The sequence below is a fragment of the Lipophrys pholis genome (genome assembly GCF_963383615.2).
Source record: "Lipophrys pholis genome assembly, chromosome: 17".
Taxonomy (NCBI): Eukaryota; Metazoa; Chordata; class Actinopteri; order Blenniiformes; family Blenniidae; genus Lipophrys; species Lipophrys pholis.
In genome coordinates this window covers 5,612,176-5,682,317 of record NC_137643.1, presented here as the reverse complement: position 1 = coordinate 5,682,317, position 70,142 = coordinate 5,612,176, and the positions used below count along the sequence as shown (strand labels likewise).

Sequence of the window (70,142 nt, the reverse complement as noted above, 5' to 3'; positions counted from 1 at the left end):
GAGTGCTGTGTTTTTCTGGGAGCAGAACCAAACAAGGGAAAAAAATGAATATCGGGGTTGTGTGCACCGAGATGCGATTCGCCTGCAGAAAATTGACAATAAAGTAATTTGTGGGATTTATTCATGTAAGTATTGACATTTTTAAAGATAGAAAACATTCTTTCTTTTTTTGGGGGCTGTTTTGTTGCACATTGAAAATTTTTTGTCCAGCATGTGTAAAAAAAAAGAAAAAAAGCAAAGTTGCTTATTTAAAGAAAATATAAAATTTTTGTTTACAAATCTCTTTAGACTCAACACTTCTTTGGCTAAATTCCAGTTCATTCAGGTTTAGTTATCTTGTAAATTGAGCCCAGTGGGAAGCACACAATAAAAAATGCATTGAAATAAGGAATTTGTTAATGGTTAAAAAAACAGAAGGATTGTGTTGTGCTGGTCTATAGTAATTAAAATGTAGGAAATATACCCAATGAGGTATTTATATTGACTGCATAGGTTCAGCATAATGTAAGAAATTAGTCCTGTTTTCTATGAAATCTATTTTTGCAGAACTTTAATGTAATGAAATAAGAAAAACCCTGTTTAAAGAATTATCGGGATTTATAGGAGATAAGCTCTTTGTGAGGGTCGGTGTCTAGAAGGCATATTTCCAAGAACTATTCTGTTTTTAGGCCTAATTCATTTAGAAAAATCAGTTTTTTTTTCAAAAACTACAATGAAGCAGCGCTTTGTTTTGATACTGCTGAGAAAAATCTTCCTCAGATTTATGAAAGAGACGAATACATATCTTTAAACTTTCTGTTCGGTTATTCCCTGCGTGATTTCCATTTGCTGTGTTTTAAACACAGCTTTTAAAACACATGGTATTATTTATTTTTGTTTTAATGCCTTCTGATCTCTTAATCTTGAGTAATATTGCTTTTGTTTTGATATTACCTTATAAATGCCAGTCTAGTTGGAAAGCTCTCGGGCTCCACTGTCGACAGTGAAAACACAAACCAACTAATGTGACAATGCTGCGGCTTGGTGAAGCAGCTCATGGCGGCATGAAGCTCGGGTTTCTCCGCAGAGCCCCAGACTCCGGCGTAACGGGCTGATCCTCATGCACAGAATCCAAAGTTCTGAACCCAAACTTTCACCAGGTTTACTTTTCGTTGCGTCATTCAGAGGAGCACATTGTGACTGCGTCTTAAAAAACTCTTCATGTGAAGTGGAGGAGCAGCCGGTGACACTCTGAGTCACTCTGCTGCTGCTGCTGATGATGAAGACGATGATGATGATGATGAACACAATGCCATGAAGGATTTTCATCATAATAATGACGAGTTTTATTTCTCAATTACCAAGGCACATTTATTCAAAAAACCTTTTCTGAATAAGCTGGATCAGTTTATAATTAAACTTTGCTGAATTTACTTTTTTTTTTTTTATTATTAAGAACATATATGTGAAGAGAACTTGTTTTTTCTATGATTGAATGAAATTAATGAATTTTCTTATGTATTTTCATGTATTTTATCATGAACTTTGTGGGGACTTTTTTGTTATATTACTAAGATAAAATTCTGCAAATAAACATTTGAAGTTATCCTTCTGGATCTATAAGTTTCTTTTCTTACCCTCTTCTGAATTAATAAGATACATCTGTAATGGAAAATAATTCTTAAAAACGTTTTTTGGACAAAAAAAAACAAAGAACAGTTTGTTTATTCTGAATTATGACAATTTAGCACAAAAAAATTTTGCACCAAAACTTGAACAATCTTTCCACTGATTAAAAAAAACAAACAATGATATGTTGGAATCATAAAGATAACGACGTAAGATTGATCGGAAGTTTCAATGCTTCTCTCATGAATGTTTGGGAACATTAATTCAAAGACGTTTTGGGGCTCTGTGTAGTTAGTCATATTATTAAGAGTTTAGTAGTATACTGAAAGTATTATAGTATCAACTGCAAACAAAGAAAAACCAAAGGGCTCATAGAGCAACTCATATCGTGAAAAATACAGATTATCTCAAACAAATTGAAATAATATCAGACGGTACTGGAAAACAATAATAGGATTCAATATTGTGATTAAAATTATTTAAAATATATATATTCTTATTGGATCTTAGAAGAAGCAAGTCAGACTTTGTAGTATAGTTCTGAAGAAAATCCAAACAGAACTTCTTGAGAGTGAGGCTTGAAGCCTGTCGGACAGACTCCTGATATGGAGGTGTGATGATGGCTCGCCCTCACATTTGGTTTTCTTTAAGCCGTCCTCTGGCCTTGGCTGCAGCTAATGAAGGCGAGTCAACCGAAGGTCTCAGGAGCCGCACGTGGACTCAAGCCCATCAGCACCAACACAGATCAGAACTAAGAGTCATTGGGACGAACGGGGAGGGCAGAGGGGAGGCGGTGGGCCACAAAACACCCATGTGTTAATGTGCAGGTAATCTTCAGGGACGTTTTAACCTCAATTTCCCAAGTCACACCTGGCACAACTCCCACAGAAAGCATCGGCAGCGGCAAGTCGAGGTGTCAAACATGTCAAGATTTCGACTGCACGTGACCCCAATCTCATCAAAAGCACACCAATTATTACAAGTCCCACGCTCAGAGGGTGACCAGGGGGCAGCAGGCCTGGTGTTGCAATAAACATCCACTTCAAACGGGCCAAGAACAAGCTCAAAATACCCCTCAAGTGAAATCCTCTACATACCAGCAACAAAATCAACAACAATTGCATGGAAAACCACAATAAGCTTCAAGTTTCTGACTTGGACATGTGTGTAGAAATATGCCTTTTCATGAAACCCTGTCGATTTCACTGTGTCAACTATCACAACTAGTTTGTATTGACATTTACTCAGCAAGTGGCATAACACACACGTAACACTCCCTTCAGCGCTGTGCAACACATGCAGGACATGCCTGCAGCACAAGAGCACCGACTTTAACTTCGATGAGGCTCAAGTCAAATGCAGACAAGTTGACTGGGGAAAATATTTTCCTTGGTGCGTTTACAAAATCTATTTTGTCAACAATCTGTTAAATCCGCACTTACACAAGAAACATGGAACAAACATAATATGACTATTTCAGTGATATTTATCTTTTAACCCAATCAAGCTAAAATTCCCTGCTATTTTGAAGCATTTCCTGAAATCTCAGATAAGCAGCTCAGACCAACATTACAGGAACATAAACTGACGGGGAACTTTACATCACTCTGGGATTGCGTTCAGCTGGTGTCTTTATGTAAATCTGCATTCAAGACAGTTACTGTATCAGTATCAGGTCATTTAGTTTAATGTCCTTGTTTGGACCTTTTCAGTGTCACAGAGCTGCAAATCAAAGTTAAAACAAACTACCGACGAGGACAATAAAATCGTCCTTTATTCAAATTTACATCATATCGCCTGGTAACTTCATAGATTGTTCAGTTTGGAATATTGATGTTTTCTTCACAAATGAGATCATCACCCTTCAGGGTTTTGCACATACGCAATATACATCCGGCACGTAAACAACAGCTTATAGCAGCAGGTCAACAAAGGCCCCATGAGAAAATCCATACATGGGCATTACATAACTGAATGAATCACTCCTTATGTTGCCGATGCGATAGAAAAACAGCTTTCCTGCCGATGCTTGAAACAAAAAACATTCAGGAGCACTTTGTCCTTTTAGACCTCAAACACACTCTGGCAGGTTGATCTGCCGCCGCTTCCACCTTCATTCAGGAACCTCAAACTGGAGCTCATTGGAGAGAAATGTCATTTCTCTGAAATCCACATTTTAGATGATTTTTGTGAGAAAGAAACAATAGTTTTCTTACCTGCATGCAAGTTTGAAGTCCCCAAGCTGGTTAGTCCATTCGGCACCCTGATCAGCTTGAGGAGGATTGGCTTTAGGTGGATAATTTTAACTCGGTGAGTGTGTGCGTCTCAGTAGCTCCCTCTCTCTAGTGCATACACAAACAAGACCGTCTTAGCATTAGTCATACAACCTGATCAGTTCAGCAGCACTTCTACACACCGTTAAAATATCCTTTACACAAAACCTTCGAGAAAATTGCGACTGCATGATCTATGATCAATTCCTTCAAAATACAACAAAACTAAGTCATCGCCATATGTGCTTATATGATCTCAAAAGAGAAAATCTGTATGAAATGATGCTATAAAGCTGCATTTTTAGGATTTATGAACTTTTCTGTATCATGAATCAAAAGTCCACAGAGCTGGGTCACATTGTGGTTGAATTCAATCCAGCCACTTTAGCATCTTGTGTCTTTTTTTAATTGAAGATTAGGCCGAGATAAGAGGCCTGACCCAGCCCAGGCAAATCAAAACCACGCCTGCCTGATTACAATATACCCGACGTGTCACACGATTCTCAGAGAAGGAAGTTTCCGTCCGGAAGAGACCCACATACCTGATTGGGAGAATGACAGACCTACTAATGGTGGCCTTGCGTCACACAAAAACAACAACAATAGCAGTGACCGTACCCGACTCATGCATGGAACAGATGGTTCTAATATTCACATTGACATTTGTTAGCCCAATTATAACCTTCATCAGTGAGCTGCTCCGACCCGCCGATGATGTCAGTAGATGTGCGCCCCTGTATTGTGGCTCAACAAGGTAGAGAGAGCCCCACTTTGCTTTTACTTTCAATTTTGTCTTACAGACTCACTGTCCACCGAAGCTCGCAGGAGTTTACTGACAGGGACATATGGAACAGAAGAGAAACACACATTCTTATACTTATCATTGATAAATTAATGTCTTTGTAGCATCTTTCTGTCACAAATTAAAGTAAGATGGTACAAGACGAAGTATACTCGCATACTCTGCAAAAGAAAAAAAAAAAACACCAAACATTAACACTGGATCCTATCGTCCAGCCACAGTGAGAGCTCGCCGTCTGCTGCTGCTTGGTGCACACACACACATGTAGGTGGTGGGTGGCGAGTGGTAGTGGTAGTAAGAACAAAAGCTGGAGAGTAAAGAGAGTCTAGAAAACCAAAAGGTGAGAATAAAATAAAACGGGCCATGTGTCTGCATCGAATTCTGTTCTATTTTCTGACGCTGCATGTGGGCGTTGGAGCAGCTCAGCGTGCTTCCTCTCCTGCGAAGGATTTGAACGCTGGTGGAACATAAAGTGCAGCTTCCACAAACAGAAAAGAATGCTGCAGTTCGTGTCGCCGACGAGCTGCGATGACGTCAAACTCAAAGTGAAAATGCGGCATCATGAACAGCAAAAAGAGTTTAGTACAATTTACTTAACATTAGAAATTAATGCCGATGTTTATTTCAGCCAGCGACTGTGGATGCTGGCTGTGATTCCTGCCAGAGAATTATCCTTCATGTTGCATTCAGGAAGATCGAGTTGGTTCACTTTGTATGTGGAGCTCCTCCTCCTGTAATCAGGAGTTAGGAGCAATAGTGACCATCAGGACAAAATGTTTGTCAAACAGCGCGATTCATAATAAAGTTCTGACCTCAAAAAAAAAACATCAGTAACCATTAACATGTTAAATTTAGAACATAAAACCATTACTAGGATGTTTTCTCCAGATCGAAGGCAGACACAGTAATCTGTTACTTTAGAACTGAGCCTCTGTTAAAAATGTTTCTAATACAAATGTGTATTTTTTGTTTTTGTTTCAGAAACGTTTTGTGTTTGTCCTGCAACATTTTGAAAATGGTGGCAGTTTTTGTGGAAACGCTGAAGCTTCCAAGTAGGACCCCTAGTGGGTGGTGTTGATTGTTTTATGTAATAAAACCGCACACACATTTTCAAAAAGTAGTGTTTTCCCCTGTTCCAACGAATACGGAGTCGGAGAGTTTTCAAAAAGTTGTGTTTTCCCTTATTTCCATGGATACAGAGTCGGAGCGTTTTCCAAAAGTGCCCCCCTTTTTAAAAAAACTTGCATTGTTACTGACTGTCATGACAACAGACGCCCAAAATGCAACAAAGGTTTTTTTGGTTTTCACTTGAAAACGTGTAAAAGACGCCCCAATTCCCAGAGTGCAATGTGTCTCTATTGGCAAAGAGATTAAAACACACACACACACACACACACACACACACACACACACACACACACACACACACACACACACACACACACACACACACACACACACACACACACACACACACACACACACACACACACACACACACACACACACACACACACACACACACACACACACACACACACACACACACACACACACACACTTCTCACTGACGAGGTGAGAGTGAATATAGAGTAATATATAGTGAATATCCACACGATGCAACTCCCAGAAGTGTAATTCATAATGTGAATAAAAACTATTTTGAGTGTCTGTGTGCAGAATGCATTGTACTATATCTGCATCATCGCATCCACTATGGGATTTTATTCAAAAACCCCTGCGCTTAAGCACGTTTCATAAGACCGTTTCAGGCTGACCTGCCAACGCCGTGGCGAGCTAAATCCAGGTCTTTTCCCTGCTCTGACCCCAGTTATTCTGGTTATGGCAGCACAGAGACAGACAGCCAGGCAGGCAGCTGCTTAAATGTTATTATTGTCACCTTCAGATTAGATCATCACACCGAAGCTCACTATGGTTTGTTCCACTTATAGAAACGTATGCTAAAAATGAAAGAGCGTAGTGTAAAAAGCTCCTTACTGGCTATTTTTGGGTTCATTTGGGAGCTTTCCCATGAATGCAAAAGGCAGAGCACAGAAGGAGATGATCTGACAAGTTTTATGAGGGGAAACAGATTATACTGTAGATTCATTAATACGTGATAAACTAATTTCCCTGATTTAGAGACACTAAAGTTATTCAGGGTGAGAACTATTTACTATGGCTGTGGTGCAGACGTGCATTAGCAGGGTTTCAGAAAAGTTGTGGTTTCCCTCATCGTAATTGCGTTTTCAGTGGCTCCGGGCACCATGCAAACAGACACCGTAATGGCTTTATTGTAAGAAACATAAAAAAATTATTTTATTCTACAAAAGGACAAGTGTTTTGAGTTTATTTGTTCCAAATCTGATAAACCTAAACCGTCAAATTCTTGTTGCATATATAAATCTACAAAGAATATTAAAACAAAAAGTGTAGGCAAAAAAATACTTTCTTTAGTGAGTGCTCGTTGCTTTTGATTCATTTCTATATACACATTTTTGTTGGCTAAATCCAGGCACATTACAGTTTGTTGCTCACAATTTAATTTCATGACAAGTAAAAACACTAAAAATACATTAAGCCAAGTTACGAAGAACTTACTCTGTGGATACGTCACCACTTATTGCACAAATACCTTTAAACATTCAATAATAATAAATGGGATTTTTTTGTTATGACTTTAGCTCAATTATTTCTCAGGATTTATCATCAGTAATAAGGTGAAATCACCTCATAATTGAAGGCTTGAATACACTTGTGGTAATTTCAACGCTTTGCTCTTGAGTTAAACAGCTATGACATGTGTGGAAGGTAATACGCTTATAACTGATTAGATTACGTGTAAACATTTGTTGTGAAATAAACATTTGACAGTCATAGAATTTTGGCTAAAAGTTTATTAAAATGTATTCATGTCATTAGTTTTCATTGGAAAATGTGTTTTTTTTTTCTCTCTCTCTCTCTTGAACCTGAATGATCTTCTGAGTTTCCTTGATTCAAGCATGATTATCCCTAACCACAACAAGCCCACTAGACATCAACAACAAAGCTGGCTTTACATGCTGCAAACCTTTTAAGTCGGGGTCCAGAAAGCTTCTTTGGAGTGATAATGCCCTTAACTGAGAAAGACAAAGTTGTGCCATTTTCTTTTTATAACCGTCTCAAAGGGATTGGATCAGGTGGGATGGCTCCACGTTAATGCCGATGTTACCGACAGAGAGGCATCTTCCATGCAGCTGCGACGGGGGGCGGGGCTCGTGTCAGGTCTGACGGTCAACTGGAGTTTAGTTGAATAGTAACAACACAACATAGGTCCAGTTGTGGGACGACAGGCAGCAGCTGAACGACTCTAACTTTGTCATTTCATATTAAAAAGTAGCTACGTGCACATTACTGGTAAAATTAGTGGCGTATGAGCAACATGTTCTTGTTCTCAAGGCTGGAAATAATTAAGGAAGAGGTCGAGGTTTGTCATGCAGTAAGAAAAGAAATTAAGGTATTTAAATCAAGGACATACTATTGTTCAGTATATGGTGTCACTAACATATACAGTATACATACATAGGTTTCTATACTGAGGCGCCACCATGAAGTATTTCACAGCAGACAGTAGGTGTGTTAAGTGCCTGCCTCATTCATGCTATTTTTAAATGTCGGCACCCTTTTCCCTCTGACTTTTATAGTGCTGTTGAATGATAGATGTCAGGAAATTATTTTATTCCCAAATGTATTCATGCCAGAATGAAACAAAGCTCTTCATGTGGTAAAAGCATTTCAGGGAGCGAAAGACTGACAGACACATAATAGTTCTCACAACGAGATAAGCTCGTATTAAAAGGCAACCACACAGGAATCAAAGTATGAATAAATTTGAATATTTCGGTCCAAACTGTGGGTTTGAGAGCTTTGTCGTCTGAAAACGTTTGAGTGACAGCCCAGGAGCCGTACAAACATCCTCATGTAAGCTCTGTGAGTTCAGCCGCCAGATAAGCGAGCGAGGCCGTTTGTGTCTGAACAAGATGCTTTTTGAAGAAATGTGTTCAGGCTTTTCTTTGGTTACTTTTGAAAAGGATGATATGTTTGTGGTCACACTTTGTGTTACAGTCACCTAAAGTTTTAATAAGTTTTTTGAGATTGTTACTCAGTTCATGTTCACACAGGACCAAAGAGATATTTTTACAACCAAACAGATGAGGTTGGGTTGGTTTTTTTTGTTGCAGCGTTTCAGAAAAGTTGTGCCCCCCCCCGCCCCATTTCCACAGACACAAGGCATTTTCACAAAGTTGCATTTTACCCTGTTTCCACGGAAACATAGTCTGAGCATTTTCGAAAAGTTCCACCCCGGGAGCAGTTTTTCCAAAATTTGCAATTTTAGTGACTCCGGCACCCGGTGAGGAAAATGTAACGCAGGTTTTCCGTTTTCCAGGAGTCATTTTTATTGAACCCGTACATTTTTGTGAGACTTTTGTAGACCTCACATAATCAAAGCTGTCTATTTTGAGTTGAACTTAATGAGTGAATAGGACTGACACTTTAATAATTCAGCAATGGGATATTAGCTGCAATAATAATAATAATATCACAACATTAGAAAAAGTAATTGCGATCAAGTCCCACTGCTCAATATTTCCAGTTAATGCTCGGTCATGGTATTCGAGCATCCTCGTGTCAGGAAGTGGCACCAGTCATCACATCTGCATCTGGAGCATCAATAGTGGCTCCTGCAACTGGACACTCAATCAATTGTACAGATAACTCACTCGTACGGCGTAAGTTGTTGCAAGCGTTTCCTTTTTTAGATTAGTCCAAATAGTTTTCTCTGCCCTCATTTCATGGTTCTTGGAAGTCTTGTACATGTCTTTTCAGGTGCTCCATTTTAGACCCAGTCACTACAACTCGCACTGTAGACTTCTTTTTTTGTGTGTAGTTTTCACAACTGAAACTCTTCCTGCCACGACGACAATTATTCTTGTTTATCATAAAATAAATGTTCAAAACTTTCTACTATTGCCACCAATGGGACGACAAAGCATTGCAGTCTCATTGTCTGAGCTTTGAGCGGCTATAATTACCGTGCAAAGTGGGATTGTATTTACACATGATGAGATAGAGCGAGACTAGCAGGTCATCGCTGACGCAGACAGATGATCATGACCAATTGTCATTTATGAGATAACTAGTGAAGATGGAGGGAAACTGATGAATAGTGAGGTCACAGAGCGAAATAAAGGAGAAACAAAATGAGAACAGAAAAGTTTTTCGTATGTCTGTTTCATCAGTACATCATGAATCATAAATAAATTATTCAAAATGAGGCAAAAGAAAAGTGGTTGAGCTTGTTTGGATCCAAACTAACTGAAGTAACCAGTGAGCTCACTGTGTTTGTAATAAGGTTCATTTATAAAAAATACTTAAATACATAAAAAAAAAAAATACTTTCTCTGTGGTGTCAAATAATAAAATATAGAATTGTGGAAAGTATGATAACTCCATAAAGTGCTGTTGAGCTCATTTAATACGTTAATTTGAACTAATGTTATTTGAAGACCAAATTGATAAACTACTGGTCACTGGCCTGTCAATTATATAGTAAAAGTAAAAAATATATTATGGGACCTCTAGGTTTTTTTGGAGAGCAATTAAGGTTTCGTGATGAGACCACAACTTCACACCACTTTAATATTTATCAGAAAGAAAAGTAAAGTAAAGTTTCCATGAAAACAAAAGTCACTCTGAGGTGCAGTCTTATCAAAACCCTTTCAGACTGTAACCTTTAGGTCATATCAATATGTCGATGGTATTTTCTCTCCCATAAAAGATTTGCAAATGTGACTTTTATCAAAAATGTTTAAACTTTCCTAATATTTGTGTACGATGGCTGTCATTATTCTTCTGTTTGTTCTATTGTTGGAGCTCTGCTGTGGCTCAGGGCTTTAGCTGAACTGCTCATTGCGCTGATGATTGTTTGGTTGGAGTATTCACAGGATAAACTTTTTCATTCAGAAACTGCTCCAGAGTTGTTTAACTCCACGGGATACATGCAAATTGCATTTCCTTGAACGGTTGGGGGAAACGTTTTAATGCACTGCCTTTAACTTTAATTGATTTTTGTCATTATGGCTCCACATGCACCTCGAATAAATCTCTGTCTTATTTAAATTGCAGTTTGAAAGGTAGAAAACAAAAAATGGTCTCTCTCTCTCTCTCTCTCTCCCTGAAAATGTCTCTCCTCGGGCAAAATGTGGCAGAACTGGCGGTGCTGGAGCCAGCATGCATGAACCTGGACGTGGACGTCCTTCACCGCAGGCCGTCCTAATGAATCCTCTTTATTCTTTGTGTTGGTGTAATCTCATCAGACCTTTCTGCAACTCAAGAGTTCAGGGTTCAAGGCTCAAACTCTCCATCCATGCCTGAAGGATCCCAGCAGCTTAGCTTCACACCCTCCTCCCTCCCCGCCTGCCTCTCTGCCAGGTGGTGCCATCTCATGGCCGGGGCCCACCATTACAAACACATTTAGAGGGAATTCTAACATTTCAGGGACAGTTGCGGGACTTGGGAGCAGAGCTAACACATGGATACCCCACAAGACTCCCCATCGCCTCTGGTTTAAATGATTCAGTCATTGAGGGAAGTTGCTGTTGATCTCGAAAGGAAATACATCCTGAAAGTAATCTGAAGAGGCTCTGATAGGACTACACTTGAAATAGATTATGTCCCACTTTCCGTATATTTACCACCTTTGACAAATGAGAATGCTAAAATAGTATTGTTCTTGTTTTTCTTCTGTGTTCTTGTACCGCTTAAGCTGCTCAATGTTTTGCTGAATTGCTCACTAAACTGCACCGAGCAAGCAGATGTTGAAGAGAACCATGGACCCAAGGGGACGTGTCCAACTTAATATAATGCTTGGAGTGGAAAATCACAAGCAGCCAAGAGGATGAAGAATTGAAGCTTGGCCAGCAAGAAGAAGAAACAAAAACACAAACTGAGGAGTTAACGGGTCTATTCAAATATCAAAGGAACGTCAGAGGCAGCCCGAGTTCAGATAACTTTTTGTGTGGCCACTGCAGGTTTTACTCTTGGTACCCCCTGTGGTAGCCCCTCCTAAAAAAGATCTGCCCCTGATGTCACTGCATACATCTTAGCATGTAAATTTAATGAAAACTAATATGGTCAGAAGAAGGGAGGAAGCCAGAAGGTCGTCGACACATACGGAATAATTGGTTGGGTGAACAGGGAGCAGAAAATGAATAAGGGATGCTCTCTGTTCCCTGAATGCTTCGCATCCAATTGTCCTTGAATAAAACCCCCAAAACTTCTGGCAGAACTATGCAGTCTGACGTGAAGTCACCTTCTCTTGGTAAATCAATGGTAATATGGAGAGAAAATTGTCCTTCAAGGTTTTTATTACAGAGGAGGCATCGCTAAGGAGAAGGACATTTGTTGTTTTTATTGCAGCGACTTCATAAACAATATGCACTGATCAACCATGACGTCTATGATTGTGTAGGTCCCCACTTTACTGCAAAGACCTGCCTGACCCACCGAGACAGAGACTTTATTAGACCACTCAAGACGTTCCGTGATATCTGGCACCCACATATTAGCAGCAGTATTGGTCAAGTCCTTTAATCTATGAAGTGGAGTCAACAAATGGTCTACTGGCATCAATCAGCCTTGTTGTAGATTTATATGGAGCATTGTAAAATTGACCCAAATCCTCACGGCTGCTAATGTTAAAATTGATGTTAATCCAACTTATAACTTTCATGTTGCTGTCAGGACTTGAGTGAGGTGAGGGCTAGTGTGGTGCTTTTTCCTTCTGTAAACAGGAGTAAAGCGAAATAATTAAAAAAGTGCTTTTAATGGAGTTTCTGGTATTTCTAAGGCCAAAACTCAGAGTTGTCTCAGTGAATGCTATAGTTATAGACCTGGGGAGTAGAACAGAGAAAGACGGCAGTTTTGGGAGTAAACAGTAAACAGAACAGGACCAATTATTGGGTAAAAGAAAACCTGTGTCATCATGTCATAACTCGAAAGTGCTTTTCATGAGTCGTGGTGGACCTCAGAATACTGTGCAACTCAATTGTGAGGCAAGTGTCTCTCTGTTCATCGTGCTTCGGTCAATCATTTGTCTTTCAAGTTCTCACTCTCCTTCACTTCACTCTTTTTCTCCCTCTGCCTCATGTTCTCCATCTTTGTTTGTCTCCGTCCGTCTGACCTTCTTGCTTGCGAACACGCCGTTTATCACAATGCGAAGCACATCTGACTGCAGTGTTTTCTCTCTCTGTGTTTTTCCAGGCAGCAGTAGCACCAGGCACTTACTGACCCTGTGATTAGATGGCTGGAAAATGGATTCAATAAATACTTTTAACGGTCTGCGAAGCCAGTGATTTAGAGGGTGACAAAGCATTAGTTTAAGGGACCGCTTGGTAGTATGGATTTTTTCTCACGTATTCGTTTTTATTGTGTTTGTTAAATTTATGTTTATCATGTCTGTGGTTGTCGATAGGGAAGCATCTTGCTTTGGCCTCTGAAACCGACACACCGGGCCTGATCTACAAGAAGGCTTGTGTTTTAAAAAAGTCACCTATTTTTTTGCACGTAAACACTTGTGAAAGATGATCAAGTAGCGAGATACACTGAGGATGACATCTGACAGATGTACGTATAAGACACTTCCTCAGCAAGTGTGCCTTTACGGATATGGACTATGGGGCATGTTTTCCAGATCACACACAACACTGGAAGGAGTTTAGGCTCAAAGATTAATGTACAACCTGCAATGTGAGTTACAACGTCTGAAAACCTTTGTGTTGTTGGGAATTAACTTTGGCCGTCAAGAGTTTCATTTCCCCAAAATTATTTCCCTATTTGTGATTTTGTTTTCTCTTTTTGCCATGTTCAAATTTATTTGCTGTGAGACTTCATGGTCTCACATTTCATCATTCAGTGGTCAACGGGAACCGGTTTCCAGCCGATTGTTCTTGTATGAAAATGCCTAATGCACTCAAAACCATTATTTGAACAGTTTAATACTCAACAGACCAAAATAATGCCCACCAACTGCAAACTCAATCTACCTGCACAAACACACAATTGAGACCCCATATCCACGACATTTCAAATGAAAACGCATCGTTTCGTGTTTACTCATCGTTTTGAAAACTATGTCCATTGTCCAACAGCAGAAACACTGAAAAAGGTGCAGTTTTCATGTTGGGCCACTAATATGTGCTGTTGGATGTTTTTATGATGAAACCACACACACTTGCGTGCAGAGAACAATACACTATAAACATTAATAATGGGCGAACACGGACATTCTAGAGGACAGACGACCAAGTTGGATTGTTAATACGGTGACCGTCAACTTTAAGACTACCAAGTCCCAGGAGAATATGGACTGAGAGTCACGACACTCTGGAGGAAAACATTGTTCTGATTGTCCATCTACTGAGCATGTGCAGAACAACAATTCACGACGGTCGTAGTGCACATGTGCAATAGCAGCAATTCCACAGTCGACATAAATATTGGCGCTCGACTGTTTTCAAAAGGTCGTGTTTTTAATCTCTCGACAAAAGATTCATTTAGCAGCACCAGTGTATGACTTGATCTTCACTGTTTAGAATATTTCAAACAGATTAGGATGAATGGCAAATCTAAATGGTTTATAAACTATCTTTGCCTGCGCCAACAGGCTGCAGGGTATCAAGTTCTCACTGTCTGGTGGAATTGGTCTCATGGGTCCAACATCTGACCACATGTGCTCCCAGACAGCCAACCGCCAGCCCTGCTCGTTTTCGAGGTGTTGAATCTACGATTCCTCCTCCAATCAGCCAGATCGTAGCGGCGGCCGCAGACAGGAGCCTCACAGCCAGGGTCGAGCTGACACAAGCCCCCCGCTGCAGCTCTTTCCCCCGGGTCAGCTTTAATGTCATTAACAGGTGGGGGGCAAAAATAGAAGGAGGAAGGCACATGCACATGAACACGCACATACACACACACACGGCTAAGAAGATAGGGGCAAGTGTGCGCGTGGAAGCACATTTTCACACAACTGTGTTATAAAGCTGGGAAACTCATCCAGCACAACCGGCTATGTTAAGTGTAAACAAACAGATTCACTTACAGAAGCTAAACTGTCACTGCAACACACACACACACACACACACACACACACACACACACACACACACACACACACACACACACACACACACACACACACACACACACACACACACACACACACACACACACACACACACACACACACACACACACACACACACACACACACACACACACACACACACACACACACACACACACACACACACAGCAACTTAATATGCACAGACATACACACGTATACCACACACACGCATGTTTGGGCATTTAGCTGATGCTCTATTTCACCACCAAGCACATGCATATGCTTTAACCCCCCTATCCGCTCATGGACTCAACACTTGAGCCACTTTGACCTCCACCCCCTTTCCCCCCTCCCTCGCCCGCTCACTTTCCCCTCCGTCACTCCCTCTCCTAGCCTCACCTCGCCCTCCGTCACTCCGAGCAGAGCAACACACACAAAAACCAGGTCAGCAACTTGTTCGTGTCATTGTTGTGATGTTTGTGAAGTGGCGGCGAGCGCTGCGAAGCACGCGAGCAGCACGTGTTAACGAGTGAAAAATAAAATTGAATGCGTCTCATTTTTGGCCGTTGGACTGGTTAGTGGAGCCGGTGGTGGTGAGTGGGGGGGAAGGGGGGGCGGCAGAAGCTGATCTTCTTCAAATGTTGCCTGTGCTTGTGTTTCTGGAGTCAAGTTTGCCGTTTGTGTGATCCAACACAAGAACTCGGCACTGATTCCATCTGGGCTTATTTTTGGAGGCAGCAGTCTGGATTTGTTGAGAGTGAACTTGTTAAATGGTGGCTGGCCACAGCTGCAGTAATGAGTTTCTTCCTTCAGCTTCAGAGCCGCTTTTCTACTCTGTCCAATTGGATTCCTTATAAGGAGAGCCGAGGTCAGTTCAGATGAGTAAGAAATGACTCTATTTGTGTTTGCAAACAGACACTTTACAGCTTATTATCTGTCTCGTCAGCTGTTTTAACAGGTGATAAAGCCGTTTTGCTGTGAGCTCATAATGACCAATTTCTATATCTGTCTTTTTGAAAAGTGCACATTACTTAAATGCTGGAGATAGTACTACTGCAGTGTCAGCAATGACATGCATTATGTATCAAAACAGTAAAAGGGTATGTTACTACTATAGTTCAACTGTCAAAAGCTGCATGTTTATCCTTAATTATATAATACATAAATCTGTAAAAGTGCATTTTCAGCAAGTTATGTTCAGAGCAGAATATTTGTTGAAGTGAAATTACATGACTTTAGTCAATTATTCTTATTTTCAGTCTATGCCAACTCTGAAAAAAGGTTTCTGTGAAAGACTTGCTGAGATGAGGGTTGTGGCAAGTAACATTATTGACACTCCTGCACTATTTTATCTGATCAAATGATGCACACAACAGCAAAGTTGCCTCTGAGGATGTGACTAGATTAGTGCATTAGCTGACAAACATAAAACCTACTGCTGGTACTTCTACTATTACTACAACTGCACTATTACACCTTATCATATGACGCATACACCCACTTGAAGGGCAGTTGATTATTTTTTTTAAGATTAGTAAATTAGCCAGTGATATTAAATATACTATGATAAATCTGGTTATATGGTGCAAAAACTACTGCAGCTATTAAAATTTGTGTCTGTTATACCGTATAACTTTGTATGTTGCATCCCTACTAAAGTGCTTTTCACAAACATATGTTTGGGCTACATTGGATCAAAATATATAACATTGTTGCGATACTAATTTATTATTGGCGTGAATATGATGCACATAATTGCAAATATGTTTGGTTTAGTGGATTAACAGACAAATAGAAACTATATCAAGTGTAAATAGTGCGAGGAGATGCAAGGTGATGGAATTCGTATGGATTCATTTTCTTAGCCTTGGACATTTCAATACATCGGCAGGGTGAGATGCTTCTCCGTTACTATAGTTAACAACTGTCTCTTTAAGCCTACTGTTCAGTGCCACTGTAATTAATGGACAAAACTGATATCCAGGAGTTACTCGGGCTGGTAAATACATACAGAAAAAACGACTTTAACGTAATAAGTATGTGATGTGATCGCACTTTACCCGATGCAGCTTGGCGCCAAAGAAGAAATTCATCTGTCAGATGGAATTTTTTGTGTCTCGTTCATTTAATCTTCACTCAACAGTAGAAAGATTACCTAGTGATTAGTCAAATAACGGCAATCTTCAAAACCTGATATTTCTAGAAAGTGAGAGAAAAAGTATGTCCTTGAATTTAAGGCTTATGTGATAAACCTCAAAGATAAAAATGACCCATGAAACAGAAAATAGTTGTAATCCATTTCATTCTATTATAAATAAGCCAGGATCTTGAATTCTCTTTTGTTTCGACGGTATTGTTTCCGATGTATAATGTAAGAAAACAGTTAAAATTATAATGCAGAAGTTAAAAATGCTGAAAAGTGTGATCATTAAATATATGTGTAATGTAACAGTCAAGATATATATTATAAGAGATATTAGAGTTAAGTGGAAAGTATCACTTTAAAAAAAAGTGTGATGTAATACATGATTTAACTTTATTTCAACAAAGTGCATTAACTATAAAAAAGATAAAAACATGAAAGTATGGCCAGAACCAGAAAAGATACCGATACAAAGAGCAGGTGAATTATAGTCCCTCAGTCAATAACAAGTGTCACTCGGTCACTGTGTGAATGAATACAAAAGGGTTTTCTTTGTGAACGTGGACATCATTTCATACTTAATGTATGATTTTGTTGTTTCACATCATCGTCTCAAACTCATGTCGTCAACCAGACAGATGCTGAAGGAAAAGTAAAGTTCTGCGTCGTCTCGGAGGGGGAAGTGTTTAATTTTTCCTAACACGAGGTGGGATTGTCTGTGGTGTCACCATGTGGGAAGGCGATGGGACAGCTGCTTCACTCGGCCCTCAGACACAAAGGGCTTTGAGATCCGCTTCCCGCCCATGTGTGCCACTCCTCCGTCACACTCCCTCTCAGAATAGATAATTGGTTCTGGCTTGAAAACGACGAGCGTTGTGTTTTATTTTGTTTCTCAAAGTGTCTCAGAATAGACGGCCGGTTATGATTTCACTATGCTGACTGTTTTCTGTATGTGCTGGCCGTCACATAACTTCTCAAAATAGATAATTGATTGTGATGCTGCTATGCTAAGTACTTTCATATCCCTTAATGAAAGAGCAGAGCGCTGATAATCATTTATGATTTTGTGAAGTTCTCAGCAGATTTTCTATCGATAAAAACTGCAAACACATTAAATACAGTCCATCTTGTTTTTTGTTTGAACCACAGTGACAATAATATTATCACATTTCTAGATGTTCTGTTTACTGAATTTCATTGTCGAGTGGCAAGAATTTGAAAACATGTTTAACGTGTAACACTATTATTAAATGTGGACATCTAAAAATACTTATTTAATACATCCAAAGCTTTTTAGAACAGTTCATGCCTGCTTAAATTAGAATTGAAAGAATACAAACGTGTAGTGATGTAAAGCATTGAACAGATGGGTGACTCCTCTGAAGACAATATCCGTCCATATATAAAATAGAGGATAAGCCTCTTTTTCTCTACAACATTACAGTTATTACACTACACTATTACATGACAGTCTAATGTTGCTTTTTCTCTTCCTCTGTTCTTTCTTCTCCAGAAGTTACTTCACTCGCTCCTCGCCTCCACCTCGGCTCACGCTAAGTGGATACCCTTTTCTCTTCATCGTTCATATTGTGAGATTCTTTTTTCATGATGCCTCATTCGGCAGTTTGGCATCAGTCATCCAAGACGCCGCATTTTCACAAGCTCTTTCTCAAGAGAAGACTGATTCCTATGTTATCCTGCTAAAGCTTTTCAAAGACTGTGTTTTAGTTTCTCTTCACAAAGAAGACTTTGGTGGGTTTAATATTTTCTTCTTTTGTTTTCATCTTCTAACCTGTTCATTTGGTCTCATGTTGGGTTTCATTGTTCCCCATTCGGGCGCAAACTGACAATAGAAAACTGAATTTCCCTCTTTTTTTATTGTTTCTGCTGAAATATAGTTGAACTCAAAACCAGTTTGACCACCGAGCCTTACCCCTCTTGGCTGCCTTGGTTGTTTTTTTTTTCCTGTTCTGTACAAAATGTGGTCTACCTTTTTTGTGACTGATGAGGAGGGCCGCACGGTTGGCCCGGGGGTTCCAGGGATGAGCGCGGCAGCCGCACCGGGGGCGGGCCAGGGAGCGGGAGGCCTCACCAACCTCATGACCGGACGCAGCACGTTCGGCGGGAACAAGCGCCGCAGGACGACGTCGACGGGACACGTCATGAGTGAAGCCCAGGAAGGAAAGGTTTGTGTGTGCATAATCCCTTCAAGGATATAGAAATATACAAGCTTCTGAATTTCTTAAACTGATCACAGTTACCTGTAAACGTTATTGAGAGGAATAGTGGCGAGTATCAGCTGCTCCATTACGGGGAAGCCACAGTGGATCGTGTGATCCAAATGTTTTTAGTTGCGCAAGTTCAACGGGTGAGCCGGGTGGAGACAGGAAATGAGGAAAAAATGCAAAGTCAGGTCCAAAACTTTGATTTTAAAATATTTAAGATTGTTCACAGAACTGTGATCAATGTAAAGTCCGCATCAATGACAAAAAATATCTGATTGAATACCCAACTGGCGGTTTTTCCCCCCCACCAGATTAAATTGGCGTTTTTCGTGGCCATAGTGGGCGTCGTCCTCACGGTGCTCGGGCTTGGTACAGAGTTCTGGGTGGAGCTCGCACCAGCAAAGAATTTCTACAACAATCAGGTAAAATAATAAAACAACTTATTTTTTTATACTCAAGCCAGGAAAGCCTTTGTTGTCTGGTTTGAAATCTAATTAAACAGTATTTTATTTTAGAATTTTCCTAATCTTGATTTTGCAGACATGTCTGACGGCTCACTATGGTCTGTGGAAGGGCTGCACCAAGACCCTGTGGGTGTCCGACATCGACCCGGAGAGAGAGAGCTGTGGACCCGCTGAACTGCCTGGAGGTGACTCCACGAGTTGCCGCCTGTCTGAGTGGATGTGTGTCGAACTTTACGTGATGGCTGACTGGGTCTGTTTGAGCAGATGATAGACAGAACAACTGGCCGACTGGACATTTGTCAAACTGTCGAGCCTGTCGCACGGCTCAGCTTGAATTGACTAAAAGTGAGTGATTGGACTACTTGACTTTTCTGGCCAGACAATTGATGCTTGGCTCACTGTGTGCTGGCAGGAAAACAGCCTAGTTGACACGATGAGTCATTGTTTTTCAGTCTGAATGAAATCGTCTAGATTTTGTTTTTTGGGTCAAGTGAAGAGATGCATGGAGAACATTACATGTGCCTGAGATTCTCAGTGAAGTAGCACTACATTAGCATAACATCAAAACTGTTGTTGAATATATTTGGGTTGAAATTTGGGTAAAATCTGCAGTAAGGATTTTATAGACTGAATCCTCGTCCACATTTCTTTGTTTCCTAAATGCTGCTGTGACGAAAAGATGCAAACTGACAACACTTCACATATTTATAACCAGTTGACAATCATACCAATGAATGATCCCCATTTTGTTCAGTATGGAAAAGTGACATGCTGGTTGCAAGAGTTTTTTTTTTTGAACAAGATGAGGCATGTTTCCCTTGTCGGATTAAATAGTGCACATGTTCTGTGTTCAGCCAAAGGAAAGAGTCCAATCATCGTGAGCCTGGCTGCCTCGCTGGCTGCAGAAGCCCCTTATTTGTTGAAGGGATTTGAATGTTGTCCATCGGGATTTTGAGGGCTGTGGTAACAGTTCACAGTAACACTGATCGCTGCTGTTGGGGAGATGAAAAAACCCAAGCAGAGCACTTTGAAGACGTAGCTTTGATCACACTAATTAAGACTGATGTGTGTACGTGTTTTGCTCACTCGTGCTCATAAGTGTGCGAGGAAACAGATTGAGGTGTCACAATCTGTTTGATGGCCAGACTCTAATTGGTGTATCGCACATCAGCGGGACTGGAAAATACAAATTGTGCAGGAAGCGTTGGATAGTCACCTTCAGCTTGTCATTGACAGTCACGGATGATTATGCTTGATGGAGAATAATTGAAACTAAGGAATACAGGGGTGGATGAAAAGAGGGAAAGGGATGTGGCTTCTTGAATTTAAATAAGATGTCCGCAGCTCCAGCAAGATAACCTGTTTGTGTTGGAATCGCTAAGTCAGGACCTCCGTATTTTCACAGAAGACATTGAGTTCACAGCATCTCACTGTGGAGCTCATTTTATAGACAAATGTCCAATTATAGGCTGCACAGCATCCACAGCATAAGCAATTTGAAACACCCAGAACAATGAAAGAGATTGTGGAAGGAGAAAGGACGTTCATCCTCCTCCTGCTGTAATAATTGGCAGTGATAAATAACCAGTGCTGTGCAAGCCAAGGCACTGAAAATGTGTACACAAATCAACTTGGTAAAAAGTGTTGTCTTGAAAGAACTTCATAAATGAACGAATGACAAGATGTACAAGGTAGCTAACGTATCACATGTACTGTCATCAAAGACTGTTTTGAATATTACTCACAGCAATACATGTTTCGTGTTATCATGAGAGCTGATTTGGGTCACAATGAATGAAGCTCTCTTCATTCAGTGAGAAAATAATCTTTACTGGTGGCAACACACTGACATTTCACCCATCTCAGACAGCTACGACCCACAGCTACTCCCCAACAAACCTAAATGCAGCAGAATATCAAGCAACGATCAACACAACTCCAGTGCAACAAGGTCGACAGATTGTACATAAAATAAAAATGTGAGGTTGAAGAGTGAAACCTTGTAGAGCTGCGGCACAACAAGTCTCGTATATAAAATGCATAATCAAGCTCCAGCCATGACAGTGACATTATAATGCCTTTGAATATTAGTGCATGAAATGCTGCTAATGCTCATGCGCACCGCAGCCGTAGTAAATGCTTCTTCCGCACATGGCCAGTATTTAGACAAAACGAAAAATGTTTCCTCCGTCGTGTCATGACTCCCAGTTCACATTCTCCTGAGACTTGGTAGTTTTATAGTTGAGAGTCACCGTAATAACAATCCCAACTTCATCGTCTGTCCATACGAGTGTCCATGTACTCCCATTGTTAACGTTTAGAGTGTATTGTTCTCTGCACGCGTGTGTGGCTTCATTACAAAAACAAACAGTGCCCACTCGTGGCCCAGCTCGCTAACTACACTGTTTGTGCCATCCCTGTGTAAACAGACCTTGTTTTCAAATCGTTGTCATGTAAAAAAAAACTTTTCTGAATCTGAAACACAAAACCGATGGGTTTCCACTTGAAAGATGAAAACGGGGCCTAAAGTTTCACGATCGGCAATTACCAGCTCTGCTGTCAAAAGTAGTAGTGTGCTATTTCCAGCACTGCCAACAACAGGCAAGACCAGTCCACCTGCTGAGGTGAAGCAATGGCAAGTGGGAAAAGGTTTAGTCGAGGGATTCATAAAAGACTCAGGGCTTTGTTGAACCAGGGGTAGCCCAGCGCTTACCGATGCCGTTTCTCTTCCTGCAGAATCAAACTGCACCTCCTTCAAGTTTTTCACCACGGGAGAAAACGCTGTGATATTTCAGAAGACAACGCAGAAGAGTGAGTCACGCACCTCTTTCGGCCTCACTCGGTTTCTGTTCCACCTTCTCTGCCCACATCTCATCCCTCATCTCCACATCTCCCTCCCGCGGCCACCCCCCCCCCCCGTGCCCTCTTTGCTCCTTCCACACACTATCTTGTCGTCTCCCCTCCTGCGATTCACCCCTGTTTCTCTGTCCCTCCATTTCTCTCTCTGCCTTCACCTCCTCGCTGCACTCTTTCAGGTTGGCCATTGTCTGCACTGCGAGTGTTTGAAATGTATTCCGCCCACGCTGCGTTCAAGTGTCTCCGAGCTGCCGTCTAACCTCTCATTTTCCTGGCAGCTTCATAATGTATTAAGATCACACAGTGCCATACGCTGAATGAAGAAAGACAGACGTACATTAAAATCTTTGTTTGCTGATGCCACATCACTGTCACACCTATAAGCCTCAATGTAGTGATTTAATAAGTATAGTCATGAGCGTATAAAATAACATGTTCGGAGTAGAGATGAGCTTCTACGTCTCCACGCTGTTGGAATAAAACCACTTAACAGGACAAGTTAAAAGGCATCGGGTGTTCTTGTGTTTATAGATCCTCAGCAAAAGGCTGAAAAACGTACAAACAGCTGCTGGTGATGAACAGCTGCCGTGTACTCAAGATGAAGGAATTGTAGTTTTTTTTTTTTTTTTTTTTAGCTTAACCCTGAAGCTAAAAACAACTTTGTAACAGACAAAAACGTCCACGATATTTTCAGTCTAAAGGTTGATACGTAGTCTGCAAGACTCAAGTGGAAAACTTCTGGAAGGACATTGGAAAAATGGTAAACTTATATGACATGTTCACTCCTCTTCAAATTTCTTCTGACCAATCACATCAAACACCACAAAAAAAAAAAAAAAAAAAAAAAGGTACTGGATGATGTGGAGAAAAAGCTACAAAAAAAGACCCACAGAATGTTTTTGTTGCAGGTTTGAGAAAAAGAACAAATCCCTCACTTTTAGCAGCTCATGTATAGATTTCAAGTTGCCAGAAGGAAAAGCTGAACACCTCATGGCAAAAGAAATAAAGGTTTCCCGTTGCGTTTGTTTTTTACCTTGAAAACCTTGAACTCAGACTTATAAATGTAGGAGACCGTTTGATTCAGATTAGTTTGCAGGAGTACACAAAAAGGCTCAAGATGTGGTCTCTCTCATTTAAATTAAAAAGAATGAATGAATAAAAATTAGAATTGGATAAAAATACAGAATTTGTGTTAAACAAGTTTTATTTTAGGCTCCGAAAATCACTAATATAACCATGGAAATTGTGTGAATCATGTAGAAAGTGCATCATTCCATATTTGCTTTGAGGTTTTTTATAGAAAATAAATTTCACAGATTTGCACATTCAACATTCAATTAATTCTTTAAAAATGATTAAATCCACTTACTACATTCAAAAGATCAGTTACTTTAGTAGTTACTGTAAAAGCATGAAACAACAGTAAAAGTAAAATAACTAGTCAGTTAGGAAAAAAGGCAAAATAAAAAAATGTTTAGACGGAGAGACAGCAACTCTGCAGATTAACAACTGTTTTCAGCTCCAGCAAAATGATAGTGAGCCCACTGAAACCTCACCAATTCTGATGATCTTTTTTTTTTATTCAGACGTGTATTCAACCAAATTGCCCCACTTAGGTGAATTTGCATTTCCTCACAAAATCTAGTTCATGCCCACCCTCACAGTTCTGGCTCAGCTTTCAGTGAGACTTTTAAAGGGAATCTGAAGACCCCAAATTTGAAGACACATTCATTCTAGCAAGCCGCTGCAGACTCTCAAGCCCGCATTTATTGAATGCTTTTCCTCAGCTCCTTTTGAACGTCACTAATGAAAACAAACAGTGTACAAAATGAAGCATCACTGCTGTTTTACCTTATCGGCAATTTGTGACAAGGTCATTTGTGAACTGTGTTGCCGCCGAGTGCCGACAATAACAAACTTCCATAGGCATCACTTTGATCATAAATTACACAAACCAGACTGACACTTCGCTGCAGCCACTCAAGCGACTACAGTCAGACATGCCTGAGTGCAACAGAGAAAGTGTCGGCTTTTAAAGAGCAGCAGCTGCTCTGGCTTTCACATCTGAAGTAAGGTCTACTGGATAAAACAGCACTCAGTCCTGCCTGAAAAGTGGTGTTCCTAATGCGCAGATGTTTTCATTAATAGTACTCTCCTCCTCCTCCTCCTCCTCCTCCGTGCAGATCTAAACGTAGCTGCAGCCATGTTGGCTCTTTTCAGCCTGTTCCTGATGGTGATGGGGGCCATTTGCATCACCATGTCTCTCAGCAAAGAGATTATTTTCTTCCTGAAGCCGGCGTCCATCTGCTTCATTCTGTCAGGTGAGTGAACGAAGCAGCAGCAGCAAGATGAGCTTCAGAGGCGTCTGACGAGCTTTAATCACCCCAATTTATGGTTAAAAGCTGCATTTCATAGTGTTTTTATAAGAAGAAAGAAGAAAAAGCCTGACTCTGACCCCCAGGTTCTCCTGCTGCCGAGTCTAGCCTAAACCTAAAGCTCATCTCATACAGGAGTCCAGCCGCTCACTTTGAGAACCACTGAGGTAGAGGGATTAGCCAAAACATTATGGCCACCTGCCCAATAGTGCCCGGGGCCCCAAAATGCTGTGGAAAAAAATCATGAACTTTGAAAGTACATACTCCATCAGACCACTGAAGGTGTGCTGTGGCAGCTGACACCGTGATGTGAGCAGCAGATTGTTTAAGTCCTGAAGGAAGCTGTGTAGGACCATGTGCATCATGAGTCTTGGTCACCCATCACATTGTAGCAAGTATACCGGTTCTCTTTTCCCTCTCTTTCTTATACCAATTTCAATAAGACACTGATCGTTGCAGATCACGCCATTAGAGCAGCACTTGTAGACAAAGAGTGCCTCTCACAGTGTTCATAAGGTTTTGGCTGATTGATGTTTCTCTCTCCGTCCCTCAGGGGTTCTGGTGCTTCTTTCCGTCATGGTTTTCCACCAGTCCGTTCTGGCCTTCCTGGCCAGCGACCACACGGTCCCACTCCACCACGAGCTGTCCTGGTCAGTGTCGTGTATTGGCTGTGCGGGGGCCGTCCTCATCATCGGCGGGATTCTGTTCCTGCTCCTGGCGCTGCCCTACAGCCCCTGGCAGAGGTGCCTCCCTCACAAGGACAGCAGCAGCTAGTGGCCTGAGGTGATGGCGCACTTTAACCGCCCCTCCTGAGAGGACGGAGGCTGCGGAGGGGCGGTAAGATTTCCCAGACACGTCTGAGCACAGTGGGATGACTTTTTCTGTTGACCTAGCGGATTTCCATGCATGCTAATGAGACACTGATGGAGGAATCTCTGGCATTTCATGTGCCTCAATTTCTGAATTTAGCAAAGACCACATACCACATACCAGACTTTATTATCAGGGAGGTTGTCGCCATGAGAGCCATTTTCTTTGACTGGTAATTAGTACATTTATGATCCTATAACTTTGAATCAGTATGTTGTGCTCTAAAGCCCAAATATCATATTAAGTTAAACTGCACTAACATGATCCTGATGCTCAGATGTGTGTGGGAAACACTCCTGTATTGTCTTATTAATGATCCTGCAGGGTTTGGAGGCAATATGCCATTTGTTCACGGGGGGAAATAAACTACTCAGTGAAGCAATTTGCAAAATGACAACTCATATACTGCCAAGTCGCTGAAAGTTCAAAACCTTCATATAAGTGCCTGCTTTGAATGCTAGTTGGAAAGCTAACATGCTACTGTCAAAATGTTGGCTGTGCAAAGGCTTCATATGCTATAATTGATCATTAATATTGATAACAGAAGCCTGTGCGCCCTCTGTAGGACCAACATGTCATTACACCTGAAAGTAACCGGCACATTTATGCTCCGTTTGTACGATTCCACTTTCAAGTGAAAATGGAAAAGTTTGGTTGCAACTTCTTGAAAACACTGAAACTCCTTCAACGTGGAAACAGGGAAGAACGCATCTTTTCTGAAAAGCTGCCACTGCACATGCACATGCACACCATGGCCTTAGGCCACATCCACACAAGCCAAAACAATCTTTTTTCTCGCCGGGGTTCTCCCCAAATAATTCCATCCACACATCACTATGAACACGGCTCAATACGAGGCTTCAGGGCAGGTAGTACATATTCCAGGCCTTTAGGGGCGCTGTGACTCACCAAATACATCAAAAATGCAAAAGAGACAGAGCACATAGAAATTTTGAAGTAGACTCTTGCTCAGACTTCTTATATAACTCTGAGTGCTATAGGTCTATGGCCCTGCTCTTTCTCCTGCTGCTTGCGTCAGTAGCTTCTGCAGCTCGACTGGAGCACGTAGTCCGCGATTGTTGTGGTCATTAGGTGACATCCCGTACCGCCGTGGGGGATGAAGGGGTTGATGACATCATCGTTTTTCCATAGATGATCGTCTTTGCCGTCCACACCTCACAGCCGTGCCGGGGTTCAAGTATTTCCCCACTCTGGGACCCGTGTTCAAAAAACCCCATTTTCAGGCTTCTAAAACGCTGCCTCCTGTGGATGACCGGCCAAAAATAGTGTCTTTACGTGAGCCGGCGTTCTCGTGTGGACCGCCCTATAGTAAATAGTTTTCCTGCAAATGCGCAAGTAGATGGACAATAAGAACAACATGGTGTCATGACTCCCAGTCCATATTTTCCTGGGACTTAGTAGTTTTATAGTTGAGAGTCACCTGTAATGTCCCTATGAATGTCCGTGTGCTCGCCATTGTTAATGTTTATAGCTCTTTGTCCTCTGCACACACTTTGTTTTTCGGGGTTTCATTTAAAAAAAAACAACCAACAGCGCCAACTCATGTCCTGTCATGCTACAATGTGTTTAGTGTTTCCGCCACTTCTATGTAAACAGGCATTGTTTTCAAAATGTTGAATAAACACTAGACTTTTCTGAAACAAAAATGCAAAAACGATGCATTTTCACTTGTCGTGTAAACAGGGCCCGAGATTTTCCTTCATGTGATTCATGCATTGTAGCTCACCTGCAGTAAAAAGCGGACCTGGGCCGACATGGTGCTATGTGATGTATATTTTAGATGACAAGCCATTTTTTCCATTTAAGTGCAACACTCGTCACGTCAAGCATCAAAATTTATCTCTTTGAAAGACTACAGAGGTGTCTCAAACTTGCATGAACAGCATCCAAACTAACCTTTCCTCCTTCTTAATCCACAAAACACTAACAATTCCACAGCAAAGCTCCCCAGTGAGTTTGAAACAGCCCTCCTTTTGCTCAGGTAAACAATACAAGCTCAATACAAACAAACAAACAAAGCTTCCCCCTCTGAACAAATAATGCATGGACCTCTAATCTGAGAACCTCTTTTAAAAAGCTTGTTAATTCTCAGTGATGAAAGCGTGAAAAAAAAAAAAAAAAAAAGCCTTTTGTTTGTCCTCCGGTGCCTCAACTTATGCAGAGCTGCCTTTCATTGTCTGTAGTGAATGTTTTGTTGCATATCGAGATAGGCATTAATTAGAAATACATTAATTGCATTGTTTTATGCAACCCTGTCACCTGGAAATGACATTTAGAGACAATTAATTTAATACACAATAACCACCAGGTTACATATTTTTTAATAACACAGTGTGGAAATGTCGACACTATAGTCTATTAAATGAATATTGTACAAAAACATGTAAAGTCCAGTGGAATTAAAAGAAAAGTCCACAGTAAATATAATAAAACCACCAATTTTGGAGGAAAGTGAAATACTTGCTCCAACCAACAGTTACAAATGGGGCCTTGAGCTGTTTAGAAAAGTATTATTGCACAATAAACGTTATATTAAGAGGAATGGGTTGTTAAGTCACAAGGTTTTCATACTGCAAAGGTACAAATACACCACCACACTGTATTTCTTAGGTCGTGCGCAACAATAGTTTTATCATCATCACATGCAATGTAAAGGGAGTCGTACATCGTTAGACTATGCACCTAAAGTTTGAAATAAAGTGGAAGTTAGGAGCTGCACAACTAGACATTATTGTAAAGATTTCGAGAGAAGTAGAAGCTGCACACAATTTAAAATCTGCTGGAGTGAGGAGCCACCGTAGTTTCCCTCAGTGTCGTCTCAATGATGATTTATGTTAGAAGAAAGTGCTCCTCCGTGCCTGAATGGAACGAGAACCATCTCTACAAATCCTCTTTTTTTTTTTTTTTTTTCCTTTTTGAACTGAATCAATTGAGTATGAATGAGTTCATTTTATTATTAAACATGTCATGAATATTTAATGTCGTCATCTCTCAGGTTTCATTTCTCTCCTGCGCTGCACTATCCACACGTCCTCGGATTAAACTCACTGCCTCTTCAGTCGCTGCTTTTATGAACTGTCCCACTTTGCACCTTCAGGTAACAAATGACTGTGCTAACTAGATGCAGACTGGCTGATGAATCCTGTTTGGGTGTCAGTTTATTGGGCCTTTTATTGCTTTTATATGTGGCAATGATTGTCACTTCAATAGGCCGTTACAGTCATGCCTAACAATGGATTGTAACAGATCAAAACCAGTGTATGAGACAAACAAGTTTGCTGAAATGAAACGTCAAAAGTAAGCTTAAATGTAGAAACAGGGATGTTCCCAATGGCTAAATTCAAATTTTAATATAGACTAGACTCATACCTAAGCATGTCAAACTTGCATGAACATGGCTACTGAAGTGGTTCAGTGCAATGAATGTCCAAGCCTGCTGTATTCATGCTGCAGCTTGTTGAGGAGTCATTAAAAAGACTTCAGAGAAGGTGGCAGGGGTCACACCGAAACAGCGCATAATCACGCAGGAAGTGGGTTTCGCTCTTTTTTTTTATTCTAAAGTCACATAGTGAGAGGAAAGCATTTTCCCATTCTGAGTTAACAAGAAGATACGAAAACGATAAGACAATTGGTAAAAAAAAATTTAAAATTTCATTCAGCTGGGCAGACCATGTGACCAAGTCCAGCAGACCAGGAGTCAAACCAGGGTCCCAGCAGCTGGGAGCTTTTTACCCCGGGTGGTATTTGCCCCTGCTATTTGACCACCAGATCGCCCGGAGAAATATTTGTTTAAAGATTAGCAATCATGAGTGATGCAGTTGGCTCAAAGTGTTTTGTTTATGTATGTGTGTAATTTAATGCTGTTCACTCCAGAATTAAACTGAGAGGAAAGTACAAACATCCTCATGGTACAAAGATCCAACTTTCACTCGTCATTATGAATCACACATATACAGCTTTTAAAAATACTATCTTGATTTTAATATAAAAATCTTATTAATCAATGATAGAACTGAAGATTTTGTCATTTTAATCCACGTTGCTTCCACACAACTTCTCAGTACTTGTGTGGAGCTCAATGGGTAAAGTGAGCAGGTAAGACCCCTGCATAAGTATTTTTAGGGGTCCTCAGGGTTCATGTGATTTAGTCATCCAAAGAAATGAAATAAGGCGAGTTTGACCTCAACTTTACGAAACTAAATGAATTTCTTCCAAGTCAAAGTGATAAGAAATGTGGGACGCGAGTGAGTTTTCATCTCACAAAGCTTGTTTTCCTGTCAGATTAGCAACATGTTCCTCTTTTCAGACTATATACTGGGAGTAGAAGCAGGAAGTCGGAGGAGGGAAAAGCAGCAATGACATACAACAAAGGTCTTCGGCTAAATTTGAACGGTAGCATGTTACATGCCGTTATATGATACTGTACATATTTAGACTGTTCGAATACCACCGTCGTTTTTTCCCTCCCCCCTCGTAACAATCACTCTCAAGTCATAATTATGATCCAAAATCATCATGTGACACACGGCTGCCGCCGCTGCCGGCCCCCGTCGAGTCAAATTCTCATCTGGTAGAAGAATCCGAGAGGTAAACACATAGAAGCTACAAATAGCAGGAGGGATGCGTTCGGGTGTGTGTTTCCTGGCACAGTGTTTTGATTGATCCGACTTGTGGTTCCTGCACCTCCACTGCCGTTATCGCCGCTTGGCTTCTTGTTATCCTGCTCGCTGCACGTCACTATCTTGACCTCCTTCCAGACTCTGAACCGTCGCCCACGCCGCTTGGCTGCGACCTCCCGTCTAAATATAGAGCGTGGCCAATAGGACTGACGTAGCAGGAGAAACACAAACCTGGAGACAAGCTGTGCATTTAGACACGCACGCACGCACGCACGCACGCACGCACGCACGCACACACAGTGTTCACAGTGTGAGCACAACTAGAACCTGCTTCAAACTGACTCCACACATTCCCAAAGTGTTCCACTCCACAGCACCATTGAGTCCAATCACCATCCTCGGTTTAAGAGATGTCAAAGTAAAAAAAAAAAAAAAAAAAAAAAGAAAAGCTACTTTATTCCTTAAGTCAGTCAAAGTTACTGAAAATTAGAGCTTGATTACGGTTGCTAATGACTTCTTCATCATGTTTCTTTTAATTGTCTCTCAGAATTAAAATGTCTTAATGATGTGTACTTAGCAGTATTGCTGTAGCATTGCTGTGACACAGAGGTGTCAAAAGCACTCACATTCATTTCTCAAGTAGAAGTTGAGATACTGGGTTTTAAAAAAAAAAACTTTAAGTTAAAATATCAACTCAAGCGTTTTACTTAAGTGGAAGTGTAAAAGTGGTGGCTTCAAAACTAGTAGTAAAAAAAATATATAAAGAAAAGAAAAATGCAATTAAAGGCAAAACCAGCTTAGGCAACGGGTCAGAGGGGCCTATACCCCACCTTCCAACAATACCAACATTTTTTATACCATGACGACTATAATGGTATATTTTATTTTTAAAGCCATTAGCTGGAGGTACTTGGGTGTGCAGAATAATTTTCAGCCGATTCAAAAGTTGTTTTTTAATCCAACCAGTACAAGAAATACCCATCAACATTCAGGACAGTGCAATATCAATCTAAATTTTCTCAATATGAAATAGGCCCATAACATTACATTATTTTATGAATGACAGCCAAGACAATCAGTCTATAACCGACATGACAACAGACACCTAATTTTTGATAATCTAATATTATATAGCATTAGTAAAGCACTGACATAGTTGCATTGACTGAAGTTGTATGGACGTACGTCATTTAATAACAAGGGGAAGCAATGTTTTGCATTACAATGCAGACACAACAATAACTTGCATCAATCTGGTGCACTTACAAGAGCAATCTATTGAATAAATGCCAGGAAGAGCTTATAGCAAAGTGCACTTGCAAATGAGCCTGCAGTATGACTGACCATGTGACATTATTTAACCATCTACAGCAAATACTATCAGACAGATGCATCATAAAAAAAAACATACACAAACACATTTGCATAACTGTGCAAACAGGCCATCTCTCAAATGGGGAAAAAAGCACCACTGCAGATGTTGACAGACAGACACACAGACAACCACAAGCCAAACCTCACCACAGCAGGTGCTCTCTCTCCATCTCACTCTCTTTGTTACACACCAACACCAACTTCTGACTCCAAGGATAGGCGACTTCATTAAGACCACAACCAACCAGGCCTACATAACCCTGCAATCTGCCGACGCAGGAAAATACACAAGCACAGTCGCACACACTCAACTCATGCACAACAGTGAGTTCTATCATCACAATTCACTTGCTACAAATACTGGAAAAAAAAAAAAAAAAACGCCTCTTAACTTGCTGTTTTTGCAAGTGACTTGTGCTAGTAGCATTAGCAGCTAATGTTAGCTTTACCTCAGCACGTGCTGCATCTTCAGGAGTGTCTCTTCCAGTGGCTCCACTGTGCGAACTGAACCAGCATCTACACCTCCTTTTTAGGTGTCAACCCAAAAGTGCTTGAATTCTTATTTGCTCCCATTTCCAGCGTGACTTCTGAACTTTGTCTTCTGGACCACATGGCTAATTTGCACAGGTGCCCAGGATTGGCTGGCTCTAACATTTCTCATTCATGTTCAGGGGCAATGGTTCGCATACCAACCAATGTTGGATTGGGACATGTTTATACTTTTCACCCAATCATAGTACAATTTATTAGGACGTGGTTATTGTTGTTTTTGTAATGACGAAATTAACAATTAAAAAAAACTTCTGAATGAAATCGGGCTGTTTTTTAAAAAAATATAAGGAGTTGAAAGAACAGAAAACTGAGTAGAAAAGTAAGGAGTACAACTAAAAAGCAGGCTGAAAAATTAAATACAAAAAACCTATGCATTGTCACTTGCAACTGTAGTATAAACCTGGTCTATATTGAGTCCAATTTATACTAGATAGTTGGAAGGAGATGGTTTCTCATTATATGGAGTATTGGGCTACTGGAGAAAAAAAACAACAACAAAAAAATCAGAAAAAGGTGATTTTTTTTTTTATACAAACTGGAAGTGTCAGTCTCGGCTGGTCCTTCCACGTACCAGCGCATGTCGCTGCTTCTACAAAATGCATTGCAGGCAGTTTACTGAACTGGTGAAACGATGCTTCAGAATAGACTTTCGCTCATAAACCCAGTGCAGTGTTCATCAGAATTAGACTGTGAAGAGGCAGTGCAGCCTGCAGCTCTCCATCGCTCCTCACTGACTTCTCACGGAGAACGAGGGACAAAGGCACTGATCCCGGGTTGCTTATAAAATGTATTATTATTATTAAACAAGGAAATCCTGTGTAAAATCAGTCAATAAGCAGTAAGCCACCCTAAATAGTCAGAATTGTGTGATGTAATGTGATTATTTCGGCATCCACGGGCAAATGATGAGAGATGGACAGACGTCTCCAATTTGTATTAAAAAAACAAAATTCGGACATCGATTTTTTTCCTTTAGTGCATGAGGATTTTTTATTTTTTTTTTTCCAATTCTGATACTTTTTTTCTTCAGTGGCCCCAAAAAATCTCGACTTTAATTTTTGACTTTTTCTTGAAGTGCATTAGGTGTGCTTGTTTTTTTTAACCTCCCAATTTCTTTTTTCTTCATTGGCCCCAATAGTCTTCCGTAATCATTCAGATGCTAGCACTTGCTGAAATACATTTTTTTGAACCTGTGCAAACAAAACAGATGAGATAACTCTGACAGCAACCATGAAAAGCCAGTGGTCTGTTCCTTAGTAGAACATCAAGATAAAACTGCTCAACAGTTTTCTTGAACAGCAAAAGTTTAGTTAAACTTGTGAAATTAAGTTTCCAATTTTATGATTGCCATCAGTGGCTATTTCTGCAGCCAGAAGAAGTGGTGTTGAAACAGGGTTTAATTTAAGATGTATTATTTGCAACACTAATAAACCCTAAAATACCCTACAACTAATGATTATTCAAGGCTACCAATGCTTCGAACTTCTACTGTGGATATATACTTTAGTAAATGTTACTCTACGACCAAATGAACAAGCCCACTGGAACATCAGTAACTGTAACTGTACAGGTAACATTTCAATATTAATCAGAGCATACAGTAACATATTACTTTTTTTTTTTTTTTTTTTAGAAACCCTGATTCACAACATGACCTTTCATTAATCTTAATGCAGCTGCCACCCTTGAAAGAAAAGTTTCACAGGATTATTCACAGGACAGGTGGGGAACCCTGATAAACCAGTGAAAAATTCTTTGTGGCGGGCCACAGAAATGGAAAACGTCCACAAAGCTCCTTCCCACGTCATTTGCACTGACATTCAATAACATGTGATCCTTTGCTATGTGTGGACATTTGGAGTCGGATTTAATTCACAACCTCCTCCTCCCCGTCATTCATTCACAGGGTCACCCAACCCATGAAAATACACTCTAAAAAAAACATGAGCACTCCACAGCCAGTGAAAAGTACACTCAACGAAAAGGGATATTGAGCTCATTAAAATCTGCACCTTTATTGGCTTGTGTCCAGAGCATAAGGCTGTGGGGAAAATTCCTCTCCGGTCTTTCAGTTACACGTGAACACACACCCAGATGGACATTGAAACGTTCCGGACAAGAGTACTTTCAAAGCTATATGGGAAATGGCTGAAATGTGAATTTAGTGTATGTTACCGGATGATCTGTCCATGAAGGACAGATGCTTGGAGGACTGCTTTCTCTCACGGTTTCTCCACAGACTACTACAGTGCAGACTGATATTATAAAAGTTCCAGACAGAGAAGGCAAAGGTAACAGCTTGAAGTATAACAAGGAAAACATGCATACTTACTTACATAACATATACAACCTCTCCGGGCTCTGGTTTTCAAATGATTACATTCAAGCCAAAATCTTTCAAATAAACCCACCGTAGCTAAAAAGCAGCAAGGTTCAAAATGAAAGCAATCGACAGTTTGTTTTGATGGTTTTCTTTATCTGGTTCAAATCTAATATTCAGCACAGAACAAAGCTCTCTATTCATCTCTGGCACCACCTCAAGGTGGGCTGGACCTCAGGTTGGAAACCAATAATTCCACAATCCTGAAGCAGAAAAAGGCGAAACAAGTGAAGTTAATACAACATCTCTGATTAGGAGCTAAGGTTTGTTTATCTAGGCACAACTAAACAAGCCAAAGAAGCAACTGTTGGTAGATTTCTGTGCTTTCATCAGTATCCTGCTGGTTCTAAACAGATGCGAGTGATGCTGCTGGATGACCTCCCCCCCACCGTGTCCTGAATTGTAAACCGCAGTATGAACCTGTTTCTGCGTTGCTCAAGCCGCCCAGGTTGTCTCATCCTGGGATTTCCCTCACTGGGAGCGAGCAAGGATTTGAGGACAAGAGGAAATGAGGAAGTAATCTTGAGTGACAGTTCTCCCTGCCGGCATATGGATGTCTGTCAGTGAGCCTGGAGGCGTTATCAGAGGCTGCAGGCGCGCTCTCTTCACCACCAAACAGCCCTACACAGAGGAGAGACAGCCGGACACCCACTTTCTGGATGAATGAAGGGAGGAAATGAAAATGCAGAATGCCCTCACAGGTGACGCGCTCCTGTTGACTCATGAAAGCTGACACGGGATGGTCGTCATTATCGCTCCTCGCTGTATGGAAGACAACACTGCTGTTTGCTGCAATAACAACGATAATGACAATCAGTTTCAATGGGATAGAAGAGAGACGGATGGAAGAAATGAGTGGCAGACTTCACTAATTGCTGGATTAAGTCTCCTAAATGACCCCTGGAAAGATTGTTGCATGCTGGTGCAGTGGGGCAGAGAGCATACTATGTAGAGGTTTTCCCTGTGCTTGTGTGCACTGGTCTGTATTTGCCCTCTGTTTTACTACCCTCTACATGTTGTTGATGTTTTGGGTTGTTGTCCTGCTGGAAACTGAACCTCTGCTACAGTCTTTTGCAGACTCTAACATGTTTTCCTCCAAGACTATATTTGTTTCCATCCACCTTCTCATCAACTCTGAGCAGCCCTCCTGTCCCTCCTGAAGAAGAAGCATCCCCAAAGCATGATGCTTCCACTTCCATGCGTCACAGTGGGGATGGTGTGTTCAGGGTGAGGTGCAGTGCTCGTTTTCTGAATGTTTCCCTTTTCTGACAAATTGATTTTTACTTTAGACATAAAGTCACGACTTAAAAGTTAAGAGCCTTTATCATTCATTCTTCCCTGAGCTATGAATGTTCTTGACAAGAATCTGAAGACCGCTCATGGCTTTGAGTATCGCCATTACAAATCCATTAGAGAGCATTAAAAATGCTCGGTGCCATTTTGCTTATTATTGAAACAGCTTAGTTGCACAGAGAAAAAAAAGAAAAAAAGAAAGAGAAACACCACTTGTTCAACTAATGTTCTCTTTTGTAATGTTAAGTGAGCCACAAAAAAATAGCAGGTTTGGTGTGTGCATAGTTACAAAGACACTGTGAGAACAGAGGCCACCCTTCACACTGCAGACGTTCCCGGTGCAGAGCCGCACAAAGACATGAGAACTACACAGCAGCATCATAATGATTCCAGACCGAGAGGCCAACTAATTAAAACTTTGACACCAAATCACATTCCTCGCTGCTTCAACCACACACAGCTCGGTCTCCAGTGTGCTCCGCCAGCAGATCTATTGTCAGCGGGATGAAGAACTGTCACATTTCCCCTGGGCTGTCAGTCCCTCCCTGTGTTTTTCTCCAGAGAGGATGTCGTCTCAGCGTTATTAAGAGACTGCACAGTCTTAATTACTACCTGTCACAGTCTGCTCCATTTCCTTTTTCGGAGAGATTTGTGAGATCATTCTGTTCCACAGCATTGCATCGAGACCGTCCATCTGTCCAGCCATTTATCTCTTCTCTTAAGATGCCACTCCAGGTTTAAGTCTTCTCAACAAGTGACCTTTTGTATTTGTGTGAATGACTGTTACATCACTGCCAGAGATATCGCACACCCAACACATTAGATAGCATTGCATCACTTCACACTCACAACAAGCAACAGGAGGACAAATGATTCCTGCAGCACGGGTGTGAAAATCCAGCTTAGGGCTCTCTCAAAAGCTGGCTGTTGCTGTGACATTACCATCCCATCCGCTTTGTCTGTATATGTTCGCCATTCAGTTTATGGTTTATTCAGCTTTGTTGAGAAAACAACCAAAGTTGCGTGAGTTCCAAAACACTCAAGCAAATACATTTCCTTTCAAGACAAAATTGGAAGAATTACTTTGCTGTTCTTGTAGGTACAGTAAGCAAGAAGGCCACAGGATGGTGTAGTCTGTAGTAGTTTGTGGTCAAAAGGAGATCAGAATGGACAACAAATGGACACCCAATATGAAGCACAAGTTTTCCGTGTTTACTTGAAAACATCATGTCATGCGAGCCTTCGGTTAATTTGTGACTCCAAATTGAACGTAGATATGCGAGTGAGTGATTGTTCTGTGTTGGCTCTGTGATCACTTGACGGTCTGGATCAAACCAGCACATATTAGATTGAAGATAAAGGGGAAGGATCATATTCCTTTCCGACCTCCTGCATATTTTTACATCCTTCAAACAAATCCTGGTCTTAACATTGATCTCCTGGTCCACTTCCACACTAACGTGGTTTGGTTGTAGTCTGACCCAATAACACAAAAAAAAAAATAAACAGAGGATGACTTCAGACGTGCCAAATCCTGAATGTGCACAAAGGATTATTTTCAACAAGGCAGTTCTCAGCTCATAAATCATCTGAATAAACCAACATGGATTTTCTTACATTTGGTCCAGAACAGCGTTTAGCTTACATTCCTTGGAACAATGTTAACAAAGTACAAGGTAATGCAAACTGAAATGAATGCAAACTTAATTTTATTTCTTTGTTCCAGACCACTAAACTACACAGTGATTATTGTCCAGAGTGTTTCCTGGAGCTGGTTAAAGGAAAGAAGAAAAAAAAAAAAAAGGCCCTTTACCAGACTTCTGCAGAGCGAAATATTGACTCATTCATTTAAATAAAAATGCCCTGCAGCAAGAACAAGGGTGCCGAACTCTCCCAGAAACTAAAACAACCTGCAGACCATCCATCTTTGAAGAGAAAAACTCTTTGCACACCTGGGAAATTCTAAACAGGATCCCCGCTGGGCCAGTCCGTCTCCTCCACAGGACTGAGGTCAGGCAGTTTTGTTATTAATCCAAATTGAACTGATGAGAAACAACCACCTTCCCGTCACAGTTTGATCACAATTTTGGACCTGAGGAGATTGTTCTTTTCTCTGACTCTTGTGATCTTCGTCCGAATTAATCCGATTGTAAACAACACATAAATTTGATTGATCTAAAACTATTTCTCAATAAACAAAATAAGTCTTGGGTTTTGTGTTAGTGGAGGTTAAATAGCTGAGTCATTGTGTCAGACTCATCAGACCATAGTGCAGCCACGGCTCTGTGTGAAGTTCGTATTTATCCTCAACTGATGAGCAAACACAGTTCAGGTGTGGCTGATTCCAGCTCCTCAAAACAGAGAATACATGCTTTTCAAAACTTTAAATAAACAATCAAACTAGATTCCCTGCTTTCCTCGCTCAGTAGCAGTGGATGGTGATAACATTTATTCTAATATCAGGTTGTTGTTTTGTTTTTGTGCATGTGTTTATCAGTAGCATGCATCAGCTTGAACCAGGTAGAGTTCCAGACACTTCGTCTCTATGATAAAATGTAGACACTTAAATTTCCTCGAGGAATTTTAACAATTTGTTAGTTACAAATGAAGGTCAGGGAACTAATCATGCTGCACTGATCCCAATAAAAACTCAAAAACCCCTTTAGACTTGCACAGAGCAATCAAATCTGTGTCTGATTATGGCCCAGGACTTCTGTGTAAAGACTGCATGTTTTGCGTGCTTCAGCTTCCTCACAAACCAGATATGTGCTTGTCTGGATCAATTGATAACTATGAAGCACAAGTTGAATAAAATACATTGAGATTTTTCATGAATCACGTTGTTCTGCACTTAAAAATGCACAAGACAAAACACTTTTTCATAGAGAACTTTATTGAATATATCTAGATATTTATATATGTATATATACCTCATATACTTTGTCTTGTCTAGTAAGGATCTGTATATTGTATTGCTTCCTCTGTTCCATATTGTCCCTTACACATATTGGTCTGCAGAATAGACGTACACCAGTTTTCCATTTGGAGTTTCAGGTTTGATGTGCGTCAGTAGCCTGAGTGTTGACTCGCGCTGGCTTAGATAATAATGGCTTTTCACTTCGAAAAACGGAAGAACGAGGACGACCGTTCTCGACCACGTTTCCCAAAACACGTTCGCGGAGAAAAAAAAAAATTATAAAAAAATTATAAAAAGGACAGTGTTTGTTTGTGATTTCGTACTAAACGAGTCCCACGCTAGCGTCACGAGCACGAGGCTCGTGTGTTGTGTTTGTACTTTAATGTATACGGAGTAAAAACCACTGACGGCACTGACACAGACCTCACTAATGCCAGCACAAAGGCTACTGACCACGTGTCGCAGGCAGGCACCGAGCCTCAATAGCCCAAAGTCACACAACTCCGAAACAAGAGAACATTAAGAATATCTATACATACCACCACCAAAATAAATAGATTAATATAAATTCTATCGCCTACAGATATACACTAGTCAGAACATTAAAAAACACCGATTATTAGGCTACGTTGGTAATGTTTAGAAAAGTAAATCATTAATACATTTCAAACGAGGAAATGGAGACAAAAGTATGACGAAAGAGTAACAAGAGGGAATATATGAAAATAAAAAGCTGGAATTGAAATACAAACTGTGAAAAAAAGGCAAAGTGAGTATAGTATACACAAAAGAAAAGCTAAAACATTTAGAAACAAGAATAATATTTGTAAAAAAAATTAATAAACTAAGGCTAATTTACCAAAAAAACGAAACAGAAAAGAAATTCACATTAAAATGTAAAGTGACAAGGTTGGAAAATTTTTATCATCAGATTGGCTCGTGCAACCATGGAGGAAAGAAAACACACCATTGTGCCCTCGAGCAAGGCACGTGATCCACCCTTATGTTACAGGAGAGCCACAGAGAAACCCACAGGAGTGTAACGCATTCACAGGCGAAAGAAATGAATTTGTTCTTCTGACTTAAGGAGTTTTCTTCCATTTCTTCTCCTGATTTAACAATACTTTTTTTTTATAGTTTTTCACAATAAAGTCCCTTTTGTTTTACCTACAAAGCAAATTTTGTTTAGTTTTTTCCTGAATATGCAAGAAAAATGTTTAACAAAATTTGCCTTAACTCATCACATTTATTTTTTTTAATAAAGTATATGAAAAATATAGATTGCTGCTTTTTTGAACTTTCACAATTTTATATCAATATATAATTGTAGCAATGACAATTTTAACATAAAAAATTGTTTTTTCTGGGAATGTATTTTGGTAAATTAGACACATTTTCACCCTGCAAAATTCGAATAATGAAGAATTTTTGAACTGATAATTTTTTTTCTCCAAAATTTGCTTGGGGTTTGCTTTTCAAAAACAACTACATTTGGAACGAATCAACAAGACAATACTTTTGACTTTTTACCTGTATTAAACCCGCATTGTAACTTATAAGGCAGTGAAATAGTTCAGGTTGAATTGAATAAGTTACACATATGAACTATATTTCGTCTTTCATTGTTCACGAAAAAAACAAATAAAGAACTTATATCGTTAATTCAGAAAAAAAACAAGCATTTTGGTTCTCATGTAAATGCAATACACATCCTGAGCCAAACCAGCCAAAAACACTGAGGGCCTTACTGTGGCGGTTTCCAATTTCAGCATGTAAAGTTGCTGCAAAAGAGCATGCACACTCAGTCGACTTCCAAAACAGCAAAGTTGATATTAAAAATGAAATGCTTCAAATACAGATTATTTCCCTCTCACGTTTGTGCACATGCTTTCCACGTGACACCACAGAACTTAATGTACATACGCAAAGAGAAAGGAAAACTCCAAAATCCTCGAAAGTAACTTTAAAAACCTACAAAAAGAACAGAGAACATTTCAAAATGTATAAATACCCTGCGATAACCATTACGATCATAGAAACACCAGCAACATGATAATAATACTCAAGGAGTTACAATCCTCGCGTAACCTAGAAATGATAGTCGATCACTCGGAATGAAAAGACAACCCAAAGATTACCATTTACAGACATTATGTGTTTTCGCTGAAGTGAATGGGTCGATAATATACTCAATAATACATTTATTATTCTAGTTTCTGAAATAGTATATAGTTATAGCTAACAGCGAAATCGAGGGAAGAGGAACTGATGCTGGCGTTTGTGCTCTTTTCGCTTTTCCCTCCTCTTAAGTCGTCCCCGCCGAGGTCAGGTTGAATTTGACTTCCATCGCAGCCGATTCAGTTTGTGTTCGGTTTTACACACGAGTCCAGTGATCAGATTCAGAGTGAGTCAGCAGTTTCCAGTACATATAGCAGAGATTTTCAACCGTTCAAATAAGCTTCACTCCCCCCAAAAATTGGTTTGGTTGGAAATCACAGCAAGATAACCTCTTCTTAAGGAACTATCATTGTGCTTTGTGTGTATTTTTAAGAATAATTGATGCACTTTATTCACTAAAATGAGTAATATTTGATATCTGAGCAACACGTGAATCAAATTTTCAGCACGTGATTCGAACTAAAGCTCCGCCCCCTGAGTGTAAACTTGATCGAGCCCCAGCCTGTCGCTCTATTTATCAGCCCTTTGTGGAAACACCCAACAGCTGCTGCCTTCAAGCCTTTGGTATCGGAAGATAAACATCGTAAGCAGTCATACAAACCCCGAAGCCGGCAATTAAATGTTAGAAAGTCCATCATCACATTATAGTTTCACTGGCTTACAAATGGCATTAATCAAAACGCTCAATGAAAAGAATGTTCGAGCTTCGTGTGTAGTTGTGTGGCTGAAATTTGCGTCGTGTTTTGGGAATCTCCGCTTGCACGAGAACTGTGCTACCAAGGTCAACATTTCTGGAAAAAGTCTCAGCAAGATATCGTTTTCAAAACGCTGCAGTGTAAATGGGAAACTTTTCTGAAACGAAAAGGCAAAAACGATGCATTTCTCTCCGGAAACTGTTGGAAGGTGCCAAGCTGCTTTATTTCTCCTGGACTTTACCATTAGCATTAGCATTAGCATTTTCTGAAACCATTTTCTGTTAATGGGAGGAACCCTTGTAACTCTGGACGAAGAGAAACATGAAAGATGTCCCACTCAAAGCAAGATTAGCTTGTATGAACATTACTGTGATTAGCGTTACACAAGAGACTAAAAGCCTCATTATAGGCTTAAAATGTATTATTTTAATCATAATTAACGAAACATTTCATATGATTCTGTGAAGACTGCAGAAACTTCAGCTCTGATGAAGTTATTTGCCCAGATGGGTGTCACGCTGCAGTAAGAATCTGGGAAGTTTGGCGGTGGGAACGGAGGCGTTCAGGGTGGAACTCAGAGTCCGCGGCTGTTCCTATTCTCCAAGATTGTGGTAAATGCCCATCTGTCACTGTAATTACCTTTGAAGACACACAATGAAAAATAAATAGCTCACAGTGTGGCAGCTTTCTCTGATGTGTGTGTGTGTGTGTGTGTCAGTAGGTTAGTCTCTCGGGACCGGAGGTTAAGCAGATACTGTTGACCTGCAATTGGCAGGCAACTCGTCCCGTAGCAGATCATTACTTGGCAAAATATGACCGTCTGCAGCACTCTGTTCCCCTCAGAGCAGAAATGTAAGAGAGACTTGTGGTTCATACCATCTGGCCACTTTTTAACCAACGTTATTTGTGAAGCGTCAAACTGTGAGACAATTTAGAAGAACACAAAGTAAAGCTTCAGTCGTGGTGCATGATGAAAAGAGGCCCTAAAACTGGGAATTCTGATTAGAAAGAGCCAATTCGGAATAAAATATTATTCCATGAAGAAGAACAAAGCATCCTTCTGTGTTCTCTTGTAGCAATTGTTAAATAAATGATAATGCTTCGCACTGCAGTTTTGTATCACTAATGAACGTCAGTTGCACCACCGCTGTTAAAAGTGGTGAAAAGATTGTTTCAAATTTTCAAAGTCATGACCATTTTTCTTCGAGGCAGTGGTCAAAAAGCTGTGGTATTTGATGGCTGTTTATGATGTTGGGAGTATTAATGGCAGCGAGATACCTCAGGCTCAAAGACAGAAACTTTGCCGTTGAAATGTCACCCACACATTTCCAGCACTACTCTTTCGTGGAGTTTTTTGTCTTTTTTTTTTTTTTAAGTTTACATTAATCTCTTTTTACCCTCTTCACCTCCTCTGAGGTTTTAAACTGGCGTAGTTTTCCTGTTGAGTGTGTCTGAGTTGCTGTCGCGGTCCCGTTTGGCTGTGAGTCGGTCCAGGGTTCCCACGTTGCCCCTGTCCCTCTCCATGGTGGCAGTGGAGATCGGGGCCGTCTGGGCCGGTGCTGTGGCGGACGTCGAGGTATTCAGCGGCGCCGTATTTTGGGCTACAGCCGCCGCCGCTGCCGCTAGGTTTGATTTGGAGTGAGACGGGAGCGTGCCGCTACTGATGGGTGCGCCCCCACCTCCGCTGCCTCCGCCTCCACTCCCGCTGCCACTGGAATCCTTGGGGAAGTAGTTGTGGAGCTGGTAGAGCGTGGCGCGGTCCACGGTGCCGTAGAGGGGCGGGGCTCCTCCTCCCAGGCTGCCCAGCTTGGAGTCCCTCGACAGGGTGTACATGGAGATGTCGCCACCTCCTCCGCTCCCGCCGCTGCTGGTGTGGTGCGGGTTGGGCAGAGTGGCCACGGAGAACGGCGGGGCGGACGGCGGCAGGCTGAAGGTCTTGGACGCCCCGATGGGCGAGGTCTCCTGCGAGCGCGGCGGGTCGGTGGAGCGGGAGCTGGAGCGGGAGCGCCGTCGGAATCGGTAGCTGGGCAGTCGCAGCATGGCGTGCGTGGTGCTCTTGAAGAGGTCGGTGCGCGAGCGGCAGCGCAGCTCCTTGTTCTTCTCGATGTAGATGTTGACGGCGAGGACGCCGACCATCTCGGCCAGGATGAAGGACAGGCCGCCGAAGTAGAAGGACCAGCCGTAGGAGTAATGCCACTTCTTGTCCTCGTCCTTCTTGGGGGAGATGTCGCTCAGTGCTGCAGAGATATACACGATCACGCCGATGATGTTGCTGAGGCCTGAGAAGAGAGAAAGACTCGTCACTGCTCCTCTGAGACAAGTTCACCTGCAGCTTCATTAAACTGCACTGCAGGCAGAGACACTGCACTTGTTTTCATCCAATTATACGAAGAAGAAGCTGAAGCAGCATGAATCCCAGTTCACATTAAGACGTCCACTGATGACTGCTTTTGACTGATATTTGTGAAAATGCAACATTTACTTTAATTGAAGAACCCAAGGATCAATATATTAATTATATATAGATTTTTGGCAGGTCTACATCATGTCACATTGGTTCTGTTTCCGGCCATTCACTAACTCGTCTTTCAGATCTAATCTTGCCTCGCTTTCTGTTTGCCATCTGAGCTGACTTCCCTTCCTCCCTGGTTAACACGCTGTTTACTGATGTGTCCGGATGTTCACTTGACTTTTCACCTCATCCCAGGTTCTGTCTTGCCTTTGTCGTTTGGTTTTCACATTCACCAGGTTTGAGATTGTAATTCTGCTTCTGATTTGACCTTTCCTACTTCGACTTGCAAATGAACTTCTCATCAGTCAGCCACAACATTATAACCACCTGACTGATATGATGGTTATAATGTTGTGGCGAGGAGCTGGAGAACAACAGCTGGACTCAATAATAGTGCATAGTTTAGTACAGATGCAGTTAAAATATACATCTTAAAGTGTAAACAGCAGGACTTAATGCTGACTGTAGTTAAAGACGAGTGTTGATACATCACTATGGTCTGAATATTAACTTGTGTGTACTCACAGGAGCCATCATATAAAAGAAACCCGTCAGTCGTCATAATATAAATGCTCTTTTGTTCGAGCCCTGTTTGATTTATGACACCGGCAAGTTGGTGTTCCGATAAAAATACGGGACAAAGTTTTTCTCTGAACCGCGCGCGTATCCAGGAGAAAGTTTTCTTCCACCTATCAAGAGAAGCACTGAAGTCTCTGCCAAAACAACAGCAAAGCTGTAGTCTCACCTGCGGCTACAAAGAGGATCCCTCCGCCGAGAATAATGTTCCTTTTGCTCTTGTAGAAGCTGCTGGAGGCAACACACACTCCACCCAGGAGGAGCAGGATGGCACTGAGGATGGGGAAGATGCTAGAGGCTCTCACCACACCTGCAGACAACGGCGTCATTCAGAGTCACAGTTATTTACATCTGATCTCACATGATGTACATTTTTACAGTATTAGTGCATTAAATATGTATTGGTTTCTGAGGCTCGACAACTATCAAAAGGTGCAACGTGAAACAGCTTTGTGACACTTCTGGGGAGAAAAAGTGTTACTGAACAACAGCTGCGACTTTCCGTGTTCAACATTTTACTTGTATAATACAGAATGAGCCTGGTACAGGAAACAACATACAAATGTATTTTCTTTTAACTCCGTTAATCCACAGCGAGGTCTTTTTGAATTCATACAAACTGATTTTGGAGGACAGTGGCCTTCTACGAGCAGGAATTCACACTACAGACTGGTTTAAAATGCTCCGACACACTCAGCTGCTCTTCCAGCTTCCTGCAGTGCTTCTTAATGGCACATTTGTCAACTTTTCATTTTTTCATACTTTACTGATCCCTCTCGGGGAGCTTTTTCCTCCACATCCTATTTCTAGGAGCAGGCTGCCATGGTGCGGCGCCCGGGGAGCTGCTGGGGGTGAAGGGTCATACTCAGTGAGCCGCACTGGTGACCTGTCAGCTGCGGGATTTGAACCTGCAGATTTCCAGTCCTCTTTAACGTCTAGGCCTCCACTGACTGATAATTCGTTTGAGAGTAGGTAAACAGTTAGTGTTTTAAAGAGGTGTGGGTGACGTGCATTAAAGCGAACACCAACAAACAGCCGTCACTCTCTGATCTGAGAAACGTGGCTACCAACGAAAAGAAAATCCTCTATTGTACATCCTTCTGCAGACACCTCAAACATATAAGCAGTGTAGATAAGAAAGAGGTATTGTAGAAGATTAAAATGCTGAAAAGCTCCATCGCAGGCAGCGGCACGGAGAACAGCAGAGCCTTCAAATTTTCAAGGTGACTTTTCAAGCTGCTGCTGTTTGCAGTGACGAGCACACACTTCCAGCCAGAGATGTTGCTGCATAGTATTCTCTGAATTTTTTATTTTTTTTAATAACCGAAAAAAGAGCAATGTCAGGGGTCCTATGCCTCTTCAGCTCAATATATGGTTTATTTGATAAGCAGCTGATGGGAAAGATCGCTGTGTAGAGTTTAAATAGAGAGTTTTGTAGTAATTTTCTGACCTCGGGGACGCTCGGATGAGAAACACTCGAGAGAATAATGAGTCATGAAATTAAGCAAGTCCCACTTCCAGTGAAGTAGGATTTTTAGTCCTCTTTTGTTTGTTAAAAGTCGAGCTGAAACAATTAGTATCATAACCATCTGACAGAAAATGACAGAAATAGGCAAAAATGTGACAGAATTTAGTTTTCCTTGTATCTGTCAAACTGAAAATGTACTTTTGGGAATATAACGTTAACGAACATTTTAACATCTCCACATTTTGGGGATTTCAAAGACAAAACGATATGTTGAGTTAGACAGAAAAATGTTGTATGTCAAAAACATAAAATAAATGTTGTGCAACTTACTAAAACAGTACTTGATTTGAAATAGCACTGTTTACTAGTGACTGAAAAAAACCCTACTAGTTCCAAAGGAAAGTATCTATTGTGTTAATTGGGACCGTCTCAATCAGGCCCAGTTTACATGACAATGATTATAAGTGAAAACGCTAACTACACTTTTTTTTGGGGGTGTTTCTGCTGTTTGCGTGTAAAGTAACATAATTCTCAAAACGCTGCTGTAAAAAAACACAACGTTTCTGAAACGAAAATGGAAAAACGAAGCATTTCTACTTGAAATGTTTGGGCATTAGTTAAAGGAAAAAAGTATAAAATACATTTCTTGACTTTTCTCCTATTTGAGTATGTATTATAATGAGCATGCTGTGTTTTCTTTAACAGATTAATGATCTAATGATGCCAAGAAGCAGCAACTAAACAACAGAGATGATTGTATACAGTTAATTAGCTCCTCCTCAAGTAAACAGGAGCTTAGGGACACAGTAACAATTAAGACAACAGCTTGTCTCCCTAAGCCAACAGTAACCTTAGTACAGTTGAACAGTATCACTTATCTTCACTAATATTTTCACAACAGTAATTAATTATTTTACTGTAATTGCATCAAGTTGTGGCATTACTTTCCATATGCTTCATTCTGGATCTGTATACAAAATGTCCTCTCTGCATCCAGGGTTTTACTGTCTTTTTACATAAACAACAGAAGCCACGAGGATTAAGAAAACACTCTACGAGATCCCATTCAGGATTTCTCTAAACGTTTATGCAGCTGTCTGTACAGACCCAAGAAGTCCTTGTTGCAAATAAATTCAGACACGTGATTTTTCAATAAGCATCTCATCCCGCTCCACAGAAATGAACATATTTGTATAATATATAGCCGGGGCCTGCACTTTGGAAAGCAAAAGGTTGAGAGCTGCAGGAACTGAATCTGCAGCCACAATGGAGGCAGGATGTGAAACCTGAATCCTGAGCTGAAAATAATCCATTAGTGAAGGCTGTTCTTTCAATCCATCTGTGAGGAAAAACACTTTCTGTACACCCCCAGACTCCCAACCTCATGCACCTGGACACACACATACACATGGAGACACACACACGCACACACACACACACACACACGTGCACCTTCAGAAACACTGTGCTTGAATCTGACATCCGTGCATTGATGTCCGCCCACCATCCCCTTCTGTCCTCTCTGTATCTGCGTGTGATAGAGACTGCAAATGTGTGTGTGTGTGTGTGTGTGTGTGTGTGTGTGTGTGTGTTCGTATTATCTAATGTCTCTATAGCTACTGTGTGTTTGTTGTGTCACTCACGCAGCAGATATTCTGCAGCATCTTGATCGTAGTCGGCGTCGTCGGGGAAGTGGTTGATCTGGGAACACACGCCCCTCTTTAAGCCTGAAGAAGAGGGAGACGGAGGAAGATTAGGGAGGGTGAAGTTTGAGGGAGATGAAGCGCGTCGGAAGGAGTAGAAGTTACGAGGAAGAGAGGCAGAAATGACACAGAAAGACAGAGACGTGCATATGGATGAGGCAGCTGAGGCTAAAAAGACAACTACATAGGAAAGGGAATTTTTGAAAACTGGTGGAGAAAGTAGTTCGAGAGGAGGGAGAGACATACGAAGAGGGTGAAGACAGTGAAAGACATGAAGGTTTTGTTGAGGGAGACAGATAACAGACGCACTGATGATATACTTTTGCTGAATCTCATGATACTCTCATGCCTTTAGCCAGCGTTGTGCACAGATATTTTAAAAGGCAGTGGCCTTTATATATATATATACACTGTGTATATATACAGTATATGCACACAGAGTCACCATGAATGGACGCAGTGTATTGACGTGCGTCACAACGTCACACCTTAAATGTCAAATTGAAGCCGTGAATCTAAACTTCCTTGTAGGCGCAATAACAATACTTGAATTTTAATGACAGCCGATTTGCTTAAACAGACCAAAATAGCATGTGATTTGGAACAAACATATGCAACCTGAGTGAATCAGTCAACAGACTGACCCACACAGTTGACAGCTCACTAATGTGTCACTGCAGGACTGCAGTAATGCAGCTCCGTCTACATTATTAAGACAAGATACACTGAGAGAGAAGGTTACCCTTTACTTCTGATGGGAACATTTTTTATAAATTCATCATGTGATTTAAAGTTTCTGATTCAGGACTACTGACAGCATAATGCAGATATACTGGATACTCACAAGCGCGTTGTAAATTTTTATATTTTATATCTTTAAACAGTCTTGCACCTGGCTCCATCTGAAAATCTGCCTGTGTACATGCCCCGCTAAGCTCCCCGAGTGGTGTTTGGAGCGACTGATGACTTTGGAACGTCAGTGAATGGCACAGCTGATAGAAGAGGTGAAAATCCCCTCTGAAAACACAAGCTTCATACTACAAAATTAAGAGCTTTCACCAATTAAAGACCGTTCTAAATTGTTTCTTAACTCACGTTTTATACTTAGAAAGTCAAGAAATGTTCCTCTATGGCATGCAAATGTGACAAAAACTTCTGACTGTGATGCTCTGCTTTTATAAATATTATTCTCCAATTTATATATAATATATATAGTGTTGATTTATGCAACTGACATTTTGATGCAATTTATCTCTTGTGCAGGATGCTGACAAACACAAATTAAGTAGTTTGTGCACCAAAATCAGTGTCGCTCAGATCTCTATGTACATATAAATCCTCCAGTTTGAACAGTAACAACAAATATTGACCTGAAAAAAATAACAAAAAAAAAAAAAATCAAATCAAACCTGGTAAAAAATACACAACAAATAAGAAGCATTAAGCTTAAAAAAACTTGGAAAAACAAAAAAAAGCAAAAAGGTTTCTCTGCATTATTCAGTAAAAATCAGATGCATCATCATATTAAATGCACGGTGCTTCCCTCCTGCACTGTGCATAGCACCTGATGTTCCAGATCGGCGTGTAGCCGAAGAATTTGACTCGGAGCTGCGAGCTGCACCTGCTGCTCCACAGTCTTGTCATTTTGTATTTTCAGTGGGTGACAGCAGGGTGCACCGCGGCCTCGGGTTACATCAGGTCTCACTGCAGACATCCGGCATATGCTGCCGGTCGCTGCTGCTCGCTCCATCCCGCCTCAGGAATATTCTTTCAATCACAACAGTTTACCTCGACTTATTTCAACATTTCCGCACTTGCAACACAAGAAAGCCACAAGCCCACAAGAAGACAAACAACAACAACAACAACACTCTTGTCTAAACTGTAAGTGCGTCTGTCAGGTCATCCACCCTCACAAGCTCCCTTACAAATGTGCAATTTCCCAAAAACCAAGCTGAACTATTTGTGCAAGTTACAGTAAAAGATAAACAAGTACTTAATTAACTAGATGAGGAGGAACCTTAACTAAAGTCATTAACAACAGCAGCACCGAACTCAACGTTTATTTAATAGTTTCTGTGTTTTTCTTGTTTAGGAAAGGGTTAAGATACATTCACTAAAGATGAAAGCTTTCAGTGAGTTCAAACTGTATTGTAATCTTTATTATATTAATATTATACCGTTTTAAATGCTCGCACTACAATAGCTACAAAGACTAAGTGGTTACTCATGAAACTTGCAAAAAAGGCAGAGAAGAACAATGTTATGAGACCCTCAATATTAGTCGAAACTAAGAGATTAGTGCATTAAAAGCTCAATACGGCAACTGCAAGAGCAAAGAATGCACAACAGGTTCATTTCAAAAAAATAAAAAATAAATCTAATTTCATATTAATTAGTCTAGATCAGACATGTGGCGAATTATTGGTTTTGCTGGTGAATTGATGAGGAAGGTCATATGGATTTATATGGATTAAAGGAAGTTCACAGAGAAACATAGTTTGTTGACAGATGTCATACATCCTTGTTGTAGAATTTCTCAGTCACAATTTGGTCAGATGGCATGGATTATATTCTTGTAACCCTCAAAATGACCAGTTTACCATCCCTGGACTAGATGTCCTGCTTAAAATGTAATTTGTTTATTCATTGTTTGTAAAGAGGACTGTCGTATTGCAGCTGCAGATGTTTGCACCTGACCGATCCCATTATGTCTTCCTCATAAATGACCTCATGAAGACCTCAGCAGGTTAAAGAGCACGTCAACAACGCGGGCAAATGTGAAGCCGTATATATCACACTGGCAGTGTGTATGCGCACGTGACCGTGTTAATGAGTAAGCGGAACACCTACTTATGTCTGTTCTGGTTACACTGACCCCAACAAGAGCCGGCAGCGACAGACACATGAGAAAACATGCAAACGCACCATGCATGTGAAGGTTTCTGTGCTCGCGAGAGCATCCATGACGTGTGCGTGCACGAGCGGCCGCGTACCTTCCAGGCAGCAGATCCTCCAGAGGCCCGAGTGCGTGAGCGCCCCGGGGTCTTTCTTGTCCTTGTTGTTGGAGTCGTCCTGGGAGGAGTTGGCCGTGCTGTTGCAGATGAAGGCGCGGGCGTACAGCCAGTAGTCGGTGCCGATGGCGACGGTCATCAGGGCGAAGGCTGCGAAGGCTCCCATGGTGGTCAGCAGCACCTGGATGCCCCGCTCGCACCACACCATCGCTGGGCGGGGAAGGAAACTGATATCTGGAGACGATACGGACAACGACTTCAACAAGGAGAAACTGTGAGCTCTGATACTTCTAACATTCAGGGAGAACCTTCTCCTGATCGCCACACCACCATCTTGATCACTGTTACGCTTTTAGTAATTAATATTACCAATAACACAATGTACTCAACAGTTAGCCCATGTTTTATTCTCAGGACTGTTGTGAAACCTCGGAAAATGTTGATTTAATGGCGACAACGCAATTTCTGTCTTTGTCTTTTGAGTTTTACACAAGATGTTTCCTTTTTAACCTTGACACACGAGCGCATACTCTTTTGTTGTAATGTTTTACAGCAGAACATTTGACTGTCCTTGACCAATAAGCCTCCTTAGACGTTAAAGTGTCATCAGGCACGTTTCGAGTGAATATGCAGCATTTTTTGCGTTTTCAGTACGGAAAAGTTTCGCATTTAGATTTTCAAGAAATCCAAATGAGCGAAAGCTCATCACAAACCACATTTTAATAAACATCCATTCATGTGAATGCTTCATTGTGACTCATGCTCCTTTCTTAATTAGATTTTCTCATATATCCCAGAAGGCGCAACGATTTACAAATGAGATTCCAAAAATGGGCATGCAATCAGTTCTGTATGTTCAATTTATGCATTGAACTGTCAAATATTTATCCACTGAGAGAGGTGGTGTCCCTTACAGGCTGCTGTAGGTGACAGACAGGAGCCGCTGATGGGATCCAGGCTTCCTGCAGCATCCTGTGTGAGCTCACCGAGGAAACTGGTATTATAAAAAAGACTGTACGTTCGCACACACAGCCTAGAGCAGTGAAGAATTGTTGGCAGCCAAAGAACAAAATGCCTCGACCTCGCTGTATCAACAAAAATATAAAACTTCAAATATTGTTGCGAAACTGAACTCAGGAGGGTAGTGGATCAAAATATATGGTGAAGGAAAAAAGAATCTGCGTTTTGTGGCTTTGCTCAGCAGCCGGTGGTCACATTCCAATCCGACCTTTATCCAACACAAATCAAAGACTTTCCCATTAAGAGATAATAAATGACAAAATTAGGAGAAACAGAAGGAAACTGTCATGAGAGAAGCCATAAATGCTGTGGAGGACGACGAGAGAGAGAGACTTCAAGGTTTTCTTTTTTTGCACGCGTAAGTTAAAATAAGAGGCGAGAGGACGAGGAGACACGAGTGCAGAAGAGTGGAAAGGAAAAGAGGAGAGAAGAGACATAAATCTGAGCTCAGAGGTGAGCGGAGAGGGGCGACAAGAGGAAAATTGAGATACAACACGTCTGTTGTGCTTCAGGAAACATAAATGGAAGTGCAAGGACGGGGGGGGGGGACGGGGGGGGGGGGGTCTTCTGTCTCATATAACCATTTAGCTCCTCCATGAGATTTAACCCTTTATTGTGCTCAGCCACAGTCACAAGCTTTTAACCTTTTCTTGCTTTGATGGTCTGGAAATTTGGATAAATATCTCACGTGTTTCTGTAAAAGTTTGGATGGATGTTTTTGAGCACCACCGGCCTTCTATATAATGTAATATATGCCTTGATTTGAGGTTTGAGCGTAAGTTTAAGAACCTGTTTTATTTATTTTCAAGTTAAATGCATCAATCAGGTGAAGCATGTGGACGGAAAACGTGCAGTAATAACATCTGCCACAATGTTTAGCTTAACACTTTAAGAAAGAGACAGAAAGAAATGCTGAAGGTCACCAGATAACCAGCGACAAGTGATGTACTGGATTTGAAAACATAGTTTTGAAGTTATATAAAGAGTATTTTAAATTAGTTTTAAATACATGTTGTGAAATATATATAAGATTTGATGATCAAGAGTTGAAAGAGCCTTAAACACAAGAGAGGAAACAATCTCAGCATTCTTGACTATGAATGCCGTGTAAAGGGTTAAACAAAGCAATACTTCTGGGGACGAAACTATAAGCCAGGAACATTTTCAATTAACCAGTTAGCCAACGTCACTCGGCCCGGAGCATTTAAACCTCAGTAGCTACAGTTAGAGGGGAGAAACCAGAAGCATGATAATAATCATAATTAAAGTAACATAATGAAAAACAGGGAAGTAAAAAAAAAAAAAAAGAAAGTAAAATAGTGTTTTTAAATGTGGTTTGAAAGAGGACAGACTGAGAAAAATGATTATTTAAAGTTTTTCAATCAATTGGAAAGTGTCAATTGAAGACAGTGCGCAACCAGTGACTGCTGAATATTAATATCCAGATCCTGCACTGTCAAACCTGAAAATCACTGAGTTCGTTTTAGGAATTCAAAACCGAAAATTTCACAGAAGGAGGCAAAACTCCAGAGAGAGAACAAAAAAACTTCAGAAGACTGAGCTCGAGGCGAGAAGGAAAACAGCAGGTAACAAGAAAAGATGACCAAATGAACCGGGAACTCATAAACCTGGACATGGCTCATAGACACACGGGGGAGAAACAAGGCACAGCTGACAACAATCAGGGAATAGGAAGAGGAGAGGGAGAACAGAGGACACCAGGAACCGTGACAAAACGAGATGAAATAACTGGAAACCGAGTGAAGTCGTGTTGTAACGTGAGGTTTTTGGTGATTTGAAGGGCAAAGTAAAGACCAAGTATGAAAGTATGAAACCAGCAGGTGAACATTCTTCAGCTGACGGTTTACTGTCGAAAAGACTGTGAAAAGCAGCTCTGCATTCTAGTTTCTTATATCGTCTGATATTTTCGTGCAACAAACAGATTGGATCGTAATAGAATTCCTCAAAAATCTGGGTTTTAGTCTCTTTAGCAATTATGGGAATGAGGAGGATTAAAGGACTGGAAGTAAGAGTAAATCCCAGAGGCGGCAATGTGATAATGTTTCCCACTCTACCGTTAAAAACTGTGATAAAAAATTTAAAAAAGCATTTCAGTTACTTTCTGTCACAGTCCAAAAGACTGTTTTAGAGGTTAACTGGTGATTCTGCGTGATTGTGAGCATGTGTGATCTGTCCATCGTGTGGATTATCAAAAAACAAAGAATAGAATTTTGTTTTGGACTCTTAGTCCCTCGCTTTTTAAATCGACATAGGCAGGTTCAGAAACTCACTGAAAGCTGCAACCCGTATTCACACAGTGGCTGAAGGAAGGTTAATGTAAACAAATCAATGGCTTGAATAATAGGACCCCCCCCCCCACGCGAGGGCTTTTAAAATGTTTGGCAAATTCAGGCGTCCCGCAGGGCGTTTCAATGGCAACTGAAGTCCCAAAATAACAGGAGACCACTCAGCTGGTTTGACCCTCACAGTGACCCGTCCGATGGAATAAGCATCAGGCGGAGAGAAAGAAAACATTAGTGTTGGTGACGTTGTATCAGTCGGTGTTTTTAACCGTGATCAGTAAAACTACATCAAATTAGATTAAAATGTGGTTACAGGAAAGTTGTACATCACATTTTTAGTCCGATTTACATTTTAACTTTTTTTTTTGAAATATGATTAATTGCTTCTTTTTTTCTTTCTAAATGGGCCACTTTGTAGAATCGTGATTAGCACTTTTGCCTCGCAGGGGGAAATCTCTGGTTCGATTCCGGGCCTCGGGGTCTTCCTTTGTGGCGTTTGCATGTTTTCCTTGAGGATCTGTGGACTTTCTTTGAGTCCAGCTTGGATCAGCTTCAGTCCCCTGGCAATCTGAGTTTAACGGAGCTATACACAAAGATGGAGGGAGGATTCTTGGTGGTGTTTTATCTTTTAAAAAGTGCCACATCTGAGGGTTTTTTACTCACTTGTGTTAAAAAGACGAAACCTGAACAATGACACTTGTTAGAGCCATTGTGTTACTTAACCCTGCAGCATGTCCTCCGACAAATAATGATAAAATATGGAAGTGCACTAAAAAAAATTATAAATATTCTAATGAAGGAAATTTTCTGAGCTTACATGTAGGAGATATATATAGAAAATGTATCCTCGCCTAAAAATATCATAAAATAATGCTTTTTATTGCCTGTAGATCCCAAAACTCTCACCACAAAGCAAGAAGGTTGTTTTCAAATCTGTTCCTTTCCTTGTGGGGTTTGCATGTTCTCCCCGTTTTTGGGTGGATGGGTACAAAAACATGCATTAAAGGCTACAGAAGACGGGAAAACAACTGACATGAAAGTCTGACATCCACTAAAATGTGCCACTTGACATGTAAACGGGACAACGCTTCCCACTGTGAGATCTCCTCTACTCCGAGTAGCTGACAGTCAGTCACAATTATTTTGTTTGTTACATTTTTTTAAAGTGGCTTATTATTTGTATTAACCTCCTGATCCTTCAAAAATAATTTTTAGTCTAGTTTTACTTAAACTCCAGACTGGTTACTTGAAAGTAATTTAGTCTCCGATGCAAATTATTGTGACAAGTTCATGGTCTGTACCATTCCTGTTGATTAATGATAATGATTTTGGTTAAAAAACAAGAGTTTGAAAATAACAAAAAAAAAAATACCTGTACATTTCAATGTTTGGAATATAAGTACTTCTGGTACCTCTTGATATACTTAATGAGTTTTTTGGTTAAATTCACTGAGCAACCAACAAAAAGAGCTCACTTCGCAGATTCACCATGAAATCCAGTGAAAATTACGTGAAAAGCAGATTATTGATCACATCAATGTGGCAGCAACAGGTTTTCTCTCCTCTCTTCAAACTGTTAGTAACATGCAACTTAAACTTAAGATGATTTTCACTATAGGACTGTCTAATAAACGCCTCGAAGTGACGTTTTATAAAAGAAGGTCATTGTGCATTAAATTCTGTTGCAGCCAGTGTGGACAACAAGCGGTGACACTGCCTTGCGTGTTCTCACTGCGCTTCATCCTGATTGGCCAGTTTCATTATTAAAAAAAAAAAAAAAAAGAAGGATAAATATTGTTCAGAGCAGATTCCAGTCAGTGTGAAAAAAACCCAAAACAATTAAGACTGAACGACATGTCAAGTGTCAGGCAGGTTATTTCCACACTGCAATGAGTGTTTCAATTATAGTTATCTTTTTTTGAATTGCATTTTTATTGACAAAACGAAGCCCACTGAATTTTCCAGTCTGTACCGCTCGTATGTCTGCCGTCTCTGATCTCTACATGAACAAACATTCAGCTTGGTTACACTCATGCCAGCGCAGATTAATCGAAGTCGCTTCTGAATACAGACAGCTGCACACAGCTGGACCCGTGTGTGTGTGTGTGTGTGTGTGTGTGTTCACGCTCACTTGTGATGTTTTGTGTTTGAATGTTCTGGTATATTTGTGTCATATGTGATTATTCATGCATACAGGAATCCACGTGTGTGTTTCCCGTTCATGCACATCAGCCTGTTCGTGTGTGTGTGTGTGTGTGTGTGTGTGTGTGTGTGTGTGTGTGTGTGTGTGTGTGTGTGTGTGTGTGTGTGTGTGTAAGGTGGTTTTCGGTGTGATCACATTCATGTGTGTTTGTTTATGGTTGGATGTCCATGTATATATGTGTCATATAAATAAGTAAACATGCAAACAAGAATCTGGTTGTTTGTTAGAAAATCAGCCTGTGTGTGTGTGTGTGTGTGTGTGTGTGTGTGTGTGTGTGTGTGTGTGTGTGTGTGTGTGTGTGTGTATTACCTGAGGGCATGTTTCTCCCTTTTGCCTCCATCTCCTCTGCCTCCTGCTGATGCTGTTCTTCTTCTCCTTCTTCTTCTCCTCCGTCAGTGAAGAGCGCTCCGTAGCCCCGGTCCGAGCCGCCTCCATCCACCGTTTATCCTTCGCTTTTCTCGATCCTTCCTCTTCTCTCCTTCGCTCCACTTCGTTTCTTTCTTTTCGTCCTTCTCCAACTCTTTTTTCTTCCCCTCAGCTTCTTCTCTTTTTTTTTTTTACCTTCAGCACTCCTTCGCTCCTTTCTGGCAAGTAAAAAGAGGGGTGGGGGGGTACTTCACTTCCTCTCCTCTCATTGAATTGTCATGGCAGTCATCTTAGCTACAAAGAGAGGCAGGAGAGAGGTGGCAGTGAGGGCGGCGGTGGGGGGGGGGGGGGGGGGGGGGGTAAAGTGCAGGAGAGAGAGGGGGGGGCAGAAAGAGAGGGACAGCGGCAGAAGATAAGCGAGGGAAGCGCGAAAGAAGGAGATGAGAAGATGAGATGGGGTGGGCGGGGAATCGATTAACGAACGTGACACGAGTCTTCAAACCTGAACAGGAAGCATCTCTCAAACAGGCATGTTTTCTATAGGAGGACGACACCGTGTCATGCAACGACAAACAAACTGGAACTGTATCAGTGGCAAAAACGGAGAGAGAGAGAGAGAGAGAGAGAGAGAGGTGGAGATATCAAGCAATACAAAAAAAGGCGATGGGAGAGAGCGTGCTCTATTTCATTGCCATGGCAACAGTGAATTCCAAAGTCTATGGTGAAGCTGGTGTGTGTGTGTGTGTGTGTGTGTGTGTGTGTGTGTTGAGGGGAGTAGAGGGATGGATGTAACAGCTGAGAGGATTTTACTGATTAAAAAAAAAGAGGGAATTACACGGCTAATATGGAGGCAAAAAGATTGTACGTGTGGAGAGCTGTACATGTATTATCTAGAGTTGTGTGTGTATAATTAGATGTGTGTGTGTGTGTGTGGTGTAATTTGTGTATGCATACTCGTATAGGTGCACTGACTGATCAGTGAGTGCGTGATGACATTTGTGTCCTACTGGAGGATTGTGTGTGTGCGTACGTTGATTTGTGTTTATGCAGTTTATACACGCGTACTTAGATTTATGCAAACACTGACGTGGCAGTGCGTGAAATGTGTGTGTCGTCACTGAGATCTGCGAGTGCGAACTTGGATTTGTGATGCACTTCATGTGAATACTTAGAGTCAAGTGTATGAACATTTGGATGTGCGCACCAAAATGTGTGCATGTAATCAGATCTGCGTGTGTGTAATCGTTTTTTTGCTGATATTTGTGGTACAAGCACCTGTGAAATGTCTGATCTCCACCTTTTGGCTGCAAGTCATTGCAGATTTTCTTTGGTTCATATTGCAGGATTCGGTCTGTACTGTGTCTTGTTAGTTATACAATAATACTGCATTTGTAACATAAATATCACAAAAAACTGAATGAATACTTTAACGTATTTTTAACAGCCCCAATTATTTCATACCCGGTGGCCACGGGGTAGAAATCAGAAGTACAAAAATCATGAAAAATTGACAAAAATAACAATTATGAAAAAACAACAACACTTGTATTGTAAAGTAGGGGCAAGAAAAAAGGCACTGATTTTTGAAAGGAACAAATCCCTGAGCACACACCGGTGGTATTTACTCCAGAATACACTAGTTACTGCATATCGCATGTTGACCCGATATCGTGCAGCCCCGCTAAACAACCTTCGTTATGACTAAGCGCCACTGTTGTGCATGTCTGTTACACTTTAAGTCACCGCGGACCACCTGAAGCACACGCAACCTGACCGAGCCTGCGAGTCCACACCGAGGGCAAAACGTATTACACAAGCACAAATTTTCTTACGCACACGCACACAGATCAAAATACATGTGGGCTCACAAATCAATCTTCGGCAATAAAGAAGTGTGTGTATTGTGCGCCTGCATGTGAAACGCTTACGTCGTCCTGGTACATGACTGCACACGAGTACTCGAGTACACCAGGAATGAACATTCACAGGGGAGATGACAGGCTCGTGAGTCATCCGTGCTGCGGTCACAGTGTCTCTGCATGTTTCATCTGTACAACTTTCTTCCTCTCGGTGCGACGGCTTAATCACAAGCACTTAACACAGTTTGCATGATCTGAAATGTACAATGCTGATTTTTTCTTTTTTTCTTTCTTCTTCTTTTTTCTCCAACAAAAGCTCATCGGGGCTCGTTGGGATTTGGTGCCTTGCTCAGAGGCGTTCCAGCACAGCAGCAGACTTCCTGCTTGAACCCACGTCCTACATTTCTACCAGCAGAGTAAATCCCCACCAGCACTGACAAAGTGTCTCGTTTTGCTGGTTTTTAAACCATTTCCAAACCAAGGCACAGGAAAAACCCACATGAGAGGAACCTGCAGCAACACAGCAGGAGATCCCAAGTTGCTTCACATCAACGGCACATCCTGAGGCAGTTCTGACCAGAAATATCTGTTTGGAAACACCCGGGAAAAAAAACAACAGTATCTGTTAGAATGCCTTAACACTGCAGGTGTTTATGTTTTACTTTCTTATTGTCCATTAGGAAGAAAAACTAAACAATAATGAGGATTTTACTCGACTACATCATTCAAGAAATATGTAATTCTATTGTGTAATAGGTTCCCTGCATTGATAACCAGAAGATTTGTTTGTTCAGCCAAGATATTCCTTCCAAAACTAGTCAAACCTTTACATAAGTGGAAATAAGAAAATAGAGTTTATTATCCTCATTCTGAATTCTTTGCATGGGCTCCACTGCAGAATAGACTTGATATCCTGCTGCTGGATTTAGAGTGGAGGCCTGGCTGGAATAAGGTCCTCACACATAATGGAACCATTTTCAAAGGGTTCATCGCAACATGTGATAAGAGACTTAGGATAATTGAATGAATCAGTGGAGACATATACATGATATTCATATCATCAACCTGACTAAAGCTCCTGACACGGCCCTGCTTTGGTTTATAGTGACATCCAACCCTATGAGATGAGAATAATATAAGAAATATTCACCGATTCAAATCCTGATTCTTCTATATAGAAATATAGACGTTTGTCTTTTCTTGCTATCATACTACAAGTTATGTTTAAAATTGTGCTTTTATCCTCATTCACTGTTCAGAGTCTTCATTAGCCCTGGTGTCTGTTGGTGTGACACACTTTAATTTGGCTCGTTGCTTTGGAAAAGTATTTTCATCCTGAGGTTAGGAAATCCTCTGTTATTAGCTGTTGTGTCTGTTAGTCAGCAGCCCACTCTTCTGTTCACGTCCAGCTTATCTTGCGATGTTTTGACTTGATGGGAGGAAGCTGGAGGTTCTGGGAACAACCTCAGTTAATGCAGGATCTCTGAAGACGTACTGTTAGGAATGCAAGTTAAACTACGAAACGTTTTGTCACAGAAACGGCTGAACCTGAGGAATCAGGGCGGTACTGAGCATGCTCAGAGAGGATCGGGTCAAATCTAACTCCATCCTGCAACCGTCCTCGTCCCCTCGACATGTCAGTGTTTCTTCTGTCCTCACAACTGGCTGGTAATTCAATGGCAATGACGCATTCAATCAAAATTTTAATACATGTTAGGGAGAACATAATACAGTTAATCTCAGAACCGTTAAACTCCTAAATGAGGTTCTACTTTGAATAGTTAGTTACTGAAGCAGGAAGGTTTTGTTCTCTGGCGCTCTGAGGAAAGTATTTTCTCTGCTGTGACTCGCCGCCGGTATCTTTTATTCTTGATTCGTTGCAGCTTTGATAAGCAAGATTTACAATTCACCTGTTTATGAAAAGAACCCGCATGAGAAATTCTCATCATCTAAAACACGAGCGGGAGTATTTGTTGCTCTCCCACAGGACAGCGCTGCAGTGGAGTCAAGTTAACCCTCGGTAGTAAATGAAAATGACTGGCAGGAATCAGCATCCAGAGAAGATTGTGAGCACACACTGACGCTGGCTGGAACTCGTTAACACCTCCACCCCCACGGCGGAGTGTGAGAAGCAGAAACTAGAGCTGCTTTTGCTGATTTTATTTGGGATTATGAAACTTCCAGGAAGTTTATCTGTGGATTTTGGTCAAGCTCAAGGATTTAAATATTTCTCTTATTGTGGAGCCAACAAATTGAAGAATAAAGTACCTGTGTGGGTTTTCACTATAGTAAGCTTCTTATTTTCATTAAAGGTTGTCAAAGGTGTGGTCTAGACAGTTATTCTTAAACTAAACTCCTGTTTGCTGAAGGAATCTCCGTCCCTCTGCCAGTAACATGAACGATTCATTAGTTTTGTCCACGGTCGCTGGGATTACGCAGCTCGATGAGCAAACGTTCATAGAGTTTGGCTGCACATTTGTGGTTTGTTAAAGCTTATTGTCATTTTTCTATGAATCAGTGGTAATATTCTGATTCTAGAGCGTCTGAATCCATGTAATTAGCACATGCTGCGTTTGCGCTAAACTGCATTTTTTTGTTGACATCCAGACTTTCTAATGTTATTCAAAATAAAAATATATTATGATTGACAATTCTGAAATTGGAATTGATGTGTATTAGTTGGAGGTATTTTGATGAACGGTAACAAACTGCCCCGACTTTAATTTCACACGATAGCTCAAGGGTTTGAAACATGAGGCCAAAACCGGGCCGGAAGAGGCTCCAATTTCAAAGAAAACAAAGATTTTTTTTTTAACAGATTTCTTAAGAGTAGCGGACACAATGCAGCACTGCGACTCGAGCTGAGATATTGGCGATGCTGCGACAGTTGTAGGAGAAGTTTACAGGACATTTCAATGTATTTTACACTAGAAAGTTTGATATAATTGGACTTTCTCTACTGATTTGAAGAATTATCAGTCGTATTTGTTTGGTTTTGTGGAAATAAACATTTTCATAACGTATACTTTGCGCCACAACGCAGAAAAACTTCAATTCAAAAGTTAGGATGGCACTATTTTACCAGTCCGGCCAACTTGAGATGAATATGTATTGTATGCCACATACAGCCTGAACTAAAATGTGCTTGACACCCCGGTATTACAATATTTATATAATTACTTAGCTTTAAATCATCAAATGTATATGTCCACAGTGGTGTAGTGGTCAGCTCTGTCGCCTCACAGTGAGAAAGTCCTGGGTTTTATTCTTGGTGCTCCAGCTTCCTCCAGAAACAGGCATTTGGGGACCGGTTCAAATTAAGTAAATAAAACTGTATGGAAGAAGGATAGATGCATATTTACAGGACCATTTGATTGAAATGCTCATGCTTGAACTACTTACTTGATATTTTCTATAACTTTTATTACATAAAAAAAAAAAAAAAAAAAAAGTAACTCGTAATCATAATGAAACACACGATTTGCAGTAATTGGTGTAACGACACCGAAAAGGCAGATTGGGTGAAGCAAATGCAGACCGACTTAAAACTGCGACTCCTTCCTCTTTTCCCGTCGAACTGCCGGCTGGATTTTCTCGCCATGAGTGCTTTCTATTGTTACGTAGACAGAAAGCATGAATATGGATGTTTCTGCCACAATCAGATGAGGAATTTCAAATGCATCGCATACCCTTCCAGTGAAACCTCACAAAAGTGTGAGGTGGTGAATTGAAGCCCCCCCACCCCCCCACCCACCCCGTATATCTGCAGCAGTCCTTGATGGGCGATTCCCCCCACATTTACACAGCAGCTGAAGATCAGTTCATAACCATGGATGTGCAGATGCAGGACTGATGCTGAACGCTGATAGGTTGATGGCCTTCTTCTAAATCATGCCGGAGAGGTTTAGGAGCTTTTTATGGCCACAGATTGTGCTGAATCTCCTGTCAGGCAGACCAAATGATGACGACCTAAAGGCCTTTTAAATGTATAATGCTGCCATGTGCACAGCGACGCACCGCAGTGCTGATGTGATCCCAAAAGATCAGGAAGGTTTCGATTATACTTCAGTGATTCGTGAAGCAAAATCTAATGAGAGGAGACAAAAAAAATAATAACAATTTTGAGGAAAAAATAAGTAATGTTTTAAAAATATTTGTGTCTTTATGTTTAGGCCTGTTCACCTTGTACAGGTGATTTCATTAACAATGGCAGTGTTTTTATTGTGTGAGCGATCATTCAAATCTTTATTCCAAATTAAGAGGAAGTCATTGCTAAACTTTTCTAACCTTGTAAATCTTTATTTTTTTCTCCAATGTATTTCAAACTAACTGAACAGCAATTTAAATGTTAAAACTTACGAGAAAAAGCGATGCAGTAGGCAGTTTTAGAGAATAGTTCACAGACTACTTTATAAACAAGTATGTAATGTCTCTGTTGTACATTAGGTAGTGCCCGTATTTAATCACTTTACAATCAGTCTGTCTTCAAACCTGATCTGAACATGAACTACTTTAACTACCAACCACAAAGAGGAGCCAGTGATTAAATGGCGTCTATCTACTAATCACAAACATGCTTCAGACATATTTTATTTTTGTTAACCAAGTTTACATGACAATGCTTCAAGGGAAGTTTTGTGAAAACGCATTGTTTTTTGCATTTTTGTTTCAGATAAGTGTGCTTTCTCCCCCGTTTCCAGGGAGACGGAGTTGAAAGATTTTGAAAAAGTTCCACCTTGGGAGCTGCTCTCAAAAAGTCTCGTTTTCAGTTCCTCCGACGGGCCGGCAAGTTTTTTTTGTTTTCACTTGAAAACATTGGTTAAGGTTTTAAAAAAATTAAGCCTTAACCTCCTGCTGCTTATATGAGGGACACAGCACACCATCTTGTGGTGAAAACTGGTATTGCAAGATATAACAGGCTGATGCGAGCTGGATAACTGAAGGACAAAATCGTTGTGACATCAGGACTTTTGATTTGTCTCATTCAATTTGATATTTAAGAAATATTACATGGCATATATCTTTGAGGACATTTAGAAAAAGTGCCCATTTAGCTTGATCCTTGTCTCAGTCAGTTAATGTTTGTTGGCAGTTCAACTGGAATTTCACTTAAGAGTTAACCCAATGGATTAATTTTAATCAGACTTTCTTGTAATGTTGTGTACCCCCCCCCACACACACACACTCATTGCATAATTTTTGCATTTTCTTCAGGAAATTTCTCGAGTTAATTCAATAACAACACAATCTCAGCTTTTACACGCCCCATCTAGTGGCCATTATCAGATTTGCAGCTGGACGTTTCAGCTGTGTATTCAGTATTCATCTTCATGCTTCGTTCTGAGACTCACTGAATGCCCTACAGGACACCCCGGGGTGCCTGCAAACAGTAAACAGCAAGCACAAATACAGGAGGCGGGACATTGTTCATTTGTGCCCAGAGCTGAAAATAACCCTGTGTTTTTCTAGACGGATAGTGGGCATTACCAGAGAGGCTCCCACATGTTGGAAGGGCTGGCTGGAGGCAGCGGACAACACACCGAGGATGAAAGTTCAAGGACAAGCCGGCCACGCTCTGCATCAAGAATGCAGCGATGGTATGAAAAACTGCTGTGAATACAGAGCAGCAGCAGGACGTGGACAAACTGTAGCAGCTTGTTAGGCATTAATATGACAGCAACATCGCCAGAAGAAACCATCAAACACCAGGTAGAGATCGGAGGATGAACATGTCCTGCATTCTGGGTGAAAATGGATCGGAGCTCACGTCCAGTGGGATTTCATTTGATCAATTCACAGTCGTCTCATGCCTCTGAGCAAAGAGAAACAGAAAAACTAACAATTTATAAGTAGAGGAGGGAATAATCCCTGGAGGAGAAAGAAATTTCAATCTGAACCAACAAACATGAGCTGGGACTGAAGAATCACATTGCAGTACTGGAAGCACTCAACATTGTGTGTATGTAGGGGAAAATGAAGAATATTCCTGAATAGGACAAGAAAATATCATAATTATGAGAGAAGTGAAGTGTTTGCCTTTCATTTAGCCACATTTCAACCCTTAACCACCATGTTTAAATGAGATTTTTAATAAATATAAAAGCTCTTAGCCTGATATTAACAAAAATAATGACAACAATGGGTTTCATGTGACTAATTCTAGTTTTATAAATACACTTTCTTGCCAACAAATGAACATGTTTTTATATTTTATAGGATATTGAGTTAATCTTCGTAGGTAAAGCACTGACGGGGTAAACTAAGACAAAAGTGGGATCAGTTTGATGAATATGCAATATTGATCCATCCATCTCAGGTCGACACCTACTGATCATTTCATCAACAGCAAATCTATGCATGCACGGAGAGAACATGCAAACTCCAGACACAAATCCTAACCTGAATTCAAACCAGGGATTTATCTCACTTTCAGGCCAGAGTGCAAACCACCCCACCACTGTGCAGGTTTAGAAACTACAGGAAAGTGTATCCACGTCATGTCTGGAGCCACACTGTGTTCACCTCCTCTGCACTATGACAGTCTGTTCTGAAACCGGAGCACCGGAGCAAAGGACCGAGGAAGATGAAATACGTCTGTTATTCTCGTGATTAGATTATAAATTATAGGATCCAAACAAACCAGTGATCAGAAGTTTCAGTGTCCACGCAGGTTGTTTTTTTTTTGTTTTTGTTAATGCCCCCTTGGTCCCTCATCATCCGTGCAGGCAACTGTTTTTATTTCCTCCAATTAACGCGGTCTTACCTCGTTTCTTCTTCAAACACAGATCTTCTTCCCACCGAGCAGCGATGTGACGCTTCCAATTGATTCTGCTCTGAATTCAGCGCCGGTGCAGAGCGCAGCTCTCCGGTGGCTCTCCAGAGTACAGCGTGTCCATGTGGTGCGCTCCTCCGCCGCTCCAGGCATGCGCAAAAGTGCGCAGCGCATCGGAGCGCGCGCACTGCACAGCCCGGACTGTCTCCGACTGGAACCGCAACCTGTCATCAATAGGTACAGACCGGTTCAGTCAATAAATAGATATTTGAAGTGCATTGCAAATGCTGGAAAACTTACAAAAGTATGTATCTAATGGTTCCGACTCTAGAGAAGGTAAAACTTATTCATGTTAGAAGAAGTTGTGTCCAGATCTTTCCCAATGTAACTTCCTTACCTGAGCAAAATTTACCCAATTAATTTAGTAATTTGGTGGTGGGTGATATGTGCATGCTGTATATGTTTATCAATGTGGATCTGACAGATCAGGTTTCAACAGGTGTTATAGTTTTGAATCATAAACAGGCTAATACAAGGTCACACCTTCTTTTAAACACTGTATATTTTTACTTGAAAGACAAACAAGAGGTTTTGGCTGTTAGTATGATATTATCAGGACAAAAACATAAAAAACATATAAAAGCCAACCTGCTATTCAGCAGGCCGGTTCAACAAATGTGAACTTTAGAAAGTATTACGATGTGAGTAAAAGTCAGAAATAATTACGGAGTAAAGTATTGATAGATATAAAAAAAAGAATTCTACTTACATAGAGGAATGGAGTACAAATACTCAGGATTACTGACACTTTAATATCTATTATGTTATAGAAATAATATAATTGGGATTATTATCTTTTTTTAATTTTTAAGATGCAGATTCTTTTCCTATGAAGGGTTCGGGCTGTTTTTATGTTTTTAGACAAGATTAATCAGCTCAATCTTTGATGTTTAATTTTAGTTTTAAGGAGAAGTTCGTGTTAAAATTCTTATTTCAAGCATACAAATCTTTATAGTTGGACTGGAAAGTCCAATAAACTTGAAAATAACTTACTATATAAGAAGATAAAACACAAGAAAAAGCTGTTTTCTGAATTAGTGCTAGATCTAATGAACTCTTTATTTATGAAAACAAACTGGTCACTTCTTTCTGTCAAGTGATTTTTATTTCCTCTTATATTGAAAGAGACGCCACAAGTAAAAATATCATCTTATTTTACATGCAGGTGTTGAACTTTTAGGTCACGTCAACAGTGTTTCACTGTTTATATCCGAGTTTTATCCCATTTTTATGAACTGTGACGATATGATGAACAGCAATAGCTGTGCAGCATTTGAGAAAGATTCTTTTGTAGTCCGCAAAACATTGGAGCAAAACTTCTCTCACAAATCAGACTGCAACTTCTCATTCGTCCCCTTTTTGTTTAGAACAGGAATTAATGAGGACAAGTGGCTGAGTTACAGTTTCCCTCAAGTCCTTTTGACAATCAAGGATTGAATCAAGCACAGCGGAGGGGAAACCTAAAACATGGTGGAGTGTCTCTTATTGGAAGTTTGATGGAAGGGAAAAATAAAGTTTTCTTTCCGTTGCATTGGACACCAGTCTGCCGGGATTCATGCATCCAGAAGACTTTACAGCAATGTATTCCGAAAGGCATTAAGAGCCGGTTAAATAAACAAATGAAAGGTTAGCGTACAAGTTGATTGTGTAATGACTGTTGGTTTGCAGCAAAGAGAAAAGAAGAAGAAGAAACAAGAAAAAAAGAGGGAAACAAAAGAAGGAAGAAGAATGAGTGTGGAAAGCAGAACCGACAGGTAGAAGGAGACCGCCCTCACAGCTCTAATAGGGAACAGAGAGGCAGCGGATCACAGCAGTGTGTGTGTGTGTGTGTGTGTGTGTGTGTGTGTGTGTGTGTGTGTGTGTGTGTGTGTGTGTGTGTGTGTGTGTGTGTGTGTGTGTGAGAAGGGCAGCTACAGTAATAAAAACGGACGGAAGGGAAATCAATGCCCAGGCCAGAAAGACAAACACTGAGAAATGAAGTCCAGCTCTCATTTGAAGTGACAGTGAAGTTCAGTCGGCCTGAACTCTCCCTGACATTCACTGTCCAGTCGGTTCACTCAGGACTCAGGACTCAGGACTCAGGACTCAGGACTCAGGACTCAGGACTCAGGACTCAGGACTCAGGACTCAGGACTCAGGACTCAGGACAATTATTGCCATTAGAGAATAATCGGCCAAAAGATGTCCGTTGCTTGTTTTATTATCATGAATATAAATATGATTCTCATGTTATTGGCAGATTTGTTTTTACACCCGGTTGATCTGTATCGGCTCATTGTGACTTGAATTCATCGTCTCTGTTTGTTTTCTCGGTTACTGAGCCGCAGCACATAAGAAGCCTAAATTGAGACGGACCAGCTGCCCAAAAAGCGATTTGTCATCAAACAAAACTTCAGACCTCAGAGTGCATGTTCCTGAATGAAAAGTGCAGCTGGTGCACACATCATGACGTCACTCTCACTTCTGAGCGAGTTTGAGAGGAGCTCACAAACTTTATAATTAGTGTCAGGCCAGTTATCTAACATCTCCGGCAGGATAATAAGCTTGTCCAAAATGAAATTGGACCAAAGAGTTTCAGCAACATCTGCGTTGGCTCTTAACGCCCCGAACACCCGCAGCCGCCTCCGGATTAGACGCTTTCTAAGTGTAAAAGGAAAAAAAAACCTGCTTGAGTGACATTTCTTAAAATCTCTCCTCAGATTCGCCTCCTCACATCGGGGAGGACAAATGGTTGTTCTGACCTCGGCTTATCTGCAGCGAAAAGCTGCACTCTGGTTCAAACCGAGCCCCGATCTAATTAGCTCAAGGCTAAACACCTCCTCTCTTAAAGGACCCACTGGGAGTTCATTGTAAACACATTTTCCAGAAAGAAGCATTTTGTTCCTTTCACCTTTTCAAACACATTGAATATCGAAACTTTTAGAGAGGAAGAGCCTGATAATGTGTGAACAGCTGCTGTTATAGAGATATAAAGAGAAACATCATATTGCTCTCACAGGCTCATTTATAAAAAAACAGGAAGAGACGGTTTCTAACCGGGACAGTGGGACAGAGAGCAAATTCCCAGCCGAGGACGCTGCGAGATGTCAGGAGATCTGAAAAATGCCGTGATGCACATTACACAACTTATGAAAGAAGACTTAATTCTTTATAGGGCAGTTATGGAAATACTTTGGGATTTATAAAGAATAGTAGATTTTTCTCCACTTTTGTGAGTCCTTGAATTGAGTAAAAAGGTAATTTCATGCCACTTATAAATTAACTAAATGTTCAAATTGATTTTAAGACATTAAACTGACGGAGAAAACAATAATTCAGGAATTTCTTTCAGTAGTCCACTGTCTGTAATCAAAAATGTTCATGTTTTTAAATAACAGCAAAGAAGCAAAACACAATTGTGTTACTGAGAAGTAAATCTCAGCTTGACTAGTTTTAATAAAGTCAATGAAGGAAAGAGTGTTGTGAAAAACACAATCTCAAATATTCAATAGGAACGTTGCACGATTTTAGTGCTGGAGAGATCTAAACAAAGACTTCAACTCTTCTTCTTCCTTTAATAATGACGCTTGAAACAAAAGCCTGATATGATAAGAGCCCAGTCCTCCATCGCTGTGATGAGTCATGTGATTAAATACTGCAGGAATCCACACATTATACCGCACAACATTAACATGTTGGCGTTATGCAAACAGATGTGTCGTTTTAAAACAATGCCTTCTGCAACTGTTACATAACAGCTGGTATCAACACATGCAAATATGTTTTCTTACTCATCAAGGTTGGACTCATCCTGTCACCTGATTCAGATTTCTGAAATGCAGAATGTCCTGACTGAAACGGATTCTGTCATTTAAAGCAGTTTGTCGTCAAATGTTTTGTGCTGGAACACACCTGCTTGATCCTGATGAAGCTCTGCAGAAACCTCCTCCTCCTCCTCCTCCTCCTTCTTGTTAGGGAATGCTGGGTGCAACACTGCCCCCTTCTGACCTGGAGTGGAAGCTAGTTAGAGATCTTTAAATTCTAATTCTAATCACCTGCTGTCGCTCTCTCTTCTTTCTTTTTTTTTTTTTGCACACACATAAAACTCAGCCCACTTTTGGATTCATGTATGATCGCATTATTAACACGGCAGGTCTGGTTCTGATCCACACACAACATAAACACGCTGTTTGTTTGTGTAGAGGACTTCTCTGTAAAGAACAACACATCTGGAACAGCCTGTCTCTTTCTCACGGCGTTGCCATGGTAACAAAGCAGGGATTTATTGTTTGTGGCTGCTACTGTGGAAAATGACTGTGATATGATACGTAACAGAACATGAGACCTCCTCCATGAGCTGATATTCAGTATAACATCACTGCAACGCTGGAAGAATTTGCCTTTTTAACAACGCCAGCTAAATGTTTACAACATACAAATGTACATAATGTGATGTCATCTTGGGAATTTACAGATTTCTGACGAGAATGACAATGATAA

General features: G+C 40.8%; 2 protein-coding genes across 12 annotated transcripts; one reads left to right on the top strand and one right to left on the bottom strand.

Moving 5' to 3' along the window:
- Positions 1 to 15,216: 15,216 nt before the first annotated feature.
- LOC308122752 (voltage-dependent calcium channel gamma-6 subunit-like) lies at positions 15,217 to 61,112 on the top strand. 10 transcript variants are annotated; one of them, XM_080484807.1, is made up of 9 exons: positions 15,217 to 15,289; positions 18,502 to 18,740; positions 18,998 to 19,174; positions 19,525 to 19,635; positions 19,754 to 19,862; positions 22,414 to 22,488; positions 24,717 to 24,854; positions 25,462 to 25,691; positions 45,121 to 45,451. In XM_080484807.1, the coding sequence occupies exons 3-8, from the start codon at positions 19,031 to 19,033 to the stop codon at positions 25,680 to 25,682; spliced, it is 798 nt and encodes a 265-aa protein (XP_080340933.1). In that variant the 5' UTR covers positions 15,217 to 15,289; positions 18,502 to 18,740; positions 18,998 to 19,030; the 3' UTR covers positions 25,683 to 25,691; positions 45,121 to 45,451. The 10 variants fall into 10 exon arrangements, with proteins under 10 accessions (XP_080340933.1, XP_080340936.1, XP_080340937.1 ...); XM_080484810.1 differs by lacking the exon at positions 45,121 to 45,451 and adding an exon at positions 59,148 to 61,112 and having other exon boundaries at positions 15,254 to 15,289; XM_080484811.1 differs by having other exon boundaries at positions 15,254 to 15,289; positions 18,887 to 19,174; positions 45,121 to 45,306.
- LOC308122751 (voltage-dependent calcium channel gamma-4 subunit-like) lies at positions 43,181 to 65,732 on the bottom strand. 2 transcript variants are annotated; one of them, XM_080484800.1, is made up of 6 exons: positions 65,595 to 65,732; positions 56,916 to 57,190; positions 51,063 to 51,314; positions 48,007 to 48,090; positions 45,065 to 45,205; positions 43,181 to 44,086 (listed from the first exon to the last, which is right to left on the bottom strand). In XM_080484800.1, the coding sequence occupies exons 2-6, from the start codon at positions 56,944 to 56,946 to the stop codon at positions 43,227 to 43,229; spliced, it is 1,368 nt and encodes a 455-aa protein (XP_080340926.1). In that variant the 5' UTR covers positions 56,947 to 57,190; positions 65,595 to 65,732; the 3' UTR covers positions 43,181 to 43,226. The 2 variants fall into 2 exon arrangements, with proteins under 2 accessions (XP_080340926.1, XP_080340927.1); XM_080484801.1 differs by lacking the exon at positions 65,595 to 65,732 and having other exon boundaries at positions 56,916 to 57,270.
- Between the last annotated feature and the right edge of the window lie 4,410 nt (positions 65,733 to 70,142).

What these genes read in the sequence shown, in the direction of transcription:
- LOC308122751 (XM_080484800.1), bottom strand. Translation starts at nt 56,946, where the DNA reads ATGGAGGCAAAAGGGAGAAACATGCCCTCAG. An exon ending in GAGGATCTGCTGCCTGGAAG is followed by an intron (nt 48,091 to 51,062) that starts GTACGCGGCCGC and finishes CCTCTTCTTCAG; the next exon opens with GCTTAAAGAGGGGCGTGTGT. An exon ending in TGCTGCAGAATATCTGCTGC is followed by an intron (nt 45,206 to 48,006) that starts GTGAGTGACACA and finishes CGTTGTCTGCAG; the next exon opens with GTGTGGTGAGAGCCTCTAGC.
- LOC308122752 (XM_080484811.1), top strand. Translation starts at nt 18,968, where the DNA reads ATGTGGTCTACCTTTTTTGTGACTGATGAGGAGGGCCGCACGGTTGGC. An exon ending in GTGAAGCCCAGGAAGGAAAG is followed by an intron (nt 19,175 to 19,524) that starts GTTTGTGTGTGC and finishes CCCCCCCACCAG; the next exon opens with ATTAAATTGGCGTTTTTCGT. An exon ending in AGAATTTCTACAACAATCAG is followed by an intron (nt 19,636 to 19,753) that starts GTAAAATAATAA and finishes TTGATTTTGCAG; the next exon opens with ACATGTCTGACGGCTCACTA.